General features: G+C 43.7%; 1 protein-coding gene across 1 annotated transcript; it reads right to left on the bottom strand.

The window, feature by feature from the left end:
- Positions 1 to 13,801: 13,801 nt before the first annotated feature.
- On the bottom strand, positions 13,802 to 43,343 carry LOC126101364 (uncharacterized). Its single transcript, XM_049912032.1, has 2 exons — positions 42,978 to 43,343; positions 13,802 to 13,873 (listed from the first exon to the last, which is right to left on the bottom strand). The coding sequence occupies exons 1-2, from the start codon at positions 43,341 to 43,343 to the stop codon at positions 13,802 to 13,804; spliced, it is 438 nt and encodes a 145-aa protein (XP_049767989.1).
- Positions 43,344 to 72,089: the final 28,746 nt, after the last annotated feature.

Below are 72,089 nucleotides of genomic sequence, written 5' to 3'. Positions count from 1 at the left end.
TTACGGCCGGCCGTGCAGCGTGATAATGCATATGCAGCCGTTGCGTCCTCCAGTTCTCAGCGTCCACAGTCGGATAATGGGCCTTTGTTTCAGCGGATACAGCGTGCTAGCACGCCACGTTAGCATTGTTTAGAGTCGCTCCCGAGGTGTATGTCAGTGCCTGAAACGTAGGAGTCCGAATAAGAAACGACCTTCGCCACATGCCTGGCTGATGGCCGCAAGGCCGCCACCGCTGAGGCGTGGGCGCACGCAAGCGGACACACACACATACACAAAATCTGCAGCTGCTTATTGAAAGACATAAATGCACTACTTATCTAAAATTTAGAAAAGATTGCTGTATGGTGTGGCAGGTGGCAGTTGACGCTAAATAACGAAAAGTGTGAGGTGATCCACATGAGTTCCAAAAGAAATCCGTTGGAATTCGATTACTCGATAAATAGTACAATGCTCAAGGCTGTCAATTCAACTAAGTACCTGGGTGATAAAATTACGAACAACTTCAGTTGGAAAGACCACATAGATAATATTGTGGGGAAGGCGAGCCAAAGGTTGCGTTTCATTGGCAGGGCACTTAGACGATGCAACAAGTCCACTAAAGAGACAGCTTACACTACACTCGTTCGTCCTCTGTTAGAATATTGCTGCGCGGTGTGGGATCCTTACCAGGTGGGATTGACGGAGGACATCGAAAGGGTGCAATAGTATGCTACTGAACCAGGCTCATAGATTAGTGTGAGGCTTTATCGGCCATGTTAAAGGGAACCTAATGAAAACAAATGATTCATTCTGAATGTAGAGTCTTGTATCGTGAGGACGCCAGGGAGAGGATGTTGTTATGGGTGGCCGGTATCCTCTTTCTATAACACAAATGCACACATGGATTAATACGTTTCTTTATTGACATGAAGCTGCTGCCTAACTTGAGCAGCGTCCATGCTGGTGATACAAGCTGATTGGTAACAGTGCTCTTGCAGACAGTATCGGTAATCCCGCTATTACTAAGTTTAGTCTCTAATCTGGTCGCTATGCACTGCCGTAGCCTGAGATAGCTACAATCGCTCTGTGATTGGACCGACAGACGTCAAACTAAAGTGCGGTCAGCGGGGCCTTCCGGGTCAGCGGCGCCGACCTAAATACGAGGTGCATTCAAGTTCTAAGGCCTCCGATTTTTTTTCTAATTAACTACTCACCCGAAATCGATGAAACTGGCGTTACTTCTCGCCGTAATCGCCCTGCAGACATACACATTTTTCGCAACGCTGACGCCATGATTCCATGGCAGCGGCGAAGGTTTCTTTAGGAGTCTGTTTTGACCACTGGAAAATCGCTGAGGCAATAGTAGCACGGCTGGTGAATGTGCGGCCACGGAGAGTGTCTTTCATTGTTGGAAAAAGCCAAAAGTCACTAGGAGCCAGGTCAGGTGAGTAGGGAGCATGAGGAATCACTTCAAAGTTGTTATCACGAAGAAACTGTTGCCTAACGTTACCTCGATGTGCGGGTGCGTTGTCTTGGTGAAACAGCACACGCGCAGCCCTTCCCGGACGTTTTTGTTGCAGTGCAGGAAGGAATTTGTTCTTCAAAACATTTTCGTAGGATGCACCTGTTACCGTAGTGCCCATTGGAACGCAATGGGTAAGGATTACGCCCTCGCTGTCCCAGAACACGGACACCATCATTTTTTCAGCACTGGTGGTTACCCGAAATTTTTTTGGTGGCTGTGAATCTTTGTGCTTCCATTGAACTGACTGGCGCTTTGTTTCTGGATTGAAAAATGGCATCCACATCTCATCCATTGTCAGAACCGACGAAAAGAAAGTCCCATTCATGCTGTCGTTGCGCATCAACATTTCTTGGCAACATGCCACACGGGCAGCCGTGTGGTCGTCCGTCAGCATTCGTGGCACCCACCTGGATGACACTTTTCGCATTTTCAGGTTGTCATGCAGGATTGTGTGTGCAGAACCCACAGAAATGCCAACTCTGGAGGCGATCTGTTCAACAGTCATTCGGCGATCCCCCAAAACAATTCTCTCCTCTTTCTCGATCATGTCGTCAGACCGGCTTGTGCGAGCCCGAGGTTGTTTCGGTTTGTTGTCACACGATGTTCTGCCTTCATTAAACTGTCGCACCCACGAACGCACTTTCGACACATCCATAACTCCATCAGCACATGTCTCCTTCAACTGTCGATGAATTTCAATTGGTTTCACACCACGCAAATTCAGAAAACGAATGATTGCATGCTGTTCAAGTAAGGAAAACGTCGCCATTTTAAGTATTTAAAACAGTTCTCATTCTCGCCGCTGGCGATAAAATTCCATCTACCGTATGGTGCTGCCATCTCTGGGACGTATTGACAATGAACGCGGCCTCATTTTAAAACAATGCGCATGTTTCTATCTCTTTCAAGTCCGGAGAAAAAAAAATCGGAGGCCTTAGAACTTGAACGCACGTCGTACATGCTGTGGACAGCGCGTTGGTGACACGCTGCTTGTTGGTGTATCTCTGGCCTCTCCCGGAATGGGCGCACTTGATGCAGCGCCTGCTATCCGGTGTGCTGGAGACAGCTTATGCCAGCAAACTAAACTCGTGGCATTACAATGTTTGACATTTCAATGTGGCCCTTAGAATCTGTTGACCAGTACAAAAGAACAATCTATTAAGAAAAACTCCTGGTTATTAATCACTTCATCACTGTCATCGCTGCGGTACTAGGCGCTACAGTCTGGAACCGCGTGACCACTATGGTCACAGGTATGAATCCTGCCTCGGGTATGGATGTGTGTGATGTCCTTATGTTAGGTTTAAGTAGTTCTAAGTTCTAGGGGACTGACGACCTTAGCAGTTAAGTCCCATAGTGCTCAGAGCCATTTGAACCATTTTTTTTAGTCTTCGCTGCTGCACCAGTATGAAATACAATCCGGATATTGCACTGGTCGCATTAAAGGAGTTGGTACAAGGCTGTCAACGATTATGTACAAATTTTTATCATTGGCTTAATTTACTTCCCTCGTTATAGATACAGTGCTGGAAGAAAAATTAGTACACATGGAAAACGATGTCAGTTTTGATTAGATGACGCCATATGCCACTTGGGGAATAGTAGACGTACCGATAATGGTTTCAGCGTCTTCCGCGAACAGATAGCACAGTGTATAGGTTTGGTTCAAATGGTTCAAATGGCTCTGAGCACCATGCGACTTAATTTCTGAGGTCATCAGTCACCTAGAACTTAGAACTAATTAAACCTAACTAACCGAAGGACATCACACACAGCCATGCCCGAGGCAGGATTCGAACCTGCGACCGTAGCGGTCGCTCGGCTCCAGACTGTAGCACCTAGAACCGCACGGCCTCTCCGGCCGGCAGTGCATAGGTTTCAGAGGCCTTTTGTGTCTACCCTTTAGTAAGAAATGTTCACAGCCAGAAGGTTCAGTGTGGCGCAAAGATGTGGAACAAGTAGATAACCATGCCGGGGAGACGCCCTCGTACTTCCTACGCCCAACTGAGCGTGTTTGAAGGGATTCAAATTGTGGACACACAAATGGAAGTACGCATCAGTTGAGCAACGATGCTAGTATCAGTGCACGTGGACATTGTCACAACCGTACACGAGGTTCCGGACGTCCACGCATCACAGACGCCGGCCAGGATCGTCTTATTGTAAGGGCAGCAGTGCCAGATCGTACAGCTGCCACCGCATAGATAAGAGGGATAGTGGGCCTGGACGTGTCAACAGGAACTGTTGCAAACCTGTGGTTGTTAGCAGTGAAATTACGGGCACTCACACTTCTAGCCCGTCTTCGACTCACGGCACACCATCGACGTGCACGGCTCGATTGGTGCCATCAGAGGATCACTTGGGAGATGGAATGGCGCGCCGTGGTCTTCAGCGATGCAGGCACATTCTGACGCAAGTGATGGTCGTTGGTGAGTATGACGTAGACCTAATGATCGCCGTCTCGTGGAGTGCATTCGTCCAACACACACCAGCCCTGCCCCAGGTCTTACGGTCTAGGGTGCGATGAGCTACAACTCCCGTTCACCTTTGGTGTTTCTGGAGGCGAAGCTCACCAGAGCTTGATACGTGCAGAATGTTGTTGCACCCGTTTTTTTGCGGTTCTTGCAACAAGGAGGTGATATGGTTTTCCAACAAGATAACGCTCGTCCACGCACTGCCAGCGAAACTTAACGTGCTCCGCAAGACGTGCAGCACCTTCCTGCGGACTTGTCTCCAACCGAGCAAGTGTGGGATGTGGTGGGACGAAAAGTGCTTCCTGCGACTCATCGACCAGCAACTCTTACAGAACTATGCGAAAAAGTGGAGTAGGCGTGGAATAACGTATCGCATGACAGTATTCACCAATCGTACCGTCAACTGGATGGCAGACTCTGTGGCTGCATTTCCGCTGTTAGAAGCTACACTACGTACTGGTATGGGTGTTTCAGTATCGGTCGATACCTGGTACCTCAGAACAGCTTGCTATTGATCTGTAAATTTAATCATTTCATGTACACCATAAGCACTCTTGTAGCAATGAATCTTGATCGAATTAGAAGCTTTTACACGCGTGTACAATTTTTTTTCTGGCAGTGTATCTTCCAAGTGTCGATTTCTGTAAATTTGGGGACCTTTCTCCACAACCTTAAACTGTCAGCGTCTTCCCATTCATTTTATTTTTTATTACGTATTTCATCAAAATTTGAGGCAAACATCTTGTGTTTCCTTTCAACATCCCTGTGACTAAATTCACGTTTCCGGCGTATTCTTCGCTACTCTAACACGTGTCTTCGCAGATGTATAATTTTCTCGGTGAATAATTGACTAATAAAACCTTGAACGAATTACTAGACGGTAAGCGATCTACAGAAAATAAAGTAACATCAGATGCACTCCAAACAAATGTTAAAGTTTCTCTTCATGTTCTCTGTGTACAATGCAAAACTTACGGACGAAAATAGCTTTCGTATGATATGTCACTGGCAAATAACATAGCTCGATGAAACTTGCACCATACACAGAAAGAAATGGTACAGTATAGGACAGAGCGTAACTGAAAAGAATACGTCATGAGATGAACAGAAATGACTCTTTTACACAATGACAGTAGCCACAGCGAAATCACCGCGTTTCATGATGGCCCCATCGGCAGTGGAAGAGACGGAAAATGGTCCTTAACGGGCTAGTGATAACCACTTCTGCAATGTACATCCACTTTGGCCATAAGGTGGACAAGGTTGTGGCGGTAGGGCGTTAATTCCTCCATCATCGCGACTGACGACTGCTGCATGGCCATTGGTGGTTGTAAATGTGCTGCAGTACGTCTTCCAACGCATTCAACAAGTACTCAACAATGTCTGGGGCAGGCCAGTCCATTCAACAATTCTCTCGCTCCAAGAGTTACTTGGCCTGCGTTTTTCGAAGCGGTGACGTATTACCACTCGTAAAAGTAAAATCAGGACAGATCGTATCCCTGAAGAGACGCACATGGGGAAGAAATACAATAACACAACTACGTTGGCCGCTGAATGTACCATGTTCAAAGTTGTGGAGGACGGCATAATCATGCAACATTATTCCCGCCTCTCCCATCTCCACGCCATAACACCGGGTCCACCAAAATGATCATATTCGATAATGTTCCTGGTTATATCACGTTTGATCAACTCTTGCCATACGAGTGTATGTCCAGAATCACTACTCAGACTGAATCTGTTCTCATCCGAGAAGAGCAGGCACCCCAGCCTCATTGGTCCAGTCCCTAAGTTCTTGGCACCATCACAAACGGTGCTGCCGATGCGCGGGCGTCAACGTAACACAGTGTACGGATAGTCGGAAAAGAGACCATCCCCATGTAGTCTCCGTAGGACTGTGTAGCCTGAGAGTGGGTGCGCTACAATCTTTTTAAATGTGGTAGCAATTGCACCCAATATTGATGATGGTTCCTTCATACTTGTTGCGCAATGAAGCGGTCATCTGGGGCTATAGTTGACCGTGGTAGACTACCTGTTCTTCTCCGGGAAGATGTGCTTCTGGTTCGGTACTCTTCCCATGCACATGGAACAAATACGTGAGCAATACAAAACCTAGTTGGCAAAACCCGTCACACTTTGTTTCCCGATGATTCTTCCTCGTCTGAAGTCATCCAGATGTTGTCTCCGGGCCACGTTGTAATGAAGAACACCACACCTGCGCCTCATAACTGCTCGCTGATTGACACACACTTGTCTCTTCCCGCTGCTTCAACTGCCTCAGGCTGCCAGGCCATCTCAGTGAGTGCTACAGTCATGCTGGCCTCATGCCACATCACGTCCACTTTTCAGTGCACGATTGGAAGCCTTTGACAACAGTTGTGGTTGATGGAATGTGACAGTTCTCTTTAAATTTAGATAAGTGTAGATGGTGGTATAACGATGAAAAAGCAGCCGCAAGTATTTCATTAAGAAGAGTAGTGATAAACGTCATGAGCTGGTCACATCCTACAAATTTTTACGAATACTACTGTGAAGCGATGTGAAATGGGACGATCGCACAAAATCGGTAGCAAGAAAGGCGAATGAAAGACTGCTTTGGAAGTACTCAAGAAGAGTGCATTGAATACGTAATGGAGATTGCTTACAAAACACTACTGCGATCAGTTGTGTTGGTTCGCCATTTTGACCCCTTACCAAGTTTGAATTGCAATAGACAGCGATTTTAAAGATGAGAACTGGACGGCAAGGTCAACATTTACAGAATCGCTCGGGGAACAGTTACATATACAGGAGTGGAGCGGGAACTGGGTCTAATCAGTGCATAATGGCCTTTTAAAATAATTATTAACCACCCAAGCAATTAAATAAAAATGTAAGACACAGTATGATTTACAAATACTTTTGAATCATCAATCAGCTTTTTACCAACACACTTAGTGTTTATGTACACCGTACTTTCCTTGAATTTATCTTATAATCTTCTCAGGTCAGATGGATCCACCACAACAGTTAAATCAACGCAAGTGGACACCTTAGATTATACAGTGTAATGGTCCACGGACTCCAACGGATCCAGGCCGACACGAGTAATACAAATATTATCACAATAGTCTCATCTGAAAGGAAACTGCCCTGAAGCCTCAAAGAAACTAGTACAGACATGCGTATTCAAATACAGAGATATGTAAACAGGCAGAAGACGGCGGTGCGGTCGGCGACGCCTACATGACACAATAACTGTCGGATGCAGTTGTCAGATCGGTTACTATTGCTGCAATGGCACATTATCAAGATTTAAGTGAGGATGAACGTGGTGTTACAGTCGGCACACGAGCTACGGGACACAGCATGTCCGAGGTAGCGATTGAGTGGGGATTTTCCTGTACGACCATTCCAGAGTGTACCATGAATATCACGAATCAGGTAGAACATCAAATCTCCGACGTTGCTGCGGTCGGATAAACATCCTGGAAGAACGGGACCAACTACTACTGAAAAGAATCGTTCAACGTGGCAGAAGTGCAGCCCTCCCGAGTACTGCTGCAGATTCAAGTGCTGGGCCATCAACAAGTGTCAGCGTACAAACCATTCAACGAAACATCATCGGTATGTGAGACCTGAGTTTCTCCTGGCGTATACAATTTTCAAACACTTTACGGGAATTCAGCAGGTAATATTTACAGCGACCGCCGATATTTCGGCGGGAGTACACCCCGCCATTTTTAAGGCAAAAACTCCCGCCGAAATATCGGCGGTCGCTGTAAATATTACCTGGCTGAATTCCCGTAAGTTGTTTGAAGATCATCGATATAGGCTTTCGGAGCGGAAGGCCAACTCGTGTACCCTTGTTGACGGCACGACACGAAGCTTACTCTCCGCCTGGCCCCGTAAACGCCGAAACTATGGTGTTGATGACTGGAAACATGTTGCCTGTTTGGACGAGTTCAGTTTCAAAAACCTGCATGTCAGCAGAGGACTGTTCAAGCTGGTGGAGGCTCTGCAATGCTGTGGGTCGTGTGCAGTTGGAGTGATATGGGACCGTGACAGGAGACACGTACGTAAGCATCCTGTTTGATCACCTGCATCCATGGTTCAAATGGTTCTGAGCACCATGGGACTTAACATCTGAGGTCATCAGTCCCCTAGAACTTAGAATTACTTAATGCTAACTAACTTAAGGACATCACACACACACATCCATGCCCGAGGCAAGATTCCAACCTGCGACCGTAGCAGTCTGCGGTTCCGGACTGAAGTGTCTAGAACCGCTCTGCCACCGCGGCCGGTTACCTGCATCCATTCACGTCCATTGTGCATTCCGACGGACATCAATTTCAGCAGGATAATGCGACACACAACACATCCATAATAGCTACAGAGTCGGTCCAGGAACACTTTTCTCAGTTTGAACACCACCGCTGTCCACCAAACTCCCCAGACATGAACATTATTGAGCATATCTGGTATGCCTTGCAACGTGCTGTTCAGAAGAAATATCAACCATCCCGTACTCTTACGTACTTATGCACAGCCCTGCAGGGTTCGTGGTGTCATTTCCCTCCAACACTATTTCAGACACTAGTCGAGTCCATGCCACGTCGTGTTGCGGCACTTCTGCATGGTCGCTGGGGCCCTACATGATGTTAGGCAGGTGTACCTGTTATTTTGGCTCTTCAGTGTAACAAGTATAACATGATGGGAAAACAGTCTTCAAAACAGGCACGCAGTAAACATCTTTAGAATGTGTTTGACTAAAATAGAACTAATTCAGGTTTACCTGTAGGAGTTCATTAAAAGGAAACAAAATCAATTCAAGCCGCTTCATATGAAACCACCACACCTCAAGCAACGTGGTGCGGACGAGCAACCCCCAAATTACTCAGGGCGGGCCGCGTACGCTGCTCACCAAACTTCTCCTTTCTAAGCAACCAGTGGGCACACGCCCCAAGGCATGAACACACATTGATGATTTGATAATCAGGGAAGTAACTTTCAAGTAAAAGGAGTAAAAACGCAAGTCATCAAATTACACAGTGGCAGCGTTGTTCAAAAAATTGTAATAAGTTTCTGAAAGGTAAAAAAATTAAATGCCCAAGGCAACCACCCCCCCCCCCCCCGCCCCACCACACACACACACACACACACACACACACACACACACACACACACGCTAACATGTGATTGAAAGGAAGTTCAGCGGCCAACCGAGATTCAGCTTAAATCACGCCACAAGGCGGAAACGACTAGTACTTAACCGTCGCACAGGATGGAAAAAGTAGGTGGAAGGGTGACACGAATGGTTGGCTGGTGAACCTTACCTACGTTAAGTACAAGTTTTGCTTGGAAATATAACCATCCAAAACTAATGCAACAAAATTTGCCCTCGTAGGACCAATAAGCTTGCGTGGAGCAATTAACTTCAGGAACTGACTTGGTGGTTTAGTGCACAACATGCTAGGCAAAAAAAAAAAATGTTTTGAACATCACGAATAATGAGACACTGAACGCGAAAAAATTCCGTAGCCCAATAATTTAAAAAGCACAATCAAATTACAGTCCTATGACAATTACCAGACTGAAGCTATTATGTTTTCATATGAGTGACAAATCGCTCAATTGGTTCAAATGGCTCTGAGCACTATAGGACTTAACATCTGAGGTCATCAGCCCACTAGAACTACTTAACTCTAACTAACATAAGGACATCACACACATCCATGCCCGAGGCAGGATTTGAACCTGCGATCGTAGCGGTCACGCGGTTCCAGTCTGTAGCGCCTAGAACCGCTCGGCTGATCCGGCCGGCTGTATTGTATTGTATTGTGTGTTAGCCGGGAGCCTAGAAACGACGGAGAGGCTCCGTCCCCGCCGCAGCCGCAGTGGTCCACAACCCGACGACGACTACCTCAGTCCACTTCACCCCTCCGTCGCGCCACACCGAACCACTGTTTCAGAGTTATTGTGCGGTTCAGCCCCGGTGGACTCCCGCCGGGAACGCCTCACACCAGACGAGTGTAGCCCCTATGTTTGCGTGGTAGTGTAATGGTTGTGTACGCGTATGTGGAGAACTTGTTTGCGCGGCAATTGCCGACATAGTGGAGCTGAGACGCAATAAAGGTAATCAGCCCGCATTCGCCGAGGCAGATGGGAAACCGCCTAAAAACCATCCACAGACTGGTCGGCTCACCGGACCTCGACGCAAGTCCGCCGGTCGATTCGTGCCGGGGACCAGGCACTCCTTCCCAATCCGGAAAGCTGTGCGTCAGACCGCACGGCTAACCCGGCGGGCATCGAAACCGATACTTTTTATTGCCTCCTCACAGTCACTGTGCTAGCTGGACTGCTCGCAGGACTCTGAAACATCGTCTACTGAATCCATGTCGCTGTTTATAAACACCGTCCACAATGCCCGATGGTACCTGACCATGGGTACATGAAGTCTCTGTACGTCCATTTTTTTTACAGTTGGTGCAGGACTCGGCTCTTCGATAGAGGATGTGAAATTAAACACCTTTCAGACGTCAAATCTCCAACCTTATTTTATTTGGCAACCAGTTTCAGCGTTTTACTAGGCCATCTTCAGGGCCCTGACCGACATGTAGGAAGAATCAACCTCGGTTGTTATCAAAACAGGGGCCAGCAATGCTGGTATTAGTAGATATTTACTACAGTGATAACTTCAGCCATCACCTGACTACTGTTAGTGATGGCTGAAATGATCACTGTAGCAAATATCTAATAATACCATAATTGCTGGACCCTGTTTTGATCACAACCGAGGTAGATTCTTTCTACACGTCGGTCAGGGCCCTGAAGATGGTGGAGTAAAACGCTGAAACTGGTTGCCAAATAAAATAAGGTTGGAAATTTGACAGGTGAAAGGTGTTTAATTTGACATTAGGAGATGAGGTATGCCTGGTCTTCGAACCGTGATTTGTTTTCAAAGAATATTCCTAGGAATTTATTTTATTTACTAGCGATTCATCAAGAACATTAACACATTTAATCACACCATGTAAGCATGGAAGTAGTTGCCAGGGAGTGACTGATGAAATCATAAACAAATTCCTTTTAACAAATGGGAATTTTATTCACTTTAATAGTGCCTAAAATCTTTTTTTAAAAGAAACAGATTTAAAATTATAATCAGAAAGCACCCTTTAAATATCAAAGTTACAATTTATTAAGAGGCAGAAAGAAACAAGTTTTGACTGTGTGAGCTTTCGGGCAGAGAACCTTGCCTCTCCCTTTTGACACTACCGTAGTTTCTACCGCTCACAACAGCCTCTGGAAGACTACAATGGTGCACACCGGCAACACACACCAGATAACTTTAAACTAAGAGTTTTGACAATTTACACAAGCACACAAACTATGCACCCCCCCCCCCCCCCCGTAGGAGGGATGGAAATGGTACAAGACACTAACAATTAAAAATATTAACCTTGCCGCCGAACATGCAACTTGATTTTAACTTCTAAGAAACGTCTTACGGTGAAAGGGTGGCAACATTATATACTAAAATGATCATTTAAATAAAAGCGCATGAAATGCAATCTTATATAAAATTCTACAAGGATTGCCAAACAATAGTTAAGATGCTCTACAGTACACAGATACCGCCTCTCAAGATCATAGGCAATAATATCAAAGTTTCTAAAGATCAAAACATATTTCAGGTATTACACCGTTACACTCCAAGCAATACATTCGTTAACACACCAAACCCGGCAAACATGACAGAGGCAGCTACTAACGTACGGTAGATTGATAGGGAGATTACCGAACAACCCGAACCGCAGGCTGCTCTAACCCGCTCCTACTCCAGAAGGGAAAAACGGACCACCCAGTTTATAAACAACCACCTTCCCGCGGGTGGGCAAACGGAGAAGGATGGTGAGACGACCCAAAGCAAATCGGCTGGTGACCTCACCAAGAAAACAAGTAGAATTTAACAAGAGTAAACCAAACAACATATCACCAATCACTTAACTTCTAATAAACTGCGATTTCTCGAGAAGACCTGGCGCAGCACCCCCCAATTTGTTCTCACGAACCGTCCGCTGCCTGCCGTTTCAACGGACGCAGGAAGGCGCTCCGATCTCCCGTCTCACGGCGTCGCAGCTCGCACCGGCCAGACTGATGTCGCGGGTTGACTGCTGTTGCTCTCGTGTCGACCGCGAAGCCACTACCCCTCGCTATACGCCGCGGCCCACTGGCCTCACGTGGCGACCTCACATGTGCCGACGCTCAAGACGGACTAGTCATCTTGTGTCTCAGTGTGCGGCCGACCAACCGATCGATCCAACCGCCAACGACCACTGCCTGAGCAAGCTCGAGCAGACTGGTGGCCTAACGCGCAGACTCAGATGCAGGAACTAAGCCCCGACCGGGCGACAACTCGCTGAGTTCTGTTACGGAGTGGAAGGACTCTCACTTTGCCAGCTTTAAAGGTTGATCCGAACGACAGTAATACTAATACTCCGAACGACAGACAGACACTAACTGCCTAACAAATTCGGACGAGAGGCAGACTAGCAAGCTGGGGACGAGAGGCTGACCCAGACTGACCCACTGGCGAGCTCAAAGCGCCCCTTAAATGCACGTGAACAGGCAACCTTTCCCCTTTCGTACCATAGGGAGACACCAAAGCTGAGATTGCCACAGCGGCGCCACCGCCAGAAACGGAGGGCGACTGCTTCACACTACGCACTGCGGCGCGCTCTTCAAAACAGCAATTTTTACCACGGCTAAACCTCCTCCCCTCAAACTAGAACAGGCGCCCGAACTCAGAGACTTCACCTGGCTCAAATGGACTCGATATCCCCTACCGGTCTGATCATATCTGACTAACAGGCTAACCGGCCCCAACACACGATTCGGGAGGACGATGGTTCAATCCCGCGTTCGGCCATCCTGATTTAGGTTTTCCGTGATTTCCCTAAATCGCTCCAGGCCAATGAAAGGGCACGGCCGACCTCCTTCCGGTCCTTCCCTAATCCAATGATACCGATGACGTCGCTGTCTGGTCTCCTCCCCCAAACAACAACCCAACCCCAACACAGGGAGCACCGTGCATGGACCTATAAAGCGGGGTGTGAACTTCCCTACTCGGCCGCCCATTCTTCCTTGACCCTGAACATTCTTAATATAGACTTGATCCCCCGGTTTTCCCTGATAAAGATGGCTATTGCGGTTGTACCGCACGGCTTGAACCCTCCTGATCGATACATTCTGCTGTCAATGCTTCTTTACTGACAACACTGTTCTCCCTGTTTCCTTCTTTACAGGCTGGTCCGTCTGTAGTGTAATCTAGTGGTCAACACCGCATTGTATTGGGCTGTGCGGGTACTTTTGATCAGACGGTGTATGTGCCATTATCTTATTTCCACCGATCGCTGCTCACTCGCTTCGATGCTGTGGGCTGACACTGTGCCGCATGGATGCGCAGTACTTGCTCGCGGGTCTTGCACCAACCCTTGCGGCCTCCCCCAGCCGCCCACGCAGCGAGACGAATGGCCGGCGCCCGAGGGCTGCCGGCCGCCCGCGCGGACGCTAAGCACCTAATTGGCCCGAAATGCCCCGGAGGGCCAACACGACACGACGCGGTCGCGTGTGCCCGCCTCGTCCACGCGGATCCGCCGGGTCGCCGCGCGTGACTCACTCGCCGGTGTCCGCACCCCCGCATTAACACCCCCTCAACCCTTTCGCCGGGGAGCTAAATTGAGTGTGGCTCTTAAGGGTTGAGACGGCCGGGCAGTTTATTTTATTCGCCGCTCCTCCTTGCCCGCGGCGATGTCTTTCTCCGGCTGTTAAATTAGCGTTAAGCTCGGCCCGGCTCGGCGCGGATGCGAGCTTCCCTCTCGCGCGTTAATGAGCCGCGGACGCCCGCGCCCTACAAATCATCCCGGCCACTTGTCGCCGCTCCTGCTCCGGCAGTTACTTGGCCTGATTTATGGGGCAGCAGCGTTCATTCAGTCGAGTCGTCGTTCATTAAGCGAGCTCCGGCTTATGATGGGGTTAGCGCCGCCGAGCGCCGGGGCGCCGGCGCGCGACCGAACGCGCCGGCCCTTTTGCTAATGCTCGCCCGACCCAGAGCCAGATGGCTCCAGTGGCGCCGAGCCGTTCCGCTGGTACTCATCCCTGACGGAACGAACAGCGGACGCACTGGTCTCGGCAAGTGCGACACTACGATTCCGAACTGCAGAGCGAGCAGGTTGGTACAGCAGCAAGTCACTGGACTTGTATTCGGGAGGACGGTGGTTCACATCCCTTTCCGGTCACCTAGACAGAGAAAGTTTTCCTGTTTAATATGCTGACAGAAAAAAGTGAAATGCTGGTACATTAATAACCGGTGTAACAGCCAGAATGTTCGATGTAAGCATGCAAAAGTGCATGCACTGTGTTGTACTGGCGTCGGATGTCAGTTTAGAGGTAGAGTTCCATGCTTATTCCACTTGGTCGGTCACTGCAAGGGCAGTTAAAGGGAGGTTTACTACCTTTGCTTCAAAAAAATGGATATTTTTAAACAGTATTTTTGGATCCATAAAAGTGTTTAGAATCCACTCCTGAAACGGTTTCTCCGAATACGGAACGAAAATGTTTGTTATTCGCGGTTGGACAAAAAAATGCAACTGCCTGAAATCGGCTTTTTTCACGCAAAAGTCTTTTCCTTTCGGAGGACGAGTTATTGTACGGGTGCTTGGGAGGAAACACAAAATTCAAATCAAAGTTTGAACTCGTTTGTTTGGAAGTTAGCCCCCAAGCGTTTTCATTCAGGTGCGAAGACTGGAAATTGCGACTTTCCTGGCAGGGAGCAGCTTCAACGAAGGGTATTCAGCAATTCTGAAGACCTTGACAACGATGGACGTCACCCTGGGACTCTATCTGAAGCAGTTCGCGAAGCATTCGGACTACCGCAGGGTTCAAGCGCCCGAAAACCGCTTGTCACCGGCCGTACGAGCGGCTCTGGAGCAGCGCAGGATGGCCCAGATCGAGCAGAACGCCCTCTATGAGGAAGTGGAAGGACTAGCTTATGTATCCGTATTACCAGATTGGACTTACGTTGCGTAATATTGCATTTATATGTAGCCAAAACTTCAAATACGTTTTTCTACATCTACATCTACATCTACATTTATACTCCGCAAGCCACCCAACGGTGTGTGGCGGAGGGCACTTTACGTGCCACTGTCATAACCTCCCTTTCCTGTTACAGTCGCATATGGTTCGCGGGAAGAACGACTGTCTGAAAGCCTCCGTGCGCGCTCTAATCTCTCTAATTTTACATTCGTGATCTCCTCGGGAGGTATAAGTAAGGGGAAGCAATATATTCGATACCTCATCCAGAAACGCACCCTCTCGAAACATGACGAGCAAGCTACACCGCGATGCAGAACGCCTCTCTTGCAGAGTCTGCCACTTGAGTTTGTTAAACAGCTCCGTAACGCTATCACGGTTACCAAATAACCCTGTGACGAAACGCGCCGCTCTTCTTTGGATCTTCTCTATCTCCTCCGTCAACCCGATCTGGTATGGATCCCACACTGATGAGCAATAGTCAAGTATAGGTCGAACGAGTGTTTTGTAAGCCACCTCCTTTGTTGATGGACTACATTTTCTAAGGACTCTCCCAATGAATCTCAACCTGGTACCCGCCTTACCAACAATTAATTTTATATGATCATTCCACTTCAAATCGTTCCGCACGCATACTCCCAGATATTTTACAGAAGTAACTGCTACCAGTGATTGTTCCGCTATCATATAATCATACAATAAAGGATCCTTCTTTCTATGTATTCGCAATACATTACATTTGTCTATGTTAAGGGTCAGTTGCCACTCCCTGCACCAAGTGCCTATCCGCTGCAGATCTTCCTACATTTCGCTACAATTTTCTAATGCTGCAACTTCTCTGTATACTACAGCATCATCCGCGAAAAGCCGCATGCAACTTCCGGCACTATCTACTAGGTCATTTATATATATTGTGAAAAGCAATGGTCCCATAACACTCCCCTGTGGCACGCCAGAGGTTACTTTAACGTATGTAGACGTCTCTCCATTGATAACAACATGCTGTGTTCTGTTTGCTAAAAACTCTTCAATCCAGCCACACAGCTGGTCTGATATTCCGTAGGCTCTTATTTTGTTTATCAGGCAACAGTGCGGAACTGTATCGAATGCCTTCCGAAAGTCAAGGACAATAGCATCTACCTGGGAGCCTGTATCTAATATTATCTGGGTCTCATGAACAAATAAAGCGAGTTGGGTCTCACACGATCGCTGTTTCCGGAATCCATGTTGATTCCTACATAGTAGATTCTGGGTTTCCAAAAACGACATGATACTCGAGCAAAAAACATGTTCTAAAATTCTACAACAGATGGACGTCAGAGATATAGGTATATAGTTTTGCGCATCCGCTCGACGACCCTTCTTGAAGACTGGGACTACCTGTGCTCTTTTCCAATCATTTGGAACCTTCCGTTCCTCTAGAGACTTGCGGTACACGGCTGTTAGAGGGGGGGGCAAGTTCTTTCGCGTACTCTGTGTAGAATCGAACTGGTATCACGTCAGGTCCAGTGGACTTTCCTCTGTTGAGTGATTCCAGTTGCTTTTCTATTCCTTGGACACTTATTTCGATGTCAGCCATTTTTTCGTTTGTGCGAGGATTTAGAGAAGGAACTGCAGTGCGGTCCTCCTCTGTGAAACAGCTTTGGAAAAAAGTGTTTAGTATTTCAGCTTTACGCGTGTCATCCTCTGTTTCAATGCCTTCATCATCCCGGAGTGTCTGGATATGCTGTTTCGAGCCACTTACTGATTTAACGTAAGACCAGAACTTCCTAGGATTTTTTGTCAAGTCGGTACATAGAATTTTATTTTCGAATTCACTGAACGCTTCACGCATAGCCCTCCTTACGCTAACTTTGACATCGCTTAGCTTCTGTTTGTCTGAGAGGTTTTGGCTACGTTTAAACTTGGAGTGAAGCTCTCTTTGCTTTCGCAGTATAGTTTCCTAACTTTGTTGTTGTACCACGGTGGGTCTTTCCCATCCCTCACAGTTTTACTCGGCACGTACCTGTCTAAAACGCATTTTACGATTGCCTTGAACTTTTTCCATAAACACTCAACATTGTCAGTGTCGGAACAGAAATTTTCGTTTTGATCTGTTAGGTAGTCTGAAATCTGCCTTCCATTACTCTTGCTAAACAGATAAACCTTCCTCCCTTGTTTTTATATTCCTATTAACTTCCATATGCAGGGATGCTGCAACGGCCTTATGATCACTGATTCCCTGTTCTGCACATACAGAGTCGAAAAGTTCGGGTCTGTTTGTTATCAGTAGGTCCAAGATGTAATCGCCACGAGTCGGTTCTCTGTTTAATTGCTCGAGGTAATTTTCGGATAGTGCACTCAGTATAATGTCACTCGATGCTTTGTCCCTACCACCCGTCCTAAACATCTGAGTGTCCCATTCTATATCTGGTAAATTGAAATCTCCACCTAAGACTATAACATGCTGAGAAAATTTTCATTTCTCGGAATGATGTCTTTTTTTATCGCTGAGTATGGTAAGGCAGCAGAGGATCAAGTTGGTAAAAAGACGAGGGCTAGTAGAAATCCTTGGCTAACAGAAGAAATACTGAATTTAATTGATGAAAGGAGAAAATATAAACATGCAGTAAATGAAGCAGGTAAAAAGGAACACAAACGTCTCAAAAACGAGATCGACAGAAATTGCAAGATGGCTAAGCAGGGGTGACTAGAGGACGAATGTAAGGATGTAGAGGAGTATCTCACTAGGGGTAAGATAGATAATGCCTACAGGAAATTAAAGAGACCTTTGGAAAAAAGAGAACCACTTGTACGAATATTAAGAGCTCAGATGGAAACCCAGTTCTAAGCAAAGAAGGGAAAGCAGAAAGGTGGAAAGAATATATAGAGGGTCTATACGAGGGCGATGTACTTGAGGACAATGTTATGGAAATGGAAGAGGATGTAGATGAAGATGAAATGGGAGATATGATACTGCGTGAAGAGTTTGACAGAGCACTGAAAGACCTGAGTCGAAACAAGGCCCCGCGAGTAGACAACACTCCATTAGAACTACTGACGGGCTTGGGAGAGCCAGTCCTGACAAAACTCTACCATCTGGTGAGCAAGATGTATGAAACAGGCGAAATACCTACAGACTTCAAGAAGAATATAATAATTCCAATCCCAAAGAAAGCGGGTGTTGACAGATGTGAAAATTACCGAGCTATCGGTTTAATAAGTCACGGCTGCAAAATACTAACGCGAATTCTGTACAGACGAATGGAAAAACTAGTAGAAGCCGACCTAGGGGAAGATCAGTTTGGATTCCGTAGAAATACTGGAACACGTGAGGCAATACTGACCCTACGACTTATCTTAGAAAATAGATTAAGGCAAGGCAAACCTACGTTTCTAGCATATGTAGACTTAGAGAAATCTTTTGACAATGTTGACTGGAATACTCTCTTTAAAATTCTGAAGGTGGCAGGGGTAAAATACAGGGAGCGACAGGCTATTTACAATTTGTATAGAAACCAAATGGCAGTTATAAGAGTCGAGGGACATGAAAGGGAAGCAGTGGTGGCGAAGGGAGTGAGACAGAGTTGTAGCCTCTCCCCGATGTTATTCAATCTGTATATTGAGCAAGCAGTGAAGGAAACAAAAGAAAAATTCGGGGTTGGTATTAAAATCCATGGAGAAGAAATAAAAACTTTGAGGTTCGCCGATGACACTGTAATTCTGTCAGAGACAGCAAAGGACTTGGAAGAGCAGTTGAACGGAATGGGCAGTGTGTTGAAAGGAGGGTATAAGATGAATATCAACAAAAGCAAAACGAGGATAATGGAATGTAGTCGAATAAAGTCGGGTGTTGTTGAGGGAATTAGATTAGGAAATGAGACACCTGAAATAGTAAAGGAGTTTTGCTATTTGGGAAGCAAAATAACTGATGATGGTCAAAGTAGAGAGGATATAAAATGTAGACCGGCTATGGGAAGCAAAGCGTTTCTGAAGAAGAGAAATTTGTTAACATCGAGTATAGATTTTAAGTGTCAGTAAGTCGTTTCTGAAAGTATTTGTATGGAGTGTAGCGATGTATGGAAGTGAAACATCAACAATAAATAGTTTGGACAAAAAGATAATAGAAGCTTTCGAAATGTGGTGCTACAGAAGAGTGCTGAAGATTAGATGGGCAGATCACATAACTAATGAGGAGGTATTGAATTGAATAGAATTGGGGAGGATTTTGTGGCACAACTTGACTTGAAGAAGGGATCGGTTGGTAGGGCATATTCTGAGGCGTCAAGGGATCACCAATTTAGTATTGGAGGGCAGCGTGGAGGGTAAAAATCGTAGAGGGAGATCAAGAGTTGAATACACTAAACAGATTCAGAAGGATGTAAGTTGTAGTAGGTACCAAGATATGAAGCAGCTTGCACAGGATAGAGTAGCATGGAGAACTGCATCAAACCAGTCTCAGGACCGAAGACCACAACAACAACAATGGTAACTTCAAATCTACTGAACCGATTGGCATGATTCTTTATTTCCGGTGAAGCTACCCAAATTGTCTAAGAGTTGTACCACTTTTATTCCGATCCATCAACTGTAAATATTTTTACTTGACCGATGAAGTCGAAAAATCGATGAATAAACCCTATTTTTTTCAAATGGCCGCCATTTTGTTTCCTATGGTCCAAATAACTTAAGCGACGTACGTTTCCTAAAGAATCTTATATACCACGTTAACGTCAACTCAATTTTCATTTCAGACAACACGGCTGACCTGTGGCAAACTGCGCGTGGAGGTCTACATCGAAATTTGGTTTCTTTCCGACGGCACTTCCGCCTTTGCTCTTCAACATTTCCGGTCGAAAAAATTCCAGTTTGTAGAGGAAATATCAATAAACATTTTGACCAAATTTGACATTGATATCTGTAATACACCCCGAGAAAAAAAGTTCTCAAAGAACATGCTTTTCTCGAGCCAAAGATATTAAACATCCCCTTGCTGCTGTTTGTGGATGACGCTGGAGTTGGCGTCCGATGGTGTCCCACATGTGCTCAGCTGGAGACAGACTGGGCGATAGAGTATATCAAGACGCTCTATACAGCACGTTGCGTTACACAAGCGCTATGTGGGCGAGCGTTAGCGCGTTGGAAAACTCCCTCTGGGATGCTGTTCGTGAATCGCAGCAGAAGAGGTCAAATCACCACCGATGTGCAGTTTTGCAGCCGGGGTGTATGGGATAGCCAAGAGCGCGCTCCTGCTTTCATAAGAAATCACACACCAGAACACAACTCCAGGTGTAGGTGCAGTGTGTCTAGAATGCACTTAGCTTAACTACAGGCTTTAATCTCGCCTTCATCTAACCAACACATAGCCATCACCGGTACCGAGGCAGAACCAGCTGTAATTAGGAAAAACAACGGACCTTCAACCTGCCCTCCAATGACCTCTCGCTTGACACCACTGTTGTTGCAAATGACCGAGCTTTGGGTTCAGTGGAATGCACTCCACAGGGCGGCTAACTCGGAACTGTCCTTGAAATAACTGATTTGTAACATTTGTCACTGTGGTGCCAACTGCTACTGAAATTGACGCTGCACAAGTAGTAAGATGCGGCAGAGCCATTCGACGAAGACAGTGGTCTTCTTTCTCGGTAGTGTAGGGAAACATTACTGTACTCCACTGACCAATAACTGAAGACTGTTTATGTAAACAAATTCTACCTTTATCTCTAACAAATTAAGAACACAACAAAACATTATTACATCCTGTGTACAGGTGTGGAAAGCAAAGAGTAAACAATCATTCATCCGGTCATCCTAGGTGTTTTTTGTTGGATTTCGAGAAGTTCAGTGGCCTGTATGCTCTCCATGATCGTTAATAACTGTCTGACACGTGCGTGGCGTGCTCCATGTAGGTCTACGGAAGTCACCTCGTAATATCGATTCCCATTCTTTAATGAAAGCCCATCAGAGTTCGTGGAGAGTCTGTAGTGGAACAGGAAGACCGCGAACTCGTCTGTCAGGAATGTCCCACATATGGATGATGGTGTTTAACTCCGGGACTCACTGTCAGCCATTCCATTACTTCGCCGGCCGTTGTGGCCGTGCGGGTCTAGGCGCTTCAGTCTGGAACCGCGTGACCGCTATGGTCGCGGGTTCGAATCCTGCCTCGAGCATGGATGTGTGTGATGTGCTTAGGTTGGTTAGGTTTAAGTAGTTCTAAGTTCTAGGGGACTGATGACCACAGATGTTAAGTCCCACAGTGCTCAGAGCCATTTTAACCATTCCATTACTTCAATATCCATACCTCTCAAGACACCCCCCCAGACGCCTGACACATGGAACCTGGCAGTAATTCCGGGCCTCCACGGTATGAAGCATTCATCACGTGGTCTAACAGAACCCGTTCGATGTCCAGCTTGGCGTTAAGGGGTGGTAGGACGTCAAACGGGCCAACTTGGAGCAGGAGAGTCATCGGACATTTTAATTTCTACTGTCTATACTTTTCCAAATAAATTCATAAAACTTTGTCAGCACGGCCAGGAAGGATTGAGGACTCAGACTCATAGCAGTGGAAGTTCAAAAACGTAGCAAAATACCTTTTCTTACGCGTGAAATTTAATCATTTTTTCACTTACTACTGACTGTATTTGTTGCTATAGGTACTCTTTTCTTCTCAGGTAAGAGAGATTCTTCTATGAATTTTGCTCAGCATACAAACAGTACTTACAGGTGTGTGAATCTCTAGAATTTTCAAAATATAGTAAAAACTGTGGTAAAAATAATTAACTATAAAATTTGAGTTTTTTCTAAATATAAAGCTTTAGATGTAACAGCTCATTAATTTTTTCACAAATTAAATAAATTCTAGAGTTTCATACACCTGTAACTATGGTTTGTATGCTGTGCAAAATTCATCGAAGAATCTCTCTTGCTTAGAAAGAAAAGTGTACCTATAGCAACAAATGTAGCCAGTAGTAAGTGAAAAATACACTCCTGGAAATGGAAAAAAGAACACATTGAAACCGGTGTGTCAGACCCACCATACTTGCTCCGGACACTGCGAGAGGGCTGTACAAGCAATGATCACACGCACGGCACAGCGGACACACCAGGAACCGCGGTGTTGGCCGTCGAATGGCGCTAGCTGCGCAGCATTTGTGCACCGCCGCCGTCAGTGTCAGCCAGTTTGCCGTGGCATACGGAGCTCCATCGCAGTCTTTAACACTGGTAGCATGCCGCGACAGCGTGGACGTGGACCGTATGTGCAGTTGACGGACTTTGAGCGAGGGCGTATACTGGGCATGCGGGAGGCCGGGTGGACATACCGCCGAATTGCTCAACACGTGGGGCGTGAGGTCTCCACAGTACATCGATGTTGTCGCCAGTGGTCGGCGGAAGGTGCACGTGCCCGTCGACCTGGGACCGGACCGCAGCGACGCACGGATGCACGCCAAGACCGTAGGATCCTACGCAGTGCCGTAGGGGACCGCACCGCCACTTCCCAGCAAATTAGGGACACTGTTGCTCCTGGGGTATCGGCGAGGACCATTCGCAACCGTCTCCATGAAGCTGGGCTACGGTCCCGCACACCGTTAGGCCGTCTTCCGCTCACGCCCCAACATCGTGCAGCCCGCCTCCAGTGGTGTCGCGACAGGCGTGAATGGAGGGACGAATGGAGACGTGTCGTCTTCAGCGATGAGAGTCGCTTCTACCTTGGTGCCAATGATGGTCGTATGCGTGTTTGGCGCCGTGCAGGTGAGCGCCACAATCAGGACTGCATACGACCGAGGCACACAGGGCCAACACCCGGCATCATGGTGTGGGGAGCGATCTCCTACACTGGCCGTACACCACTGGTGATCGTCGAGGGGACACTGAATAGTGCACGGTACATCCAAACCGTCATCGAACCCATCGTTCTACCATTCCTAGACCGGCAAGGGAACTTGCTGTTCCAACAGGACAATGCACGTCCGCATGTATCCCGTGCCACCCTACGTGCTCTAGAAGGTGTAAGTCAACTACCCTGGCCAGCAAGATCTCCGGATCTGTCCCCCAATGAGCATGTTTGGGACTGGATGAAGCGTCGTCTCACGCGGTCTGCAAGTCCAGCACGAACGCTGGTCCAACTGAGGCGCCAGGTGGAAATGGCATGGCAAGCCGTTCCACAGGACTACATCCAGCATCTCTACGATCGTCTCCATGGGAGAATAGCAGTCTGCATTGCTGCGAAAGGTGGATATACACTGTACTAGTGCCGACATTGTGCATGCTCTGTTGCCTGTGTCTATGTGCCTGTGGTTCTGTCAGTGTGATCATGTGATGTATCTGACCCCAGGAATGTGTCAATAAAGTTTCCCCTTCCTGGGACAATGAATTCACGGTGTTCTTATTTCAATTTCCAGGAGTGTATTATGAAATTTCACATGTAAAAAATGTATTTTGTTACCCTTTTGAGCTTCCACTGCTATGAGTATGAATTCTGAATCCTTCCTGGTCGTGCTCTCAAAGTTTTATGAATTTATTTGTAAAAGTATAGCGAGTGGAAATTAAAATGTCCTGTGGTGCCTCTCCTGCTCCAAGTCGGCCCGTTTGTCGTCCTACCCCTCTTAAGGCGACCGTGGACAACTACAAGATCCGTATGGCTGTCATCACTGAAGCCTTCCCGCTCCACTCAACGTAGGGGATCCGTCGATTTGCTGCACAACATTTGGGAGGCTGCACTCACCAGGGGTCTCCACACTCAAACATAACGATGATCTTGCGTCAGAGGATATTTGGACTAATCTGTGAATAACACATTTCGGCTGTGACGAAGTTGCCAGTTGTCATGAGAACGGCGGAAGTGAAAGACAGCGAGATATGGTCGCGTCAAGCGGGGTACACGAATGGGACGACTGGGCCATACGGTCCTTTCTCGTAACCTTTTCATTCCAGTCTGATCGGACATAGCGGCTCCAGTAGCTGTTCTGAAATCGTCTTGCTGTGCTCTGGTGATATCCGCGCGATGCTACAACACAGAGATGGTGGGATACTGGTCTTCATGTGCTTTTGTAATCCGTCGGTGACCTTGTCCAATTCACCTTGTGCACTGACCTGTCTCCTTGCAGCGTGTGCACAGATTATGGATGACAGATGGAGAGACAAATGTATGCATCTGCAGCAACACGACGGTAAGGCCGTCCTTTTTGGATAAAACAGACTGCTCTTGCAACTTGCATTTAATTAAGATGTCGCATTGTGTATCCTTGGCGGAATACAACGTCTACAAATGGCAGCTGCTACCTGTGTACCTCACTGGCAACACTGGGACATCGGTACTCTCTTCCGCCTAAGTTGTCACCTGACGCAATGATGCATGACAGTACCAATAGATGACGAATGATTTTAACTGTTCCACACAATGAAAGCGAGTTTTGGATGTAGCCTGTAACCAAAGACGTGTGCTCTCTTCCGAAAGGTACGCACGCGTGGGTCATGTGCGTGTGCGCGCGTTTTTATTCGCACCTTCTCTTACTCCGAACTGAGGAGTCCTTCGGGATACAGATGAACATTTTAAACAGCCATCCGATATTTGGTGCGTATCCAAATTACAGTGTCTCTTAGTCCCTAAGAAGCCCCAGTAAAGGTATACCGTGTCTTATTTAACCTTGTTTGGATTATTATGTAATTATTTTTGAAATGACTTTGTACATTGTTTCTTGTTATTACTAGGAAGGTTAACTTGCAATGTGTATGAATGGCGCGCTTCTACGTTGAAGTTTTGATTGTTGGTTTCCTGGAAAATAATCTTTAAATGGCCGTTCAAGTATTAATGTGTACGTCAATTTCTATCAAACATGTCTGCTGTTTGTTGTTTGGTGTATGTTGACAGCTTTGTATCGGCAGTGGTTGAAGCTTTTCTGTTCTGCTGGCGTGGGGCAGGGACGCGTTTTCATTCTGCTTCGGCGGCCTTCCCGTCACCGCACGGGGACTAGGTGGTGGCAGATCACACGCGCTTCTGAGGATCTCCTGCTCCAGCCTCAAGTTGAGTAGTTTATTATTATTCTTTTGGTATAGTGCCGCGGCAGGGGTGTCGCCGGATTACGAAGTAATTTACTCATTGTTTCTATTACTGTAAGGTCCTAGTGGGCGTCTGAAAACGGCCTTACCTACCACAGTGGATACACCGGTTCCCGTCAGATCCTCAAAGTTAAGCACTGTCGGGCGTGGCCGGCACTTGGATGGGTGACAATCCGGGCCGCCATGCACTGTTGCCACATTTCTGGGTGCACTCAGCCTCGTGCTGCCAATTGAGGAGCTACTCGACCGAATAGTAGCGGCTCCGATCAAAGAAAACCATCATAACGCCTGGGAGGGAGCGATGTGCTCACAACACGCCGCTCCTATCCGCATCCTCAGCTGCGAATGACACGGCAGTCGGGTGGTCCCGATGGGCCACTTGTGGCCTGAAGACAGAGTGCATAGTGGGCGTCTGATGAAAGTGTTTAGGTAAACATGAGCACTGAGTTTCTTGATTTCTTGAAAAACAAAGGGAGTTTAATTGTGATTATCTCTTTAATAGTGTTTCAGGGACCCGGTAGTTTATTTAAGTAATTAACTTGATTCAAGTGTAACAAGATTTTGACCCGGTAGTTTATTTAAGTAATTAACTTGATTTATGTGTAACAAGATTGTGACCCTCCAGTGAAGTTCTACTAATTGCTTTGGTTTTTAAACGTGGGTAGAGATTGGCTATGTTGGCCTTATCTTGTCTATACGAGAGCAGAATAACAAGTGGAAATGTATGCAATTTAATATCTTTTATTTAATGTCTTTTGAAATTATATTCAAGTCCTTTTGTGGGATTAGCCCACAGTTGTGAAGCTAGTCGCGTAGACAGAGTGCCGCCATAGGTTTATTTAAACAGTTAACTGTTTGTAATAGGACCATCATTGTATTGCAGAGCTGACATCTTCTTCGAGTACCATTTGCCGTTTTATGTATAATGTAAATGCACTTATGCATGGTGATTTTAAATTAAAGACTTTAACTATTTGTGCGTATTTGACAAAAATCTTGGTAACTGTTAGTCGGCTAATCACACAATTGTTATTAAATAAAAATATTTGTTTAGGAATGGTAAATGACCCTTTCACGCATTTTCCATAAATTAATCCCGATCCTACTCCTAGGTCGCAGTCTCTTCAATTGTTCTAAAGTGTCTACGTACCGCTGTGCGTTGACGCTGGCGCCCTGTTCCAGAAAGTCCGTGTGCGGCGTACCCTTGTAATCAAAGAAAAGGCTCACCATGACTTTCCCGGAACTGGCGTGCATGGTGTTTCGACTATGCTTTGATAACCTCGACATTGAGTACCCCTAACCTAGACGTTCGATTACGATGCAGAACTTTCGCTGGGAAGCCTTACACATCCTCCACGCAGCCGCGGTCTCCCCCTCCCCCCCCCCCCACCCTCACCCACACACACACAATTCTCATATTTTTGGGGCCCTGATACATTGCCCTTCGTAGTGGTTTGTTGTCGTCTTCAGTCCTGAGCCTGGTTTGATGCAGCTGTCCATGCTACTCTATCCTGTGCAAGCTTCTTCATCTCCCAGTACCTACTGCAGCCTACATCATTCTGAATCTGCTTAGTGTATTCATCTATTGGTCTCCCTCTACGATTTTTAGGTTCCACGCTGCCCTCCAATACTAAATTGGTGATCCCTCGATGTCTCAGAACATGTCCTACCAATCGATCCCTTCTTCTAGTCAAGTTGTGCCACAAGCTCCTCTTCTCCCCAATTCTTTTCAATACCTCCTCATTAGTTACGTGATCTATCCATCTAATCTTCAGCATTTTTCTGTAGCACCACATTTCGAAAGCTTTTATTCTCTTCTTGTCTAAACTATTTATCGTCCATGTTTCACTTCCATACATGGCTACACTCCATACAAATACTTTCAGAAACGACTTCCTGACACTTAAAATCTATACTCGATGTTAACAAATTTCTCTTCTTCAGAAACGCTTTGCTTCCCATTGCCAGTCTGCATTTTATATCCTCTCTACTATGACCATCATCAATTATATTGCTCCCCAAGTAGCAAAACTCCTTTACTACTTTAAGTGTCTCGATTTCTAATCTAATCCCCTCAGCATCACCCGACTTAATTCGACTACATTCCATTATCCTCGTTTTGCTTTTGTTGATGTTCATCTTATATCCTCCTTTCAAGACACTGTCCATTCCGTTCAACTGCTCTTCCTAGTCCTTTGCTGTCTCTGACAGAATTACAATGTCATCGGCGAACCTCTAAGTTTTTATTTCTTCTCCATGGATTTTAATACCAACCCCGAATTTTTCTTTTGTTTCCTTCACTGCTTGCTCAATATACAGATTGAATAACATCGGGGTGAGGCTACAACCCTGTCTCACTCCCTTCGCCACCACTGCTTCCCTTTCATGTCCCTCGACTCTTATAACTGCCATTTGGTTTCTATACAAATTGTAAATAGCCTTTCGCTCCCTGTATTTTATCCCTGCCACCTTCAGAATTTGAAAGAGAGTATTCCAGTCAACATTGTCAAAAGCTTTCTCTAAGTCTACAAATGCTAGAAACGTAGGTTTGCCTTGCCTTAATCTATTTTCTAAGATAAGTCGTAGGGTCAGTATTGCCTCACGTGTTCCAATATTTCTACGGAATCCAAACTGATCTTCCCCTAGGTCGGCTTCTACTAGTTTTTCTATTCGTCTGTACAGAATTCTCGTTAGTATTTTGCAGCCGTGACTTATTAAGCCGATAGTTCGGTAATTTTCACATCTGTCAACACCTGCTTTCTTTGGGATCGGAATTATTATATTCTTCTTGAAGTCTGTGGGTATTTCGCCTTTCTCATACATCTTGCTCACCAGATGGTAGAGTTTTGTCAGGACTGGCTCTCCAAAGGCCGTCAGTAGTTCTAATGGAATGTTGTCTACTCGCGGGGCCTTGTTTCGACTCAGGTCTTTCAGTGCTCTGTCAAACTCTTCACGCAGTATCATATCTCCCATTTCATCTCCATCTACATCCTCTTCCATTTCCATAACATTGTCCTCAAGTACATCGCCCTTGTATAGACCCTCTGTATACTCCTTCCACCTTTCTGCTTTCCCTTCTTTGCTTAGAACTGGGTTTCCATCTGAGCTCTTGATATTCATGCAAGTGGTTCTCTTTTCTCCAAAGGTCTCTTTAATTTTCCTGTAGGCAATATCTATCTTACCCTTAGTGAGATACTCCTCTCCATCCTTACATTTGTCCTCTAGCCATCCCTGCTTAGCCATTTTGCACTTCCTGTCGATATCATTTTTGAGACGTTTGTATTCCCTTTTGCCTACTTCATTTAATGCATTTTTAAATTTCTCCTTTCATCAATTAAATTCAAAATTTCTTCTGTTACCCAAGGGTTTCTACTAGCCCTCGCCTTTTACCTATTTGCTCCTCTACTGCCTTCACTAATTCTTCCCTCAAAGCTAGCCATTCTTCTTCTACTGTATTTCTTTCCCGCATTCCTGTCAATTGTTCCCTTATGCTCTCCCTGAAACTCTGTACAACCTCTGGTTCTTTCAGTTTATCCAGGTCCCATCTCCTTAAATTCCCAACTTTTTGCATTTTCTTCAGTTTTAATCTACTGTTCATAACCAATAGATTGTGGTCAGAGTCCACATCTGCCCCTGGAAATGTCTTACAATTTAAGACCTGGTTCCGAAATCTCTGTCTTATCATTTTATAATCTATCTGATACCTTCTAGTATTTCCAGGATTCTTCCATGTGTACAACTTTCTTTTATAATTCTTGAATCAAGTGTTAGCTGTGATTAAGTTATGCTCTGTGCTAAATTCTACCATACGGCTTCCTCTTTCATTTCTTTCCGCCAATCCATATTGACCTACTATGTTTCCTTCTCTCCCTTTTCCTACCCTCGAATTCCAGTCACCCATGACTATTAAATTTTCGTCTCCCTTCACTACCTGAATCACTTCTTTTACCTCATCATACATTTCATCAATTTCTTCGTCATCTGCAGAGCTAGTTGGCATATAAACTTGTACTACTGTAGTAGGCATGGGCTTCGCGTCTATCTTGGCCACAATAATGCGTTCACTATGCTGTTTGTAGTACTCCTATTTTTTATTCATTATTAAACCTACTCCTGCATTACCCCTATTTGATTTTGTATTTATAACCCTGTATTCACCTGACCAAAAGTCTTGTTCCTCCTGCCACCGAACTTCACTAATTCCCACAATATCTGACTTTAACCTATCAATTTCCCTTTTTAAATTTTCTAACCTACCTGCCCGATTAAGGGATCTGACATTCCACGCTCCGATCCGCAGAACGCCAGTTTTCTTTCTTCTGATAACGACGTCCTCTTGAGTAGTCCCCGCCCGGAGATCCGAATGGGGGACTATTTTACCTCCGGAATATTTGACCCAAGAGGACGCCATCATCATTTAATCATACAGTATAGCTGCATGCCCTCGGGAAAAATTACGGCTGTAGTTCCCCCTTGCTTTCAGCCGTTCGCAGTACCAGAACAGCAAGGCCATTTTGGTTAGTGTTACAAGGCCAGATCAGTCAATCATCCAGACTGTTGTCCCAGCAACTACTGAAAAGGCTGCTGCCCCTCGTCAGGAACCACACGTTTGTCTGGCCTCTCAACACATACCCTCCGTTGTGGTTGCACGTACGGTATGGCAATCTGTATCGTTGAGGCACGCAAGCCTCCCCACCAACGGCAAGGTCCATGGTTCATGGGGGTAGAATGGGACATATATCTCTAAGAAAAAAACTGTTTTTACAATTTCAGAAAAATATAAAAAATTTTATCGCTTTTTATTTATAGGCCTAATACGGATATAACTTTTTAGCGTACTTTTGTAAATTTATTTCTGTATTGCAGCTATCAATTCACAATTAAAATCATCAGAACAAACTGCGAAAACGTGTTATTACTGGAGTAAATTTCGTATTTTAATCCTGATGAAATATATATCCTAAGAGTCCTATAATTTTAGCGAATCACATCAATTTTTTACCATCGTATTTTTCCGTTATTTTATCCCAAAACAAAACATTGGTCATCTAAATAATAATTAAACTCCAATAACAGGACTGAGGTTGATATTTAGAATGATAGGGATGTAAAGTGATTATGATTAAAGTTTTACTGAAGCACACAGTACCACATTCATCGTTTACCAAGAAAATTCTTCCATGGCTGCAAATAATCATGCAGCGACTAACAGTGATTCTGCTCCTGCACTGACACGTTCGAGACACAACATTCCCTAGCCTCTGACGTGCAGTACAGTCTCAGATTGTTTATGATGGAAACTCGTAGCTTATACTTTACTTATCAATACGATACGTAGCATTGCATTTCATTCCTAGTTAATTTGGCCTTAAATCTGACAGCGATGGCGGCTCAAACATTTCTGCATGTCTGTTCTCTTAAAGAAAAAATAAATATGCTGAATAGGACAAATTATTTAAGGAGAAAGAAATATAAGAAATTAAGAATGCAAGGTCTGTATCCAAATGAAGATACCGACGTGTACGAAAGGATGAATTACTTTACGAAGGAACGTATGTGAACAGCAAAAGATGTAGGTATGATAAAGTCAAAAGTTAAGAAAATATAAAATTCTGTAATGCGCCTGTTAAAGAGAACGCACGAGTTTCAAAGCAAGTGTAACAGAAGTATTGCAGAATATTCTAAATTACACAAAACTAAACAAAAATATCTTCAAAATTATGTAAAAGGGTACCCTGGAGACATATAAGTGCAACGACTGAACAAAAGTATGAATAAAGCAAAATAGAAACTTAGGTTCGTTCAACATCATATTGCATCAGTTAAGATGTCAGGTATCATAGCAATGGTACTGTTCTGCTGTGGGCCTTGGAGAAATGTGGTTTATATTCGTTAATATCTGTTCCGTTTTACCATGTACCCCCCTGAAATAAATTTCGTGATAATTAGAGATATTATGGTAGATTATTTTGTAAGTATATGAATTATTACTATACGATCGGTCGTGCAGTTCTGTTCTGGTGTAGATACGCGTGTAAATCTTCTTAATATTCATCGTTCACCTCTATTCCTTTTCACTAGTTAAAATCCTGAAAAAAATTTAATTTGAGATATCTTTGATTTGCAAAGAGGGTCGATTTTATTTTCCACCCTGACTGTTATAAAATCACTGCTATTTATACCACTGCCGGATGATTTCGGTAGTTAGCTGTTTTCAAGTGCGCACGACTGAGCTCGTTAATTTAGACTATCACTGTTAGTGTTTGTATACAAATGAACATCTGCCATTTTAATGCGTGACCGCTGTCGTAGTAAACACGAACGAGAACAGAGTTGCATATATTCGTCAACACTTTAAAATAACATTCCTGCCCTTGTGACATACATACGTAAACATTAAACTTATATCGCACAGAACATTGGCCTATCCGGGTTCATTCGACGCTTCCATTAAATTTGTTCTTAAGTCCTGAAGACTAAATGCAAGTAGATGAGGAAGGAGCCTGTGACATTACTCTCGAGGCCAGCGGCGAGTGGATTGCACCTTGAATTTTTCTTGCACTTTTGAACACCTACCCACGCTACGTAGCCTTTGACTGTGAGTGTAACCGGTTTGCCTTCCTACGAAAACTGCTGTATTCAATGGCAGTGCTGCGGTACAAATCTCTACTTATAAAAAGAAAACTGAAGAATTAATGTGGTATTTAGTGCCAATGGCACGTAATTGCGACGGGAAACATTACAGTGACCATTTTTGGTTCCTTTTACCTCTTTCAAACACAATATGTTTCAGATCAACATTGCTTGAGCCGACAGTCCTGCAGTAAGTGGTACCTCCTACGTGCTTTTTCCTGCAACGAACATTTCACTAGTACTAAGCGGCTCGCAGACACAAAAGTACTTAGTGGACTTTGGGCAGTATGTTTAAGAATGGAACGATATTATAGCGCATATTAAAACCAAATACTGTCGGAATACCTCATACACTACTCTCACATGTTCCTAGTTTCCATCGCTAGATCTTGTGGAATAGCTCGGGCTAGAGACTTACATCAAATTGTACAAGGCATTAGAAATTCTGAGGAAAATGGGGGTAAGATACAGGGAACGACGGGTAGCATACAATATATGCAATATCCAAGAGGGAACAATAAGACAGGAAGACCAAGAATGAAATACTCGGATTGAAAAGGGTGTAAGAAACGAATGTAGTCTTTTGCCTCTACTAATCAGTCTATGCATCGAAGAAGCAATGACGGAAATAAAAGAAAATTTCAAGAGTGGGGTTAAAATTCGAGGTGAAAGGACGTCAATGATAAGATTCGTTGATGATAGCGAAAGTGAAGAAGAATTACAGGAGCTGTTGAATGAAATGTACAGTCTAATGAGTACAGAATATACCTCTTGAGTAAATAGAAGAAAGACGAAAGTAATGAGAAGTAGCAGAAACGAGAACGGTAAGAAACTTAAGATCAGAATTGGCGATCACGAAGTAGGCCAAGTTAAGGAATTCTTTTACCTAGACAGCTAAATAACCCATTATCGACGGAGCAACGCGGACAAAAAACGCAAATTAGCATTGGCTAGAAGGGCTTGCAAATCTGCTAGCATCAAACAGAGAACTTAATTTGAAGAAGAAATTGAGAAAGTACGTTTCTAGAACAGCATTGTATGGTAGCGAAACATGGACTGTGGGAAAACCTGAGCAAGAGGGAATCGAAACATTTGAGATGTGGTGCACAGAAGGATGTTGAAAATATGGTGGAATGTGAAAGTAAGGATTGAGAACGTTCTCCGCAGAATCGGCGACGAAAGAAATATACGGAAACAATGAGGAGAGAAAGCCACAAGATGATTGGATATCTGTTAACTTATCAGGGAATAAGATACAAGGTACGAGAGAGAACTGCAGAGGGTATAAACTGTAGAGAGAGACAGAGAATGAGATACATCCACAAAGTAATTGAGGGCGTAGATTGAAAGTGTACCTCTGACATGGAAAGGTTGGTACTGGAAAGGAGTTGGTGGCCCTGTCGAAAGACTGTGAGAGGGTAACAATGACGCAACGTAACATCTTCTGATGTTCAGGAAGATCTCATAGGCTTAAAGAACCTCAGGCTAGTTAACCCTATCCTGTTACCTACCATACGACTTCCATCTCTTCAGCCGATTTTATAGGTATTTCCAACATCTGCGGCAATCTGAATTGTCTTTCCCGGCCTTTTTTTTTTTTTTTTTTTTTTTTTTTTTTTTGCCCAGTTGCTATGAGACTGCTTGACACCCGGAAATAATTTCTATGAGTTAAAGAAAAAGATTGCCTAGAAGCCCAAAAACAGGCCGAAGTGTATACAGCGTTTCGGGAAGCCATGATCGCGTTTCGTGCTGAAATGTTTCTGCCCCTACAGCAAAATATTTACATATGGCTTTACACAACCATTAGGCTGGTAGCAGGGGCTTCACTAATCTCGAGCCAGGTTTCTGTTTAACGAAAGGTCCCCTTCAGCAAGACGTTGGTTGCATATTTAAGTGGCAGCTTGACAAGCGTGCATACTGAAGCACTTGACTCAAGCATGCTTCAGCGCCTGTAGGGGTACTTACGAGGCAGCATTTCAAATGTACAGCCTACACCGAGCAAGGCGACGCAGCGGTCCAAATACTGCACTAGAATTTCGGGGAAAGTGGGGTCGAGGTACTAGTCCAGACTTGCAGAATCAGACTTTAAGGTTTCCATTTTCTGTCGAAAGAATACAATACTTCCATAAGCTCCTTGTTTTTGAGAGAAAAGTGCTTCGGACGATCGTCGGTCCGGTTCTGGATGCAGATACAGGGGAATGGAGGATCAGATACAACCAAGAGCTCGAGGAACTGTACCAGCAGCCCAACATAGCAGGAACTGTCAAAGCCAAACGAATGCAGTGGGCCGGCCATTTGGCCCGGATGGAGGATCACAGATGGCCTCGGAAGCTCCTGGATTTCACAGCTACAGGGAAGAGACCGCCAGGGAGACCCAAGAAGCGTTTGAGGGATGGACTCCATGAAGATTTAAACCAAGTGTCAATAGATGTGGACGAATGGCGGATAGCAGCAATGGACAGAATACAGTAGAGGAAGAAACTTGTAGATGGGTGCGGTCCACTGGGCCGGATCACGTAGTAATGGTAGTAGTAGTAGTAGTAGTAGTCAAAAGAATACGTTCGATTTGTTTCCCTACTCTTGTCCTATTCAATAAAGTGTTCCGTATATATTGCCCTAGTCCTCGGATAGACGTTGAACTCTCAATTTCTTTCCTTCTAAAACAACTTTCTTACGTCGTAATTTCTAGTTCTGCAAGTTACAAAGGCTGCTGATTACGCGTAGCCTTGTACAAACAAACTTCGACCTGCACTTAATCTTCGAAGTGGCAATGTGTTGAGCGACCTAAATCAAATCAAAAACATCTTAACGGAAGGGTCTATCCGGCCGTATGATATCCAACCTCATTCCTGGCGTATTAGTTTTTCAAAATGCAATTAACTCTCCATTAAAGAAACTGTTATTAAAAACACACTCTTCTTGAGGACCTTCCTAGGGTAGGAGGAAGTTGCAAGGTAATTGAAATTTTGGTCTGTCACAGATGAAGTCTATATACCAATAGATACATGTAGATGTGTATCTGAGATCCTTAGAACCTTTCTGTGGACGCAATAAATCGTTCTGTTGTTTTCAGTTTTTGTACTGGAGTTTTATCTGTTTTTAACCTTGTCAGATTAGAGCCTGGAGGTCATTTATGACATTGCACTGGGGTTCTGAGCATAGAGTAGTGTTTTCTACATAGAGGGTGGTGTGCCTAGGGACTCGTAATGCTTTTTGGTCGGTACTTGAGTCTCATTTTAGACTCGTATGAAGGAATGCACACTAGAGACTGCCGTAAGTAGTAGCCGCCATTTTCTACAATTTTTGTTGTTGTTACACAGGACGCTGTGTTTTTCGCAGCGTTTGCAATTATTTCGCGCTCTACACATATAAGTGCTGTATAATAGACACATTAAAAAGGTATGCAAGACCTCGGTTCCGAGAGTTCCAGAACCTATACAGAATATTGGAATAGAGATCAACATAAACATCATTTCCGCCCTTTTTACTGCTCATGAAAACATACATTGCATGTTGCACCATCACACAGTGAGAGCTTCAGATGTGGTCCTCCAGATTGCTGAACAACCCGTATTTCTAATTCCCAGTAGCACGTCCTCTTGCATTGATGCATGCCTGTATTTGTCGTGGCATACTACCCACAAGTTCATCAAGGCACTGTTGGTCCACATTGTCCCACTCTTCAACGGCGAATCGTCGTAGATGTCTGGAGGACATGCTGGCTACTGTAGTCGAGCGATGTCGTTATCGTGAAGGAAGTCATTCACAAGACGCGCACGATTGGGGCTCGAATTGTCGTCCATGAACACGACTGTCTCGCCAATATGCTGCTGATATGGTTGCACTATCGGTCGGAGAATAGCATTCACGTATCGCACAGCTGTTACGGCGCCTTCCCTGACCACCCTCGGCGTACGTCGGCCCAACATAATGCCACCCCAAAACAGTAGGGAACCTCCACATTGCTGCACTCGCTGGAAAGCGTGTCTAAGGCGTTCAGCCTGACCGCATTGCCTCCAAACGCGTCTTCGACGATTGTCTGCTTGAAGGCACATGCGACACTCATTGATGAAGAGAACGTTATGCCAATCCTGAGCGGTCCGTTCGGCATGTTGTTGGGCCCTTCTGTACCGCGCTGCATGGTGTCATGGTTGCGAAGTTGGACCTCGCCATGGACGTCGTGAGTGAAGTTGCACATCATGCAGCCTATTGCACACAGTTTGAGTCGTAACACGACGTCCTGTGGCTACAAAAAAAGCATTATTCAAAATGGTGGCGTTGCTGTCAGAGTTCTTCCCAGCCATAGTCCATAGGTAGCGGTCATCCACTGCAGTAGAAGCCTTTGGGCGGCCTGAGCGAGGCTTGTCATGGACAGTTCCTGTCTCTCTGTATCTCCTCGGCGTCCGAACATCATCGCACTGGTTCATTCCGAGACGCCTGAACACTTTCCTTGTCGAGAGCCCTTCCTGGCACAAAGTAATAGTGCGAACGTAATCGAACAGTGGTGTTCACCGTCTAGGCATGGTTGAACTACAAACAACACGAGCTGTGTGCCTTCTTCCTGGTGGTATGACTGGAACTGATCGGCTGTCTGACCCCCTCCGTCTAACAGGCGCTGCTTATGCATGGTTGTTTACATCTTTGGGCGGGTTTAGTGACATCTCTGAACAGTCAAAGGGACTGTGTCTGTGACACAATATCTACAGACAACGTCTACCTTCAGAAGTTCTGGGAACCGGGCTGATGCACAACTTTTTTTGATGTGTGTATATTAAAGCTATTTGGAATATACTGGTAATCCTACAGGTGTAGAATTTAATGGTTAGTAAAATGATGTATGTACATTTCTAGTAATATTCATATAATAAGTGGCAAGTTATGCCATATTTCGTCGGTCGCGCAGTTCTTGTACTTAGAAACATAAAATGGTCTTTTGGCATGGAAAATGTGCATATGATTTGAGTCACTTTAATGTGTTAACATTAAATTTGTGTTAGTCTCCAATAGCTTCTACGAGTATTTCAAAATGTATTGAAGTTGTGACTGGTTATTGATATACTTCTACCTAATTTGATTTCACTTACTGATTGCTGTGTATAACACAGTAATAATGCAACAGGAAGACTATTAAATACAGCATTGACTAGATTTTCTCGTCTGTAGCCTTTTCAGTCGAATATTTGTTTTTAAGTAAACGACCGTATTGTAATTTGGGACTTGTTTTCACCTTTGGGAAGCTTGAATTTTGTAATTTCAAGGAAGAAGTTATCTCATAAATACTGAATGCCGTAATTTCAAAACGGAATAAGAAAGTAATCTTCTATTGTGGTGCTGGCTAGAGGCGACAATCTGAAAAGTGTACCAAAATGCAACAGTTTCCCCTAACTATTAAATCAAAGTCATTTAAAAAATGAAAATTGTTTTAATATGAAAAATAGTAATAAAATGATAGTAATGTAATTAAAAATGATTTGAATGGAGATGTGGATGTATCTAACGACACTGTGAATCACGGTATTGACAAAGTCCTAAGAGCAGTTACTAGCAGTACTAATACTACTACAACAACAACTGCTATTGCTAATACTGCTTCTGCTGCTAATAATAATAGTAATAATAACAATAATAATAATAACAGTGCTAGGCACTATACACAGTCGAAATGCTATCTGTCGTCAACAATGGTACAGATGAAAGGCTGGTTATAAAAGGAAGATGTTAAGAGAAATCTTAATCTCCCGATTCTGTAACAACAAACTGAGTAACATCAGCAACGAAACTGTTTATCAAATGATCGAAAAACTCCCACGCACAATGAGGAAAAGAAGAGCTGGTTTTAGGGACACATCCTCAGAATGAACTCAGATATATCCAGTAACATTTGGACTACTTCTTGAAAAACGAAATGAATTGCTTTAAGGAAACGGAGAAGGAGTTAAAACAACTTTAAATCACAGATAATGTGGTCTCGGAAAAACTGATAAAAAAGCAAAGACAAGAAAAAGAGGTTCCAATGCAAAATAAAAGCCAGACGAACGATCCAAAATCTCAGGAAGAGAAAGGAAAGCAAGTGATTGATATAAAGAACTCCGAAGTTGGGTGAAACGAAAGAAAAATTATACTACCGGTATTACAAGATGTGAAATGCATTTGTTAACGTACAAAAGTGAGATTTTTTTGCCATAGTGAGCGCTGACGGAGAGGAATTCAGAAAGACTGCACGACAGGCGACTTTGAGAAATGTGATGGACAAGAGGAGTACTTAGCTGTAATTAGGTACAGGCTAGATGCAAAACAAAGGTTTTTGAAGCTGAAGTCGAGTTCAGTTCCTGCTACTGAAGAGGACTTAAGCAGTGTGGCTGGGAGATGTAGTGAGACAGAACGGGTTTTACTCTGAGGGGAAGAAACATTTCCCTTGAGTTGTTCAGACGCGACACGAAATTAATACATGTTGCTCCTGAGATAACTACGGCTATAACGTCGATGTAGCTTCAACTTCCTGAGTAAAATAAGACAGAAATAGTACTTCATCTTATTAATCAGTCTTTTCACCACATTTTCGAGCACCTCGTCTACATCTTGATACACACTCCGCAAGCCACCCTACGGCGCTTGGCGGAGGGTAACTTTATTAGTCCCTTCCCTCACCGTTCCTCTCGCAAACAGAGCGAGGGAAAAAACGACTATGTGCTTCCGCATGAGCCCAAATTTTGATATCTTATATTCGTGGTACTTAACGCGCAGTGTATACAGGCGGCAATAGAATCGTTCCGCAGTCGTTCTCTAAGTTTTCTCACACCCGTTCTTCTGAAAGAACATCGCCTTCCGCCTTCCCCATCCCCCCCCCCCCCCCCCGGCCCCCTCCACCAGGGGTTCCCATTTTAGTCCCCGAAAAATCACTGTAACACTTGCGCGATGCTCGCACCTACCGGTAACAAATTTAACAACCTGCCTCTGAATTGCTTCGATTTCGTACTTTAATCCGACGTGGTACGGATCCGAAACACTCGAGCAGTACTCAAGAATAGGACGCACCAGCGTCCTACATGCGATCTCCTTAACAGGTAAACCACACTTTCTAAAATTCTCCCTCGAAGCTGAAGTCGACCATTTGCCTTCCTTACCACAGTCCTCTCATGCTCTTTCCATTTCATATCGTTTTGCAACTTTAGGTCCAGACAAACGACGTTGCTGTGTCAAGCAGGCCAGAACTAATGCTGTACCCGAATATTACTTGTTCGTTTCTCCTGCTCATCCGCATTAACTTAGATTTTTCTACATTTAGAGCTATCTGCCAACTGTAGATTTTGTGTAAGTTATCTTGTATCAACCTACAGTCAGTCAACGTCGACATCTTACCTTGCGCCACGTTGTCATCAGCAAACAACAGCAGATTGCTGCCCAACTTGTCCGCCAATCATTTATGAATATAGAGAACAATAGCGGATCTATCTCACTCCCCTGTGGCACTCCTGATGATACCCTTGTCTCTGATAAATATTTACCGTTGAGGACAACATACTGGGTTTCATTAGTAAAGAAGTCTTCGAGCGATTCACATATCTGTGAACCTATTCCATATGCTCGTACCTTCATTAAGAGCCTGCAGTGAGGCATCGTGTCCAAAGCTTTCGGAAAATCTATAAGTACGGAATCTGCCTGTTGTCCTTCAATAGTATGCAGTATCTCAAGTAAGAAAAGGGCAAGCTGAGTTTCACACGAGCGATGCTTTCTAATACCGTGGTGATTCGTGGACATAAGCTTCTCGGTATCAAGAAAATTTATTATAATCGAAGTGAAAATATGTTCAAGGATTCTTCAGCAAACCAAACTTAGGGCTATTGACCTGTTATTTTGGGGGTCCGCTCTTCTACCCTTCTTAAACAAACGAGTCACCGGCGCTGTTTTCCAGTCGTTTGGGACTTGGCGCTTGGCGAGAGATTCGCTATAAATGCGAGCAAGGAAAAAGGCCAGCGTCATATATGCTGTGACTCCTACAATGTTGGAACGTGCGGACACTCTCACTCTACGTGATCGAAGGACCGTAGTGAAAGACCACACGCCCGTACTGGACGACTCTGTTGGTAATGATGACACGTTCGTCCGCCATATGAGGTACTGAAAGGTATGTGCCCGCTGGGTTTCTCAACACATAACAGAAGACCATAAAGAACAACAAAGGATCATGTGTGCGGTATTGCTTGCACGTTACGAGGCTCATCGCGACAATTTTTTCTTGATTATCGTCGCAGGTTGTGAAACATGGGTTCACAACTTCGAATCGGAAACAAAACGGCAGTCCGTGCAGCACCACACCACCTGTCCTCTGAATAAAAAGGTCAAACCAACTGCGACATGGTCGCGTATGCAAACAGTGATCCAATACTGTCAAATGTTTTTTATTCCAGTTTTTGATCACAATATGAATTCTTTAGACGATGACCGGTTTCCGTCCGCAATGACCATTATCAGATCTTTTTTACACCATGTCCTAAAGTGATGCCATTATGGTCTTATCACTTTAGGACATGGTGTAAAAGAGATCTGAGGATGGTCATTTCGGACTGAAACCGGTCATCGTCTAAAGAATTCATATTGTGATCATAGTGGAATAAAAAACATTTAAGAAGGTCAAAACCGCACCCTCAGCCTCTAAAGTGACGGGGATGGTCTTGTGGGACTGTACACAGGTCGTCGTGTGACTAGGGCCTCCCTTCGGGTAGACCGTTCGCCGGGTGCAAGCCTTTCGACTTGACGCCACTTCGGCGACTCGCGCGTCGATGGGGATAAAATGATTAGGACGACACCTAGCGGAGAAAATCTATGACCCAGCCGGGAATCGAACCCGGACCCTTTTGGTTTATCTCATTATGTTCTATACTGCTCGTTGAATTTGTTCGGGGCGGACGTCCGATGACGCCCATTTAGGTTCTCCCGTGATCTGTTCACTCAGTTTTTTATTACAGAGGGTAGCTAACCCTTTGACCGAACACGTTGAGCTACCGTGCCGGCGACCCTTCGGACTGACACTCTGTCGCGCTGAAGACTCAGCTACCGGGGACCGACACTGTACACAGGTAATTCTTTCTGATGTTCTCCCTCATAGTGCAACGCCCAACTCTGCAATGTATTCTGCCACCTTCATGAAATTGAAAAAAAAACGACTTCATCGTGTTCGCCTTCACAGAAATTCAAAGGCACGATTCTTTCTCCATGAGAACGTAAGGCCTCATACAAATCTCCGCACCCTAGAGGAGGTCTCAAAACTTAACAAGAGAATTCTTCCTCATTCGCCCTACAGCTCGGATTTCGCAGCTTGCGACTTCCATCTATTTGGCCCAATGAAGGACACACTCTGCCGGAAGCAGTATGTGGATGATAGGAAGGTCAGTCATGCAGCAACACGTTGGCTGAGACGTTGACCAGTACAGTGGTATCGTGCGGGGATACAGACCTTCAAATAAGGCGGTTTAACGCCGTTGCACTGAACGGAGATTATCTTGAAAAATACACTACTGCCCATTAAAATTACTACACCAAGAATAAATGCTCATGATAAACGGGTATTCATTGGACAAATATATTATACTAGGACTGACGTGTAATTATTACATTTTCACGCAGTTTGGATGCATAGACCCTGAGAAATCCGTACCCAGAACAACCACCTCTACCCGTAATAACGGCCTTGATACGCCAGGGCATTGAGTCAAACAGAGCGTGGATGGCTAGTACAGGTACAGCTGCCCATGCAGCTTCAACACGATACGACAGTTCATCATGAGTAGTGACTGGCGTATTGTGACGAGCCAGTTGCTTGGCCGCTATTGACCAGACGTTTTCAATTGGTGAGAGATCTGGAGAATGTGCTGGCCAGGGCAGCAGTCGAACATTTTCTGTATCCAGAAAGGCCCGTACAGGATCTGCAACATTCGGTCATGCATTGTCCTGCTGAAATGTAGGGTTTCGCAGGAATCGAATGCTGGATAGACCCAAGCATCGTAACACATCTAAAATGTAACGTCGACTGTGCAAAGTACCGTCAATGCGAACAAGAGGTGACCGATACGTATAACCAATATCACCGCATACCATCACGCCGGGTGATACGCCAGTATGTCGACGAATACACGCTTCCAATGTGCGTTCACCACGATGTCGCCAAACACGGACGCGACCATCATGATGCTGTAAACAGAACCTGGATTCATCCGAAAAAATGACGTTTTGCCATTCGTGCACCCAGGTTCGTCGTTGAGTACACCATCGCAGGCGCTCCTGACTGTGATGCAGCGTCAAGGGTAAACGCAGCCATTGTCTCCGAGCTAATGGTCCATGCTGCTGCAAAACGTCGTCGAACTGTTCGTGCAGACGGTTGTTGTCTTTCAAACGTCCCCATCTGTTGACTCAGGGATAGCGACGTGGCTGCGCGATCCGTTACAGCCATGTGGATAAGATGCCTGTCATCTCGCCTGCTAGTGATACGAGGCCGTTGGGCTCCAGAACGGCGTTCCGTATTAACCTCCTGAATCCACGGATTCCATGTTCTTCTAACAGTAATTGGATCACGACCAACGCGAGCAGCAATGTCGCGATACGATAAACCGCAATCGCGATAGCCTACAATCCGATCTTTATCAAAGTCCGAAACGTGACGGTACGCATTTCTCCTCCTTACACGAGGCATCACAACAACATTTCACCAGGCAACGCCGGTCGATTGTTGTTTGTGTATGAGAAATCGTTTGGAAACTTTTCTCGTGTCAGCACGTTGTAGGTGTCGCCACAGCCGCCAACCTTGTGTGAATGCTCTGAAAAGCTAATCATTTGCACATGACCGCATCTTCTTCCTGTCGGTTAAATGTCGCGTCTCTAGCACGTCCTCTTCGTAGTGTAGCAATTTTTATGGCCAGTAGTGTAGGATTTGGGCACCCATATAGTGGAGAATAATGTGGCGTAGTGGAAAGCTGGACTCGTAATTTGTAAACAGTTATTCGCCCTCTAAAGGAAGTAAATTTCGAAGAAATGTCCAGCTGTCACTATACCTGAGCGACCGCAGAGGATCGAAAAATTTGGTGATTAGCTTTCACGACTCAGTGCGTAGTGTTCTTTGCACGTGCAGTACTAATGCATACTCTGTGACTTTTCCTGTTCGCTTCAGCGGGCACTAAGCAACATAGGGGCACTGTGCGTCGGTCAGGCCGCCCCAGCGCCCCGCCGTGCACCGCCGGCCCAACCGGGACCGCTACCCGACCCCCGCAGGCGTCCGCCGCCCGCACGGACCCAGGCACGCGCACCGACACGGCGCCCGCGGCCGGCGGCGACCGGCGGGGGCGTCGATCGCGGCCCCCAGGCTTGGCTCCTCGCCTCGGCTCGCCTCTCCTGGTCCCTCCTGGCCCGCGACGCCGTATTGATCCCTGGTCCGCGGCGCAGCGTAGCGCCGCATGTCGGCCGCATTTTTCCTCCTTGTTTAGCGTCCGTTTTTCTCCTTGTTTAGCGTCCGGTCTTCCTTCCCGGTGCCACCGCGCAACCCTCTCCTCCTCATCCTCCTCCTCCTCCTCCTCCTCCTCCTCCTTGTCTGCATCCGGTTTCCGGCGCCTCCTCCTGCTCCGCATCCGTGTCCCGCTATTTGTCTGCAGCGGTCGACAACTGCAGCACCTGTCAACAAACATTGTCTACGAGAGGCGTCCAATTAGTAATGCAACAAATTTTTTTTCTGAATTCAGATTGGCTCCATTCAGAATCCAACACACGATAGTGTAACCTCCCCACAAATATACTTTTTTATTAATAAATAATATGAATATGATTCTAATTTAGTGTAACCTCAAAACAAAATTTCTTTCCCATTTAAAGTGCCCACAAAATTCATTCACATCTAATGTAAGCTCAAAACAGAAAAATTCCTAAACCTCTCAACAGTAAAAATTATAATTAGGTCGTTCACATTCATGTGTAACGTCCCAACAAAAAAAAAATAAATTCAGTAACCTGGTAATAATACAATGTAACTAACCCCTCAATTAAATTGTCACTCACTTATGACTTTTCAATAATTGACTATGAATTTAACCTGATAAATTTTGGACGTCAGCAGTGCTGCGTCATGGCCCTGAAAGATCATTCTGAATAAAAAAAGGAAAAATTGTTACCTCATTGAAATCGCCGGATAACGCATATATATCTGCTCTTAAAATAATATTTTCTGGCACAGCCCTGTGCAATGCTGGCCGATAGATTTGTCATTTATGAAAGGAAGCAACTGATTTTTCTTTTGCAGCAATCGGGATGATCATGGATGGGAGAAATTAGTAAATTCTTTAAACTGAAATGAATGGTTGTTAAAAGTTACTTTTTATGAGAAAGATTATTATTACGAGATTTTAAAAACATTTGCATGGGACTTGAGATGGCATTACTACATACGCGTGAGGCTGCTTTTTTCCTTATACAATAATACTCAGGCTCCGGCATCACTGCACCGCGACCGGCCACCCAACACGATACACCAGACCATACCAGAGCAGACTGCAGACTAGCAACAACTTACTGCTACAGCTACACAGTTCCTACTGCAGTCAACACTGCTCTCTGGTCAGAGATTCTCTGTACCTTGCATATCGCAGGCAGCGCATGAGCAATACATCGAAATTACATCTGCTCGGACCTCTTACATAACCCCTCACTGCGGGGGCAAAAATTTGGCAGCGATGGTGAGTCAATTGGACTTGCCATGAGCAACAAATTTTTCTTAATTAACTAAGTTTACAGTCACAGAATATATACATATATATAAGCGCAGAACATGAAATGAAATAGAGTTCACATGCACTGAGTACAGTACATATCAAGAAATGACAAAACATATTAACAAATGACATAAAGTGCACACGCACTGTATATATTTTTTTACCATTTTACAAGAACTAGTATAGGAAAGGGAAGGATTGCATCATGGTTGTAGCACAGTAGGTTGCACGTAGCTGCACTGAAAGTCCATATCTTTCTACAGAAGCACAACACCAAGTGAGACAATCTGAAGTTCTCTTCCCTGAAGTATTAGTCAGTGTAGCCAAAACACTGAAATGTCGTATTAATATTCAGTGTTATCATTTTGGTAGTACATTAGGTACACCAAACAATGGGACCATAATAACATTTCCATCGTTCAAGGTGGTGGACAGCATGATGTGTCAACACCACACTCTTGAAGAATCCATACTCTTTCATCAGCGTAGAATTAGTGCAAATATAGTGCTCCATGATCATGAGGATGGACAGGACAAAAGGATATTGCAGTAATTTCTGGTAATTAGGTCAGAAGGTGAAGGACATTAAGTCTTATGCTAGTCATCATTGAGAATTACACTAGTCTATCAACCGATTTGAGTAATTGTTGGCACTCATTGCCTAGTTACTAAACATTGCTGTACTATGTATGGAGTATTTACAGAACATTATTCATAAGTCATCTAATTACAGTAAATATTGGCACTCATTGGCCAGTTACAAACCATTTTTTTGCATTGTTCAGAAGTGATCATTCAAAACAAGAGTTAATTGATGGCATAGCATTTACATAATTCGTCTAATTATAGTAATCATTGGCATTCATTGGCCAGTTACAAACCATTTTTATGCATTGTTCAGAAGTCATCATTCAAAACAGGAGCTAATGAGTGTAGCATCAAGCTACTGGTATTCATATATGATATCGTGTGAGTGACATAAGACAAATTTAAAATATAAGAAATAGTGGCATTCATTGACCAGTTACTAAACATATAGCAAGTATTGAATATTAAAAAACATTTTTCATCATTCAAGTGACATACGACATATTTAAAATAATTATTGGCACTCATTGCCAGTTACAAAGTATTCATATCGTTTTATAAAACATTATTCAGTATTATTCAGAAGTCATCATTCAAGTGACATAGGACATATTTAAAATGTAACACACTGTAACTATTACTCAAGGTCTGTGGTTAGAAAACATCTGAGAAATTTGCATTATATTTAGAACTAGAAATATCTTTTAAACTAGTAGCATTATTTGGTTGTATACTGGTAGTAGCTGGGACTGGTAAATTTTTTATTTTTTTATTTTTTAGTGGTTTCAATGCATTGCGTTGGGATCGATAATTGATTGCTGGGGCATGAAAATATTTGCTTTTGACTTATTGCTGCAAATAACGATTAATAATGTCATTCGTCATGAGTCAGCTGTAGCAAGCTTATGAACAATTAGAGTATATGTGATCACATTCATGAATGACACACACAAATGGGTAAAAAAATGCAAGTACTAGAACAAGTTTAATGACTAACTGCTTATAGCACATTAATTTCATGAATAGCTTCTCCTAGAAAAAATACAGAATGGATTATTGAGCTGAAAGAAGAAACGCAAATTATGCTGAAAAGTACTGAACTTCGAATTAACAGGTAATGAAACGTGTACTCAATATGTATGTACTCTAACTGTCCTTTCCAAAACATTCAGTCATTATACCATGCGACATAAGACATACTGTCAAAACGAACTGCAACAAATACTTAAATAACTACATAGCACCTCTTAACTAATAGTAAATATTTAAACTTCATCATTATCCTCATCTGTAAAGAAAAGCTTCATTAGTCATATTACCATTTACTTCATTACTATCATCACCTGCAAAGAAAAACTTCATTATTCATATTAGCATATTCTTCATATAACTATTCATCATCATTCATTATCATCTGCAAAAAAGACACTTCATTGTTCATATTACCATTTACTTCATACAACTATTCATAGTATAGAGTTTCTTATTTCTAGCATATTTCATCACTAAAACTAAGATGTTTAGTTCTGTCTGACAGTCTGCATCAATCGCCTCGTATTGTGAAAGAAAAACAATTAGTTAAGATTGCTATCATACGATGTGTATAGTATATTCTTGTTAATGCTTGTTAATTCTGATACATTTACTCTTCATGACATGGTACTGCATTTTCTTTCGTTCATTCCGAAGGTGAAATTCCCATTTCATAGTAATCCACTGTGGTTTGTTTAAGTTATTTCTTTTACACGTTATTGCTTTTTACCTTATACAATAATACTCAGGCTCCGGCATCGCTGCACCGCGACCGGCCACCCAACACGATACACCAGACCAGACCAGAGCAGACTGCAGACTAGCAACAACTTACTGCTACAGTTACACAGTTCCTACTGCAGTCAACACTGCTCTCTGGTCAGAGATTCTCTTATACCTTGCATATCGCAGGCAGCGCATGAGCAATACATCGAAATTACATCTGCTCGGACCTCTTACATAAAATTACATCTGCTCGGACCTCTTACAATATTGTTCTCCATTCTCTTGGCTATAGAAAACAATTTTGCAATGTTATCTCCTTCAATGCATTAGTCTTACCCCATCTTACTGGGAGGGCTGTATGCCCACATGGTACCACTCCACTGATCGACGTCGGAGCCAACGTTTTGCTGCATCAACAACCTCTCCATAGTCCATGTACTGCTTTCTGCGGAGTGCATCCTTCATTGGGCCAAATGGATGGAAGTCGGAAAGTGCGAAATTCAGGCTGTGGGGTACATGGGGAAGAACAGTCCAATTAAGTTTCGTGAGCTCCTCTCATCTGGTGGACAAGTGTGTCGGTACTACCAATAGAGTCGTCGAGTTGCACATTGAGGTCTTTGATTATACTATTTCGATCAACTCCAATGAGAGTGTCCACAGGTTCCAGCACTCACAGCTGTTTGCGACCAGCCGCCTCACGGGAGATCGGATAGGTTTGCACGACCTCGTTACGATGAAAACAGATGCATCGCCCAACGATTCACCGTGATTTTGTTGGTTTCTGCGTCTCCACAGACATTCTGCAAACGCCTGTGAATATCTGCGATACTCTGGTTTTCCACCAAAATAAACTCAACGATAGCTCTCTGTCTGGAACGCGCCCCCATTGCAAATCCGTTTTGAAGGGAAACTTCTATATTCATTGTCTGAAACTGCTGAATTGAACTGAACCTTCTTGAACTGCTGGGTGAAACTGAACATACAGTGACTTTACTTGTTTGTATCATTTCACTGACCTTCAGAAGGTTCCCTGACTAATACAACTCAGACTTATTCTATTCATTTATTGCCCACAATATACAAATACAATGCAGTCTGACTGCAGATAGTTAACACAAAAGAATAGCCCTGAATTAGAAGAAATCCTAACAATAACCTACACTTTTTCATAACTCACTTACCTCACAGGCAATTAGCATTACTCGAACTACAGCGATAACAGCAAGCAGCAACTACAGCCAGCTAAATAAAAATATTCTAACTACTGTAAGCTCTAACGACTAATAGGCATGTGGTTAGCAAAGGAAAGATTTTGTTGCAGACCAAACATGTATTTAGCAGATTTTTCCTTAATCATGTGACATCAAGTTCCAAAATTATACAGTCATCAATAATTCCATTATCCAAACATTAGCAGATACAGCAATCATCATTTTACAATCCACGTCCAACCAAAACTACATCTCCATGAAGGACACACGTCCAAATCGTCCTCTCGCGCTAACACTGCTAATCTCCATCGCTGCTAACTGTTAACTTCCTACTGCCAAGTCCGTCCGACCACCGAGATCCTCAGCAAGGGCGCACAGCGCTGTCAGTGATATTAATGCAGTCTACAGCGTTGCCAACATACGAACGTATAAACAGTCTACTTACGTAAGGAAACGTGAAGCGCCGCCACCTATCGAAACTTCACTAAATTACAGGGGTAAAGCGGAAATAATCCACGATGTTCCACAACTAATCTCGCATTTTTTCAACAGATATTGGCCGAGAATAAATGCGTTGCTTTACTTACTGAACGAATCTTTTATTTATCCAGGAGATGAAAATGATTGTATAACTTTTTTTTATTTTTTACGTTTATTAGACCTTAGTCAACGAACCACTAACAGACTAAACACATATGCACTGATGAACCAAAACATTTTGACCACCTGTTTAATAGAGTGCTGGTCCACCTTCGGAACACACTACAGCACCTATTTTGTTTGGCATGGATTCGACGAGTCGTGGGCACGTTTCCGGAGGTATGTTGCTCCAGATGTCTATGCACAGTTGACACAGTTCAAAATGGTTCAAATGGCTCTGAGGACCATGGGGCTTAACTGCTAAGGTCATCAGTCCCCTAGACCTTAGAACAAATTAGACCTAACCAACCTAAGGACATCACACACATCCGTGCCCGAGGCAGGATTCGAAACCTGCGACCGTAGCGGTCGCTCGGGTCCAGACTGTAGTGCCTAGAACCGCTCGACCACTCTGGCCGGCGTGACATAGTTGCCGTATCTTACGGCCACGTACTTCGCGGCAAGGAGCTGGCGTCCGATAGCGTACCGGACGTGTTCCATCTGGAGAATGTAGCGGCCAAGCCATCAACACAAATTCACTGTCACGTTTATTAACTAACTGTGTCTCAAATTCTGGCCTTGTAGTATAAAAACTTATCCTACTGGAGGGTCTGCCTAATTTTGGTTTCGCTACAGTTGTTCCTTCGCTTTTCCACGTCGCAGTCACATCGTCAACAGTCGACTTGGGCAGCTTTAGAAAGGCTGAAATGTCCGTTACGGATTTGTTACTCAGGTCACACCCAGTACTAGTCTCCGACTGAGGCCACATAACTCTCCTGGCCGGCTCGTTCTGCTGTTACTGCATCTCTGCTGACAACACAGTCCTTCCCGCCTCCTTTCCTCCTTTTATACAGGCACGAACGCATCTCGTGACACCTGGTCATCAATTCCGCATTGCATAGGGGTGTCCGGTCGCTTCTGATCATGTGGTCTTATGTTACGTGACATTGGTAAGGAAGTCAGACTTTTTGTAAATAATAGATTTCAGCTATCAGTCGTCCATTGGAATATTTATTGGCAGATCTAGATTTCGGATAGAAACTAGCCATTCTCAATGCACTATCCTTTGTTTGGTCAATGCATGTTATGCCTGTTGGTCTGGCTTTGTATTATTTACAAATTATTTATTATTTGCCGCGCGCGATTAGCTGAGCGGTGTAGGGCGCTGCCGTCATGGACTGTGCGGCTGGTCCCGGCGGAGGTTCGAGTCCTGCCTCGGACGGGGGCGTGTGTGTGTTTGTCCTTAGGATAAATTAGGTTAAGTGGTGTGTAAGCTTAGGGACTGATGACCTTAGCAGTTAAGTCCCACAAGATTTTACACACACACATTTATTATTTACAAATCGAAATAACGGTCGCTGCGTGAACAGCCTCTGAATGGAGGATACCATGATGAAAAAACTAAAAAAAGTGAGACTATTTTCTTTTCAAACAGCTTGCCTTAATCACTGAAGAAACGTCCTCAGAGCGTTCCAGTATTCCCGTCGCAAGCCGGGAAGCGTAAATATTTCAACACCGTCGCTGGGTCGGGAAGCTAACTACCACGACACTCTGAAGAGGTAGTGTCAGCAACACGGCAGAAAGTGGTTAGACAGTGCAGACCGGAACACCATCACACTGCAAAAGACACATTAAGTAGGAGGAAACAACGTCCAGAAGGGGTTTCACTAGGCAGTAAAGACAATGCAACAAATTCGTTAAGTAAATGTAGTGGAACTGAAGATCGCCGACGATTCGGGAAGATCAGAATCAATTCCGTCATTGTGAATAACATCGTAGAGCAGAGCCTCCCGTAGGCAACATGGATACTCAAATCCCACTAGATTTTGGCACTCGACCAATAGGATAGATGGCGTAACGCTTTCAGTAGTCTCCATGTTGTTGTTGTTGTGGTCTTCAGTCCTGAGACTGGTTTGATGCAGCTCTCCATGCTACTCTTTCCTGTGCAAGCTTCTTCATCTCCCAGTACCTACTGCAACCTACATCCTTCTGAATCTGCTTGGTGTATTCATCTCTTGGTCTCCCCCTACGTTTTTTACCCTCCACGCTGCCCTCCAATACTAAATTGGTGATCCCTTCATGCCTCAGAACATGTCCTACCAACCGATCCCTTCTTCTGGTCAAGTTGTGCCACGAACTTCTCTTCTCCCCAATCCTATTCAATACTTCCTCATTAGTTATGTGATCTACCCATCTAATCTTCAACATTCTAATGTAGCACCACATTACGAAAGCTTCTATTCTCTTCTTGTCCAAACTATTTATCGTCCATGTTTCACTTCCATACATGGCTACACTCCATACAAATACTTTCAGAAATGACTTCCTGACACTTAAATCTATACTCGATGTTAACAAATTTCTCTTCTTCAGAAACGCTTTCCTTGCCATTGCCAGTCTACATTTTATATCCTCTCTACTTCGACCATCATCAGTTATTTTGCTCCCCAAATAGCAAAACTCCTTTACTACTTTACTAAGTGTCTCATTTCCTAATCTAATTCCCTCAGCATCACCCGACTTAATTCGACTACATTCCATTATCCTCGTTTTGCTTTTGTTGATGTTCATCTTATATCCTCCTTTCAAGACACTGTCAATTCCGTTCAACTGCTCTTCCAAGTCCTTTGCTGTCTCTGACAGAATTACAATGTCATCGGCGAACCTCAAAGTTTTTATTTCTTCTCCATGGAGTTTAATACCTACTCCGAATTTTTCTTTTGTTTCCTTTACTGCTTGCTCAATATACAGTTTGAATAACATCGGGGAGAGACTACAACCCTGTCTTACTCCCTTCCCAACCACTGCTTCCCTTTCATGTCCCTCGACTCTTATAACTGCCATCTGGTTTCTGTACAAATTGTAAATAGCCTTTCGCTCCCTGTATTTTACCCCTGCCACCTTTAGAATTTGAAAGAGAGTATTCCAGTCAACATTGTCAAAAGCTTTCTCTAAGTCTACAAATGCTAGAAACGTAGATTTGCCTTTCCTTAATCTTTTTTCTAAGATAAGTCGTAAGGTCAGTATTGCCTCACGTGATCCAGTGTTTCTACGGAATCCAAACTGATCTTCTCCGAGGTCGGCTTCTACCAGTTTTTCCATTCGTCTGTAAAGAATTCGTGTTAGTATTTTGCAGCTGTGGCTAGTCTCCATAGTTTCCGATTAACAACCAAAATCCTGAAAAGTGTCAATTTTTTTTGCCACAAAAAATTGGATTCTACACTTCTCAGCTAAATAATCAAGATAAAACGAACAATATCTTCTACCTCGTTCCTTGCAATCTTTTTTGATTATGATATGGTAACATCTTGTGTTTGAGACTATTCTAGTGTTGGTCTTGCACAGCAGCCAGCGCTGATGGATAGTCCGAGGGTCTACCAACACGACTCCGGCCCTGAGCAGAAGCTGTCCTAAACTCCAGCGTCGCACGGTCTGAATACCTACCGTATAGGCGCGCCAGGTTCAGCAGTCAGTAATACTACATGGCGTCTGACATTGCGGTCCACCCGAGTGGACAACGCAGACTGTGTTCTGGGACGGGCCGAGAACTCGCTGAAACGGCGTGTGAAACGAAGCCCATGAAACAAAGCACACACGTCGTGATCTCCACCCTCTCCAAAAGCAGAGATGCTGACAGGGCGTGACTACCTCGACAGCAGGCGGCAAAACCGCCACATCAGGGAATCATCGACTTCCACTCTGAACTGATACAGCGTCCTCGGCACCCGTGAATCTGCTATTAGATTCAATGGATTCCGCTCCAGATTACGCAGCCGCCAGTCGACGCAGAAGAAGAAGCAACGACTCGTATTTTCAGTAAAAAATGGAACACTCACTTGCAGCATGCTGGATGAAAATAGGCAGCGACGTACAATGATTCATTGAAATTACAAAACCATGGAAGTTGCACAGAGGGAAATAAAATCAAACTTCAGTGTAACTTTGGCCGTAAAGTAATGTCTTTCGATAAGTAGAATTGTTTTGAATACTGGTTTATTGCGTCTCAGGAAGCTGAACAGGTCCTCGGTCTGCATCTCGACCAATTAGTAAGGATTTCCAACCCGGAAGAGGGCAGTTGCAGTACATTGCATTCCAGAACTAAACTGCTTAGTGCGCCTTCAACAGTTAATGTCGGCTGTGGTCACAGGCATCTTGGTGCTGTGTGCTGGGTGCATCTGACTCACAGTATTAGAGTCTAAGAGAAGAGAGGTGTACCAATGTTGTGAATATTTGTTACGCAGTAGATAACTGGTAAAGTGTGGTCAAAACCTCCTGCAAACTTTTCGCTGCAGTCGCAAATGGCGGAATTTTACAGTGTGAAACAGAGATTGTATAAACTCATCCCAGTAGTACGGGATATTTAATAACTACAGCATTTAAAGGTAGTAACCCATGACATGTAGGGGATTTCAGTCCTATCATCTGAATATTACTTTCCGTTATAACAAGACACTGTAGGTAACCCAACGATTCATTTTCTCATTTAGTTCATTTGCTCTTCATTCGGAGACACAGTAGCTGCAGTTGAAAACAGATCTCGTGCAAATGTAGTTACTCTTCCCCCGACAGAGAGACAGAGAGAGGATAAGCAATTCTCACCCTTACCGAGCCAACATTGTCCCAATGCCAACATGCAGTCTCCAGCACTATCATCTACAGCTCATAGCAATTAGTTCATGTAATGATCCTAATGGCACATACGATAGGAAAGGAAGCTTCGGCGGCTACACCATCCGAATATGTTCCCCCCTCTTCTGAATAGCACAACCAACCACAAGACAGCAATGATTATCAAGACAACATAGCCTGGGAATAAGCACATCTCTCAAAACCTTCTCCTCCACTTGCACCATTGAGTCCCAAACTTTATCCACCACAGAACAAAACAGCAGAATGATGTATATAAAGAAAGGGCAGGCATTGGTGTGGCGGAGAACAGTTTGTACAGGAATGAGGAGTATGGAATAAGTGGTAACCTGGTCAAGATATCTTCCCTGTGTCGTGGCACCAATGTATTTTTGATCGAGCTGTTCGGCGTCGTGATCGACCACGCCTTGCTGAGGCTGTGAGGCGGATTAATGTGTCGTTAAAAGTAAACAACGTGTCGTCAAGGTTGTTGGGAGTACGCTGCAGAAGTTTTTACAGGAAATCCGATGCATATCCTCCAATAAATCCCAATCTCTCACAACGTGATTTTTGGAGTCCTAAAGAAAAACGTTCGTATACATCGCTTTGATTCGGACGAGGAGGTGCAGATATGGGTACAATTATCGTTCCGTATGCAACAGAAAACATTTTCCCATTAAGACACTGATAGCTTTGTCTCGCAGTGGGATAAATGTACTCGTATTAACAGCTATGGCGATTATGATAAACACTTTACTGTTTTTCCATCTGTCTCCTTTTCATTTCACTACCCCTTATATACTACGATCAGTATTCCATAGACATTGATGGTTTTGGACCTTTCCTAGAAGTATAATAGCATTCTCCTATTGAAAACGTGATTACCATAAGTTGTAGTGGTGAGTACTTTAGCTCTTAATTTAAATTTATGTATGGTGATTTAATATACACGTTGTACTGTTCAGAGTAAACCTACCACACTCACATTGCGTCAACCAACAGCTATTATCACAGGCTGTATTTATGATACACACAATGTGTTTACATCAGGTAGGACACCGTTTCCAGAATGACACACTTGGTAGAATTATTTACTCCTTTATTAAGCTAAATTTTTGTTACATAGACGAAATGAGAAGATGCATAAAATCGCAACACACTACGTAGATGCAAGTATTTTCATTGTGTAGTCAGTGACAGATGTACAGTTTACTTGCCTTGTCACTAATAGGATCTCATTGTTACAATATACCACGCTTACAGAAATTCCGTCAGACCGCATACCTCCCTGATTTAGACGAAGTGCGTGGAGCTTCGTAGTTAGCCACGTGTACTCAATTACGTTGTAAATAATATTTATGGCCTATGTGGATAGTAGTTTTAACATACGTGTCGGGCCAAATTAACTTTAAGAACATGACAATCGGATTTCTTAAAATTTCTTTTATTTATGGTACTTGAAGTTCCGATTAATTACAGCCAGCAGTTCTCTGCAGCTCACAACAATTCTCGAGAAAAAGACTCTGATTTTTTCTGAGCATCTTTACTACCATAAATGAAGGCCCAATTTTCGACAGGCTGGAAGGTTTAGTGGTAGACTGTTTGCGTGATAGGTTGGGCCTGGTACGATTCCCAGCCAATGCATATTTTTCAAACTCAGGTGCACGTTCGAATTCTATGAAGCATAAAATAAACAAAGAGGGGAAAAATTGGTAACAATCGAGACCTGTAATCCCTAGTTTAGTATCGGTCATTATTTCTTTTTTTCGTTCAGTTGGAATACCTACATACTTTAAACATAAAATTCATCAAATACGATATTATTAACACAAATCTAACTGCCATTTCTATGAAAAATGCATATCTCGTTATTTATAATCACATATATACACAAAAAGAAGTGTTCTTTGCAAATGTAAATTCTTATTAGTGATCTTTTTTAAAAGGCAATCAATAAACATAGAATACATTAATTATTTTTCATTTTAACGTTTTACTCTTCACGGAAGTGCTCGTTGAACATGCAACATTATTTAAAAATTTATCGCAGTTTCCAATCGAATCCGAGCCACTCAACTGTCAAGAAAGTAGTCTCTCACAGACCCAAGCGGCCCATCGAAAAAACGATGTTCCTTTAAGGTATTAAGGTTGCTCGGAAAACTTCAAAGACAGCTTTCTCGACAACTGTTAAGAGTTGCATCGAACTGCTTTCATCGATTGATATTTGGGTCCTGAACTTTGTATACCATAAATATAAACAAAAAAATCGAATGCCATGTGTCCTCCTGTAAGTGTTTTATTACATGTTTTTGGTCTCTTCACGCAAATGATACATTATACACCATAGCATTTGACACTTGCACGTGATCGACACAATCCTGTATACGTGAAGTGTAGGCTATTTCGTTTTCCAACAATTATTACAAGTGTGTTGCACTGGAGACACTTTACGTAGCTAATGTCTTGCTCTTCTGAAGCTGTATTGGTCACACACACATGTGTAATGAAATCTTTGTCAGTCTAATATAGTTAGTATTTCATCATTTAAAAAAGTAAATAAATGTCTTTTGATTTTTTAATTTTATGTTGAATGATACATTTGATGTATCTAAGCACCTGAAGATGGTGAATTGTATCACAGCTGGAGGTGTTATTACCATTGCACATAAACGTAGTACCTTCTATCCCAAAGACTACCATAAAATGAATGTACACAAAATGTTGAAAAGTTTATTTACTCAGTCACCGATGGCCGATCTGAAGAGAATCGTTACTCACTGAACCTACACATAATTAATTACAATTCTACAAATACGTTTCATCTGGAGCAAATAGGAAAAATCTGGAGTTTCTAGTGTATAAGAAACTAATTTTTGGTGACCGATCGCGAGACCTGTGTTAACCGCACAAGATTCTCATACTTACGAATTATTATTTGAGGTACTGAGACCAGAATTGTTGAGAAAATCCTATTAATTTAAACTTGCCACGTGTTTTTTGTGAATTAGTTAATCTTGATATTAAGTTTATTTGGATTTGCTATGTAACGTGTCAGATTTCCGCTTTCCAGTAGGACGAACGTAGAATCGGCATTGTGCTAACGGGATATGATCCATTGTACAGATCTTGATATTTCCTGGGTCAGAGAGATTTCGGAACTAAGAGTAGCGGTTCGTCTACTGTAAAGACAGGATGTTAACTGATATCCTTATTTTATTCACCTATTAATTATAGGTTAATATAAAAATGAACATCAGGACCTGGCAGTAAAATGAGCCTTCAAACAACTGTAATTGCGCCTAGCGGTCGATGGCTACCATACAGAATTAGTATTTCCTTCAGCTTACCTCTCTTGCGTATATACATTGTACATAGTTGTTCGGTGTTTACAGGATTAGAAGACAAGAAAATGAGAGGCCAGTACTTTATTTTCAATAAGTCATCAGCAACTCATCTACATTTTCGTATCTCAGCGAAGGGCTTATGACACTAGGGTCATCATGGTTTTTAAACTTAACAGAAAGGTTTGATATTTGCATAGCGTTACCAAGATAAGTGTTAGAACTTTTCCTTTATAACGATCTTCAGCTTAATCCTAATACATGGTCCTGAAATTTTTTCCCGCTCGTGCAGTTCCCGTTCATTTTCGGCTGCTTGAACTATAATATAAATACTGTCTGATTTGTTTTCACAGGTGATAGAAGTAAAAGCTAATGAGTTCAAGTCCTAGTGTTAAATAATAATATAAACACTCCCATTCTTCAAAACAAAGTCGTAAGCTGCCGTAACACTCACTCGCGCTCGAGCACACACACTCTCTCTCTCTCTCTCTCTCTCTCTCTCTCTCTCTCTCTCTCTCTCACACACACACACACACACACACACACACACACACACACACACGAAAACACACACACACACACATACACACACACACACACAAACACACGGAAGAAGATACCACGGCAGAAAGTTAGTTAGTTGACATGTATTTTTGAATGGCCCTCTTCCGCTGAAGCTGTCACGTGTCTACCATCAGTTTACTTTTTAGTCTCAGGCGTAATGTGGTACACTTGGAGCAGAAAAACACTAACAGTAACTGATTGGCAAGTTAAGTATCTTCAGATATGGCAGTTCACACAGCAGCCAGCTAACACTCATTTATACTCTGTGCAAGTCTTCTAAGAAGCTATAAAAATGTTCTCTAAGAACGTAAACAATAAAAGTCGCTGATTTAAGACAGATAGGTTCCTAGCGTGTTGTTCTGAGAACCGGATTTTCGAGGAAAGAAATACTCCAAGATTGAGAGTTCAGAGACGACATTAACAAGACCTGTTGCGTGTTACTCCAGCCTACATCAAAAGCGAAATGAAGACGTTAAGGGAGAACATGACATCCGTAACTTTTCCAAACCTGTAGAACATCGAAAGAGATTTAACACCTTCTCACTCCAAGGCAAAAAACTGAACGCATGAGAAAGGCTTACTCACGCACAGACCAAATGCCATCAGCACATTGCCAGCTCAGTAGTAGTATAAATGGAAGAGAGAGACATATAAATAAACTCAGGTCATTACTGCGAAAGAAAAATGCTTTAAAAAACAAGAGAATCGTCACTTAGATTCTTGCTCCAACACTGCATGCGAAGTAGTATGCAATTTACGTTTATCAGTAGACGCTTAAAACGTACTGATAGATTATCATTCATGTGATTCATATTGACAAAGGAAGAATTGATTGGTAGGAACTGAATATATTTTGGTGGTATTTTCACTTCACTCCACTTTTGCGTCGGCAGTGCTCTACTGACGATGTATTCGACACATGCCACGAGAGAGAGAGAAAGAGAATGCATAGCATTTTGACGGAAGGTCGTATTTTAGTCTTTTCTCATTCTGCAATTTTTTAAGAAAAGAAGGAAACATGCCATTAATTTTTATGACCGAAAAGTTGAAATTATCATATCACATTCAAAATCACTACTAAAGAACCGAGGAAATGGTTCATAGCCTAACTGCTCAGACCTGTCAGTCAGGCTCATACACTTAGTGGTGGTATATGCATTGTATGTCGGGTAATAACTACGTCTGTAGCCGCACATCAGTGTGGAAGCGTCTGATTCGGAGGAAACAAGTTTCTTGTCTTAATGGTGAAACATTGCCTGAGGGGGAGAAGATAGGTTCCTTGTCACCATAGTGGGTTTCAGTGTCTCGACATAATTTCCAATTTTCTATTCAGTGTTTGATCACATTACAATCAATACTCGACAGATATGAAAGCAGTTGACCTTGGAGGGAGAGGGTTAGATGTGGAAATCATCAGAGCTTTGAGATGTATTTCGAAGCGACTAGATGGCAGAAACTGCATATCTGCAAGAGGGTGCTCTTGGAAAAAAGTCGGGTGTACATATCACAGCACCACGTTGCAGCAACTTTTACTTGTTAACGATGATGCCAGATTTCCCAGGGATCTTATTTCATTTAAGACAAATAGTCTTCATGCGTGGATAATATGACTGGACACAGTTTTATCCCGCATTCCGACATAGTTAAAGAAAACAATAAAATAACGTCGCTGTGGTGCTACAGGAATTGAGTATAATAGGTAGAATTACAATTTATGCTTAAGACTTTAACCTCTCTCTCTCTCTCTCAATTAGAACATTCTCTACTACTTTCCCTCAATTACTCAATTAATGTCTTATGTTATACGTATCAGTCTTGTACCTGTATATTTTCCAACGTCACCCATCGAGCTTGAATATATTTTCATCTCGAACTTTCCGCAGATGCTAGAATCCAGCAAAGATCTTCATTGGTCACTACACCATTAGCTCGTCTTGCTGTATCTCATATTCACTTTCACTCCATTTTCGTTACATTCATAACTACGTTGAATATAGTACGTACATTTCCAGCTATTTTTCATTTTATGTCATGCTATTCCGAATCTTCTTGCTTTATTGCCCAGAACCATGTACTTGGGTCTGTTGTCCTTTCCTTATCCCTCGCGGACCGAATTACGTGTAGAGCACACGGCTCTGAGCACTACGGGACTTAAGTCCCCTAGAACTTAGAACTACTTAAACCGAACTAACCTAAGGACATCACACACATCCATGCCCGAGGCAAGATTCGAACCTGCGACCGTAGCGGTCGCGCGGTTCCAGTCTGTAGCTCCTAGAACCGCTCGGCCACCACGGCCTACGCGTAGACCACATGAGTGTACGACACAAGAAGCATATTACATAGTTAAAAGTCACGAGTAGCCATTACTGCGGGTATATTTATTCTGGTAAGTCAAAATTAGCATCAACAACAATTCTCACACAAAGTAATGAAAAAAGTTTGTATGGGTAATATACACATCGGCAAAACAATAAACATAGGTACAAGTGGTAAATCTCATGAAAACAGGAGATGACCAAAGCTCAGCCTACAAGCCCGAAGTCCAGAACGCGTGTTCAATCGGCCTGCCGAAATAAATACCAGGTAAACTAACAGTATCTTGTACAAAAATTACGTGATCTGCATACATAAGTTAAAAATATCTCATATGATTTCAATAAGGGAGTCCCTCAATCCAAGTTGGATCACTGCACAGGGATTTATCAGAGCCTTCCATGGTAGCAAGTGGTGACATATCCGCAATTCATTATTGTTCTAATTATCCTAATATTTTTTAATGTTGTAATTGTCTTTGTAATGATTACCAGTTTCGTTTGAATTTTAGACATATTCAGATCCATTGTAGGTGCAGAGAAAGCCGTCTGTTTTATAAGCTGAGTTCAGCCTCCATAAGTCACTAATGTCATGAATTTTTCCTCCTTCGACTACACAGTGTGCACCGGCTCCGTTAGGACTCATTGTTTGAAATTCCAATGTGCAGTGCTACCTCCTGGTAAGTTGTGAAATTACGATCCTTGAAGTTCCGACAACAGCCGTGTAGAAAGTCAAAGTGCAGGCGCCCTGACCATAAATGTAACAGAAATAAGGTCTGACACTTTTCGGAAAATGGCAGAGGGGCAGCGACGCAACATCGAGATTTTTGAGTCCTCCATCGCTTGTGGACGAGAATTCGTCGAAATCGACCTGAATACCGAAAGACAGGTTTCTTGTAATTCCTCCAAAACAATGACACAGCCCACAAAGTAAAGATAGTGTGCGCGTTTTTGGCCAGCAAATGTATCACAATCCTGGATCACCCGCCGTTGCAGTTGACAGAGATTACGATGCAATTGAGGATATGCAAGAAAATTATACCCCTACACTAAATACAGTGCCAAACAAGAACTGTAGTATCTGTTTCAAAACACTTTGAAAATGATTTTAGCTGAGTGCTGATTCAGGGGGAGACTATTTTGAATAAATACTATGATTTTGCGAACATAAACAGTGACTTATTTTTCATAGCTGCAGTTGTAACGGAACTGGGACACACAGTTTATGTGGTCCTCAACATCCCCAAATTAATGTACGTGTTCTGCATGGTATCCGATTTAACAAATTTCTGGAATATCGAGGGATTAGAGTTTGGTTTGCAGCTTGATCGATTGCAAACAACAAAATGGACATAATGAATCAGCTTCTTCGAGGAACTTTCCAGTCCGTAGCACATCGTGGCACTGTATGCCGGTCGATGTAGACCGCGCCCAACTCCGGAAACAAATGCCAACACGCCACACATTCCCTTGCATAGAGCTTACGGCGGAAGCAACCGCCGAAGTTAACCCCGCTACTGCGAAGCATTCCGATACCAAAGAACTTGGAACGCCAAGTAGTTTCTTACCAAGAGCTTAGTAAAGTAGCCGTTTATCGAACTTCGCTTACTGCAGAATGATGTGAGAAGAGGCAATGAGCGAAAATAAAATAGAATCTCAGTGTCTTCAGCCTCAGTCTGTTCCTTGATTCATTTGTTTGTTTTCTTATATCTCCCAGTAACTTTCAAAAAGCATTTCTCTTTCACTCGCTGAAAAACTCTCAGTTAATGATCAGTTTGCCCATTAAGAGCCCATTTTAGATCGCTACACGTCTATAGTGATTGTAAACATGATGTTTCGAACACATGGGTTAATGTGTTCATTGTATCCTATTCATTGTACCCAATCCAGCACACGATCTTCACATTTCTCTTTATTTATTTGGATGCGCATCAAGACCCAGTTGCTGCCATCGACTGCCCTCAATACAAAAACTCATCAACAGGTTCCAAGATTTCGTATTTAATACGTGCTATTCATCTCGAGGTTGAAGCTCACTCGTAAGTCCGTGTTTTCCCACACATAAATTTGTTTTTGGATGGGTTCTGCTTCAAGGTAACACAATTGTTTCTCTATCTGTTTCATCAGACATACTTCCCAATTCCGCAGCAACGTTGGAGGTTTTGTTTCATTTTCTTTATATTAGACAACTGAAAAAAATTGCTGTTTACTATCTGTACATGGAGAAAATCCAGTGTTCAAGAAAACGTATTTATAAATTTGATAAAAGAATTTTCTTGCAACGACATGATGTGGTTTTTGTCACTTGAGTTACAGTTGTTTTTCTTTCAGAGCAGATGACAGACAACCTCAAAAACTGTAGCACATGGTAGCAAGGCATTTGTAAAAAAAAAAAAAAAAACAAAAAAAAACTGTTTGTTATCACATTCGCTTTTTGAGCTTAAATTTGATATACGTAATTACTAACGAGATACTACTCGACTTTTTAACACAATTCCTCCCCTCAACACCGTGTTTAGCTATTTCTGTGACCATTCCAAAATTCCGGACAACACTTCTACCTCTCGGCAGCGACCTACTCTCATGGTCGCTCGTTACGTACTAAAACAATACCTGTGCGACTCGTCGATGCTCCCGCTGCCGAACAAAGGTGAGTAAATTACCGACGACTCCAGAATGTCAGAGTCGCTGGCTAGCTCATGATAATCAAAACGTACAAGTGAAGCGGACATAGTACTCTTATATCTATGTATCTATACTGGCGGATGCCAAAACTATCTGGATTTGGGCGACAACGCTATCGATCGCACACCATATAAACAAATGCGACGCTGGACTATCGATAGTTGCATGCAACGACATGCAGAGATTATAAACAACACGGAGAAAGTTTTTCCGCTGTGATGCAAATGTCTCAACTTGACTTTCCCCTTAAAGGAAATAAGTTCAAACAGCTCCACTCATTTTGACGCAATTGTACCGCTATTCGCGTAAAATCTCTTCAGGTCTCACTTGGAAAGCTGTTTTAGTGAAGTGTCCTTCCCTATTCCCATTTACATGAGCTGTACCTCATTCACTAATAATCTGAACGGTGACTTGGGGTTACAACCCCTAGGCTACTCTAGGTCATGTTGACTTCCTTTATAAATGCACTATGTGTCTCACATTTAAGTATCACTTAGCGAACCACAGTTTGGTTTCCATAATGGCAGTCTGACTGAGAATGTTATATATACATTCATTCACGAAATATTACAACTTTTGAATAATAAAATCTTTCCAAGCAATTCGATTGTGTAATTCACGCTACACTTTTAGAAAAACGTAAGTTTCATGGAATTAATGGCTTTACACATACTGATTTCAATCATACTTAACAAACACAATGCAAAAGTTGGGCTGAATAATGAAGATAAAGTTGAAACGTAGGATATTTAAGTGACCTGAGAGAAGTCACAAAGGGAGTACCACAGGGTTCAATTATCAGTCTACTCCCACTCCTTATGTACGTGAAAGGCCTTCCACTCAATTTCAACATGTTTGTGTACGCGTTCGCACAATACACTGACAAGATCCTTCTGAATCGCGAAGCCCACAGTAATGGAAAAGCTTCTCGTCGCCTTTATCAGGATGGTTCTCCACAATGTACGACTCCGTCGCATACACTTTTCGCTATAATTAAGCAACGGCTTCGAGGGAGGGTACCTTCACCGTCAGCAGGCGTGACTGTAGTGCTCCGAAGAGACTCCTCACACCTCATATGGTATTGTAAATAATTTAACCTTTACTATACTGGGACAAACGCAAATGAAAGCACTTCATCTGCAGTGAATGAGACCTTTTGCTCTGTGGTTAGTTTATCTGTGTTGACTTGCTTGCCTTCTGTCAGCTGTGCAGCGCTTGGGCATTCTGATTGGAGTCATAGTAGCGAGCAGTTGAGGGTTTTTTTTTCTCTTAATTGTGAATCTGAGAGATACTATCTGGAATACTTTATTAAGGAAAAGAAAATTCATTTATAGTACTTCCTTGCTTTTATATTGATGGAGAAGATGTTTTGAGGAATTTTAAAGATATGTTTTTAGTTTCTTTGTAATAAGAGAATTTTGAAAGTGTTAGAGACTTCTTACGTTGTGCAGTCATTTTGTGAATAGTCACAGTTTGATTAATGAAGTACCATTTTCTTTAGAGTACAACCTACCTGCATGATTTATAGTAAATTTTTAAATTTTTGCGGTGGGTGTGTTGCACCTTACAGCAAATGCAGCAACAGTTTATTTCTGAAAAAGGTAATTATAGTAAATTATTTTTCCTTAGCTACTGCATGTGATGATTTGTACTTGCTTTCGAGAAAGTCAGTACTCCAGACGCAAAAAAACATCATGTTGAGCAAGAAGTGAGTCACTTTTATTTCGGTGTAGATCTCACGTTGCATTCTAAAAGAAATAGTATAGCGAGGTTGGTTATTGATTTGGGGGCTGTGGGTGGAAGGGGGGAAGGGGGGAGGAACCAAACAGCGATGTCATTGGTCCCATTGGATTATTAAAGGACGGTAAAGAAGCCCACAGTGTCCTTTCAAAAGAACCATACCGGCATATGCCTGAAGCGATGTAGGGAAATCACGGTAGACCAGTATCAGGATGGCCGGATGCAGGTTTGGACTGTCGTCCTCCCGAATGCGAGTCCAGTGTGATAACCACTGTGCCACCTCGCTCAACAGTGTATTCGGGATTGTCATTTGTCGTGCAAGGAAGTATGTTAATTTTCAGTGAACAGTGTTGATAATTTCAAAAAGTTATTTCCTTCCGAGTAGAGCAGTAGTTTATTTTTGTAGATATCATTAGTCTAACATTACAGTTAATATCAGGCATGCTTTGTTACTGAGTTTTATTTATATACGAAGGCTATTCCGATCGGTCTCTAAATGCGAACCACACTGAAATTAAGAATAGTTTTGCACAGATGTGATGGGTAGTGTCTTTAGTACGCTCATCGATTGCGCCACAACGCTCTTTTCAGTTCTAAGCACACATTGAGCCTAGAAAATAGTATCTGTCGCTAAATATGAGGGCGTGGTGCGAGATTTCGGTTATGTCGTGCAGCTCAATTAAAATAACTGTCATGTATTCCGTTGTTCATCACAATTCTCGTCCGCATTCTGTAGAGGCATTGAAGATATTCCTGCAGTATGGGAACTGTCTTATCACCCACAACGCGGTCCTTACAGTTTTTTGGGGCGCACAGGGTCCAGTACTGAAACATTTTATTGGGAAAAGGGGCACAACAATAAACAGTGTACGTTACAGTGAGATGCTTAGCGTCAACCTGAAGCCTGAAATTCGAAGTAAACGTCGAGGACTGCTGTCAAATGTGTTTTGTTGTTGCACGACAATGCCCTTCCCCATACTACTATCCACACTGCTAAAACGCACCATAAACTCTAATTTGAAGTATTAAATCATCCTGCATGTAGTCCCGATCTTGACCCTTCTGACTATCACTTGTTTGGTCCACTAAAACAGCCATTAAGGGGCCGTCGATGCGCCTTGGACGAAGCAGTGAAAGAAGCGGTGCATCCCTTGCTCGCAGCTAAATAGAGAACCTTCTTTTATGAGGGCATCAGGAAGCTTGTACAACGATGGACCAAGTGCGTCGAACCCAAGGGGACTATGTCGAAAAAGGATAATCTTGTAAGTTTTCTAACTGATTACAATAAAATTTTATAACTACTTTGTAGATAATTTCTCATATATAGATAATGCTTGACTCGAATAGTCTCTTTCAAATTCTAAAGGTGGCAGAGGTAAAATACAGGGAGTGAAAGGCTATTTACAATTTGTACAGAAACCAGCTGGTAGTCACGTCGAGGTATATGAAAGGGAAGCAGTGGTTTGGAAGGGAGTGAGGCAGTGTTGTAGCCTCTCCCCGATGTTATTCAATCTGTATATTGAGCAAGCAGTAAAGGAAACAGAAGAAAAATCTGGAGTAGGAATTAAAATCCATGGAGAAGAAATAAAAACTTTGAGGTTTCCGATGACATTGTAATTCTGTCAGAGTCAGGAGGATATAAGATGAACATCAACAAAAGCAAAACGAGAAGACCGGAATGTAGTCGAATTAAATCGGAAGATGCTGCGGGAATTAGATTAGTTAATGAGACGCTTAAAGTACACTACTGGCCATTAAAATTGCTATACCAAGAAGAAATGCAGAAGATAAACGGGTATTCATTCGACAGATGCATTATACTGGAACTGACAGGTGATTACATATTCACGCGATCTGGGTGCATAGATTCTGAGAAATCAACACCCTGAACAACCAACTCTGGCCGTAATAACGGCCTTGATGCGCTTGGGCATTGAGTCAAACAGAGCTTGGATGGCGTGTACAGGTGTGCCCTTGCAGCTTCAACACGATACCACAGTTCATCAAGAGTAGTGACTGGCGTATTGCGACGAGCCAGTTGCCAGGCCACCATTGACCAGACGTTTTCAATTGGTGAGAGGTATGGAGAATGTACTCTCCAGGGCAGCAGTCGAACATTTTCTGTATCCAGAAAGGCCCGTACAGGATCTGCAACATTCAGTCGTGCATTATCCTGCTGAAATGTAGGGTTTCGCAGGGATGGAATGATGGATAGAGCCACGGGTCGTAACATATCTGAAATGTAACGTCCACTGTTCAAAGTGCACAAGTGCGAGCAAGAGGTGACCGAGACGTGTAACCAATGGCACCGCATACTATCACGCCGGGTGATACGCCAGTATGGCGATGACGAATACACGTTTCCAATGTGCGTTCACCGCGATGTCGCCAAACGCGACAGGTGCTGTAAGCCGAACCTGGAGTCAACCGAAAAACTGATGTTTTGCGATTCGTGCACCCAGGTTCGTCGTTGAGTACACCATCGCAGGCGCTCATGTCGGCGATGCAGTGTCAAGGGTAACCGCAGCCATGGTCTCCGAGCTGCTAGTCCATGCTGCTGCAAACGTCGTCGAACTGTTCCTGCAGATGGTTATTGTCTTGCAAACGTCCCCATCTGTTGACTCAGGGATCGAGACGTTGCTGCACGATCCGTTACAGCCATGCAGATAAGATGCCTGTCATCTCGACTGCTAGTGATACGAGGCCGTTGGGATCCAGCACGGCGTTCCGTATTACCCTCCTGAACCCACCGATTCCATATTCTGCTAACAGTCATTGGATCTCGACCAACGCGAACAGTAATGTCGCGATACGATGAACCGCAATCGCGATAGGCTACAATCAGACCTTTATCAAAGTCGGAAACGTGATGGTACGCATTTCTCCTCCTTACACGAGGCATCACAACAACGTTCCACCAGGCAACGCCAGTCAACTGCTGTTTGTGTATGAGAAACCCGATGGAAACTTTCCTCACATCAGCACGTTGTAGTTGTCGCCACCGGCGCACCTTGTGTGTATGCTCTGTGAAACTAATCATTTGCATATCACAATATCTCCTTCCTGTCGGTTAAATTTCGCGTCTGTAGCACGTCATCTTCATGGTGTAGCAGTTTTAATGGCCAGTAGTGTAATTGACTTACCCTCGTATTCAGTTTTCTCATATATAGACAATGCTTTTTACAGAAAGCTTATAAAATGATCCACAGAACATGTAACTAATTAACTCTAATCGGTCAGCTGCGGTATTATCCCAACTGCTTAACTTGACGCATGTAACATAGGAAGTGGCAATGTAGCCCAAGGAATGAAAGTGTGAGTTTAGTCGGCACGTGGCAGCCTAGCACGTAACTAGTCAGCAGCTGACTGAGCCAGTGGACTGGGGCAGCCGCGGCACAGTGAAGTGCAGATGGAAGGCTGTCGGTGTGGCGCAGGCGGCGGCCGCGAGGTGGCGGTGGCGGTGGCGGTGGCGGTGGCGGTCACTCACCTCTGCTGGCGACCGGTCGCGCGGCGCCTCTGGCAGCCACACACGCGGCCACCTGTCTGCGCTAGGCGCCGCGCACTCGCGGCCCTCCACATACGCGAGCGTGTCGCCTGCCACTCCCAGCGGCTTCACTGGTTAAGTTCTAACCAGTGCCGGCGTTATCCATTCATTCAGTTCTTCATTCATTAATTTTCATTACCTGCCATACTGGATTTAATGATACAAGCTGACAAAAAATACAGTTAGCAAGGGGCGTGTTTTTTAAGTGAAAAAAAGGCGTACTAAGATATCTCAATAATTTTAATGTTACATGAAATCCTGTACCGTAATCTACTTTTCTAAACAATTTCCGTCAATATTGAGGCACTTGTCGTAACGCTGTACCAGTTTTTGAATAGCTGCTCGGGATTAGCCGAGCGGTCTGAGGCGCTGCAGTCATAGACTGTGCGGCTGGTCCCGGCGGAGGTTCGAGTCCTCCCTCCCGGCATGTGTGTGTGTGTGTGTGTTCTTAGGATAACTTAGGTTAAGTAGTGTGTAAGCTTAGGGACTGATGACCTTAGCAGTTAAGTCCCATAATATTTGACACACATTTGAACATTTTTTTGAATACCCTCCTCATAGAAGTCTGCCGCCTGGCTTGTTAACCACTGCATCACCACTGTTTTGACTTCGTGAAGATGCTGACCGCCCAGGTGTTTCTTCAAGTGCAGGTACAGATGGTAGTCACTAGCCGCAAGATCGTGGCTGTACGGAGGATGATCTAGAGTTTCCCATCCCAAAAAATATGTGATGAGATCTTTGGTCTGATTCGCCACATGCGGACGGACTATAACAAAAAAATGGCTCTGAGCACTATGGGACTCAACATCTGAGGTCATCAGTCCCCTAGAACTTAGAACTACTTAAACCTAACTAACCTAAAGACATTACACACATCCATGCCCGAGGCAGGATTCGAACCTGCATCCGTAGCAGTCACGCACTTCCGGACTGAAGTGCCTAGAACCGCACGGTCACCGCGGCCGGCGAAGACTATAACAGTTAAAACAACTCCCGTACTCGTAAATCTACGCGATCGGCCTTCGTAAGTGTAGGCATGGCTACATGCCAGCCAAATACTTTCAGAAAAGACTTAAAAACACTTACATCTATATTTGATGTTAACAAATTTCTGCTCTTCAGAAAGGTTTTTCTTGCCATTGTACTCTACGTTTTATACTAGCTCTACTCCTGCCACCACCACTCATTTTTTTGCCCAAGCAGCAAGTCTCGTATACTACTTTTCGAGTCTCGTTTCCTAATCTAATTCCCTTAACATCGCCTGATTTAATTGACCACATTTCTTTATCCTCGTTTCTCTTTTGTTGATATTTATCTTATATCCTCCTTTCAAGATACTGTCCGCTGCATTGAACTGCTCTTCCAAGTCCTTTGCTGTCTCTGTCAGAATTGTCCTTTGCGGGCTCTGTCAGAATTAAAGTGTCGTCGGCAAAGCTCAAAGTTTTTATTTCTTCTCTCTGAACTTTAATTCCTACTCAAGACTTTTTTTTTTGTTTCCTTAGCTGCTTGCTGAGTGTACAGTTTGAATAACGTCCTGGACACGTTACAATTCTGTCTCTTCTCAATCCCTGCTTTCATTTCATGCTCCTGAACTACTATACATATCGGAGGACGCACTTGAAATGGCAATAAAGAGTGGCCATGTAAATTTTAATTAAGTTAGGATTAAGCTCTTTAAAGTGAAAAACAGTTAAAATCAGCTGATTTTGGTATTCATATAAAAGCCAGAGTGGGAAATGGAATACCATTTTATGAAATTCGTAACTGTGGTACCCGAAATGAAAAGTCTTGTCATGACACTACTCCCATCGACCTGTGCCCGTGGTACGGTGCATGTTTCCAGCAGCCGATCACCTGGATGACGACGGGTGCTGACATGGCCATCGAACTGGTGTAACAAGAAACGTGATTCATTCGACCAGCTGACTGGTATTCACTGATCCACTGCTCAGTCTCGATCATCGCATGCTGACTGTAGTTGTAATTCGTGACGTCGTTGGGTCAAAATGAGAACACTTAGGAGTGATCTAATGCGGAGCTCCTTGTTCAACAGTCCTCTCTGATCGTTATGCCCCGAAACTCTTATCTCTGTACCAGCACTGCACTCTGCCGTCAGACCGGTCACGAATCGCCAACTATCCTGCTTTACGGAGCGGACAGCCCCTATTTCTATATCTTTCTCCCTCTCGTATTTCGTCAGCTTTTATCTGTTCTTTAACTAAAACTGGATCACGTGAAAAGAGAGCAATGATTTTTACCAGACGGTCCCGTGAAAGATTTAGAGGTTGGATACTGGATTTCGGAATAAGTAATTCTAATGAAATTTGGCTCAAATGCGAGGACCAGATATAAAGAAACATCTTACTTATGCAATGGCGTAAATACGTGGAACTGGCTGTAAGACCTATAATCTTATTTAGAACATTTTATCAGCTGGGCCATTACCTGTTTAATAAAGGTATATCGTGAAACTGAAACAATGACAGAATAATTTGAAGGCGTCGGAGTTAGAAATCCCTGAACTAAACGTTCGAGAAGTCGTGGTCGTTAAATATTTTGTACTGACAGCACTGACAAATTCTGATGGCCAAATGCATCTCTTTGTTATCGGTCCCACAGACGATCTAAAGCTGTAATGAGAAACATGGATAATTATTCAATATAGTGGTTATTAAGGTTAATTAAATTATTACAACAACTGGTGTAATTAACTTAAATATATTTTACGATATTTACGTAAATTTGATACATTACAAAATGGTTTCCGCACCTCTAATCGAACAGGCGTCTAGTCGTAACTAGAGGTAAAACAGAAGTGTATCTCCTTCGCGGCGAAGAGGGAGACGTAAAACAATTATTCATTTATTTCTACAAAATACATCGTAGAGAGTAGCTAATGGTTCTTAAACGCAGCTCATCCCTGTTTTAGCGATATGGGGTGCTACACCTCCGACGTCTAAATTCTCTGATAAGATGTGGACGGCCAACTCTGTCGCCTATTCTAGGTTTTAGCGTCCTTCAGCCTTTTCATAACAGTAGCAGGCGAGCAGCCAACCCGCTGCGTCGATTCCGTGATTTCTGTTTCTAGTCGCCGGGTCGTAACAATCTGTAGTTTGTCAAAGTCCTTTATGTCCGTGCACTTCCCATTTTCGGCCCATATCCTTGCTAGAATGATTCCCCACCCGCCTTGGCTCCACGCAATATTTATATGCTCCGACTCTCACTGTGGACAGTTGTGATGAAGTTTTGCCTCATTAGTCTATATGACAGAAATATATGTGTTTGTGTGTGTGTGTGTGTGTGTGTTCTGCAGGATGTGACTGGTACAGACATGTAAACATGAAATGTAGGACACGGAAGGAAAAGAAAGTTCAAATGGCTCTGAGCCCTATCGGTCTTAACATCTGAGGTCATAAGTCCCATAGAACTTAGAACTACTTAAGCCTAATTAACCTAAGGACATCACACGCATCCATGCCCGAGGCAGGATTTGAGCATGCGACCGTAGCGGTCGCGCAATTCCAAACTGAAGCGCCTAGAACCGCTCGGCCATACCGGCCGGGGAAAAAGAAGGGATTGGTGGTAAATACTGACGGCTAGCCGTACAGGGTATCGTGTTAATGCAATGTCACAGTCGAGAATTCGTGCTGGACTGGGACGCAAACCCCCGTCAGAATTACTGAAACGGTTGAGGCAGCAGCTCATGAGACGCGGTAAATCCGGGTTCGAGTTCCGATCATGCACCAATTTCAACTTTCGCCACTGCATTACCACAATGCCCTGTACGGCTAGCTGTCACGATTTTCCACCCGGCTTTTCCCTTTCCTTTCCCTTTCTACTTTTCATGTTTACATGAGTGTATGTAACAGATGATATACTTCGAACGAGCCGAATTCAGAACTGGTTATCCCGCGACTATGACCATAAGTTGCAACGCTGCACTCGGCGCAAGACATCCAGTACCGAGTAAGCCAGATTTACTGGACATCGAACTATTTCCCAAGCGTTGCACCGTTTGCTTTGCAAACCAACGACACCATCAACAAAAGTCTCACGTTTGTGAAATTACTTTCTGCAAGTTCATATGGTAACGTTATTTTCAGCTATCCTTCAAAAACATGTCACTAGTTCGTTTTCGTAAAGTCTTGCTGGAGTTTCATCGATTTAAGTTATTCTAGCACTGAACTCAAACCAAGGCCACTGCCATTTAAGGTGGGGGGGGAGGGAAGGGAGAGGACGGGAGGGGAGAATTCCACAATAGCTTCTGTGAAAATGACAGATAGTTTGTAGAACGTACATTGAATGAGACAAAAGATCCTCGTTTGAATGTCAACTGGGCTAAGACATGTAATCCGTCAAGAAACCTGTTTACAGAGTGCACTGCGTAACAAAATGCAGATTTCATTGTAATATCTCTTGACAGCTGCTGTTGCTATGAATTATCACCATTTACGCTCCGACTGTTTCATAATGTAACGGAAACTGGCTGACGATATTACGTAACATTCAAAAACAAATTTGTCACACTAGAACGTTTTCCACTCGTACATTGTCGTCAAAAATCTTTAGTTCCTGTGGATAGTCCACATCACTTAACGGAT

The sequence above is a fragment of the Schistocerca cancellata genome, chromosome 9, assembly GCF_023864275.1.
Source record: "Schistocerca cancellata isolate TAMUIC-IGC-003103 chromosome 9, iqSchCanc2.1, whole genome shotgun sequence".
NCBI classification, from domain to species: Eukaryota; Metazoa; Arthropoda; class Insecta; order Orthoptera; family Acrididae; genus Schistocerca; species Schistocerca cancellata.
The sequence above is the reverse complement of the archived record's forward strand: the minus strand, read 5'-3'. Positions and strand labels throughout refer to the sequence as shown.

Excerpts from the sequence above, each read along its gene's own strand:
- LOC126101364 (XM_049912032.1), bottom strand. The coding sequence starts at position 43,343 with ATGCGGAGCAGGAGGAGGCGCCGGAAACCGGATGCAGACAAGGAGGAG. Across the intron at positions 13,874-42,977 it reads CGGACGCCTGCGGGGGTCGG|GGCGCGGGCGTCCGCGGCTC; the intron begins GTAGCGGTCCCG and ends GATGATTTGTAG.